Here is a 72,089-nt window from a genome sequence, read left to right on the forward strand (position 1 = left end):
TGATAACTTCATTAGGTAGGTTTTATCGTCCACATTTTACAAGGAGGATTTAACAGTGGCTGGCACAGAGTACCCACTCATTGAATAATAGCTATTGTTTTAGATTGTATTATTACCTTTATGAATAACTTCCATGTGAAGTGATCAGGGCACTTTCAATCTCTTACCTGGGCCTTGGAAAATAGGTTCAATTTTGGTAGATGGAGACAGGGAGGAAGCAAACAGCCGTCTAGCATAAACCCAAGGGTGAAGGAAGGACACTATAAGGAGTACGTGGGTAATGAGAAGTAAACTAGCTTGTTTGAATTGAAGAGTTGGTAGAGAGGCATATTAGCCTATTGCCTAAAAGATAACTTTGGGCCTAGTTTTGGAGCTTTGCTAGGCCAAGGAGTTCGGACAAGAATTTAAAGGCCATGGAACTCCCTGAAGGGGTCTGACTGGAATGTGGTCTGGAGTATGCAGGAGGGACTGGGGCAGAGTGGGGGAGAGCATGGAGCGGAAGGCCTGTTAGAGAGTATAGAGTCAGAGCTTGAACCAGGGTAGTGGCTGTAAGAATAGAAGGAAGGGCTGTGTGTGAGAGAAATTGTACAAGAGAATTTGTTAGGACTTGGAGCCTGCTGAAAATTATGAGGAAGATGGAGAAATCAGAAGATCACACTGTCTGAATCTTGAAAGAACTATGATATAATTTCCAGAAAAAGGTGGCTTTCAGAAACAAATTTTTGATCTGACTTGGAACACACTGATTTTGATTAGAATGAAACATTTTGGCAAAACTGTCCACTAAGCAGTTGCAAATGTGGGATGAGTGAATAGCTAAACTCTAGTAAAATGGAAGAAACAGAGGGTGGAGAGTCCATTCTTTGGAAAGACTGATTTTTGTGGGTAGAAGAGGAAGGGAGCCATTGAAGGAGGGGAGGGCAGGTCTGACATGTAGGAAGAAAGCGACATGGTAAGCAGGTGTCAGGTGGGCCAAGCGAGGGGACAGATTCAAGCCAGGGACCTGGGGAGTGAGGGGATCAGCAAGGGAGAGGATGGTGGTGGCCACTAGACAGACATTTGTGGGAGCTGTTCCCTTTCTCCTGAACTTCTTCCTTCTAAGTGGCATGTAAAGAGGTTATAGGATGTAGGAAAAAGAGGGTAGGTCTGTGGTGTAAAGAGTGTAGGTCTTGCATTGATATTTTTATCCACAGCTCCACAAGTAATCCATCTTTGACTATGGCAAGTCTGTCATTTCATTTTTCAAATCATTGTCAACATCATCTTGATCTATCTTGAATCATCAGTTAAGATGCTTTGGCTGCAAGTACGGAAACACAGACTTAAACTGGTGTTAACAAGCAGAGGTCCTGAGGTGCAGTAGATGTTGCCGTTTGTTGATTCTTGGTTCACCAAAGTAATTAAGGACCCTGATTTTTTTCCATTTCTCCTCTCTGCTATCCCCATGGGAGCTTCTTCCTCAGGGAAGTATCAAGATGGCTGTTGCAGTTCCAGATATCACAACAGAAGTATAACTAACTGTGGGGAAAAGAGAGCACCTCTCTCTGTCGCTCTCTCCTAGAAGCGAGGAAACTTCAAAGAAGCCTCTTGGCAGACTCCCCCTTATGCCTCACTGGCCAGAATTAGGTGACATTCAGATACCTGACCCAGTCATTGGAAAGGGAAATGATTAACTCCTTCAGAGGATCAGACCCATTCTTGACAATTTTATCTGAACTGCTTGGCTATGCAGATAGGTCCCTGAACAAAACTGGGTTCTTTCAGAAAGTAAGAAAGAGAAAATGGACCCTGGGTGGGCAACTCTTACACAGAGGGTAAATTATCAGCCTCTTGGATTACAAAGAAATATTTGCTACCTGAACGGGCCTTTTGATCTAGTTGGTGTTAGACACACCAAAACATGACAATAGAGTGTCTAGTACACATAGTAGGCACCTACACGTTTGTTAGATGAAGGGATGCATACTTTTACAACCAAAATGCTAAATGAATAATACAGCCATGCCACAGAGATTCAGAAGACTGACTCCTCAACAAGTTCTAGTGTAGTGATTTATCAAGTTTAGTGAGATTCTATTAAAATGCAGATACTCGGGTCCCAGCTGAGTATTTCAGGTTCAGTACTTTTCATGGACCCCAGCTGCCTGCATTTTTAGCAAGAAGCCTAGGGATCTCCAGTATAAGCTCAATGGGTGTTGGGGAGGGTAGATATAAGGATGTGGTTGGGGTAGGTAGGTATACATTTTTAAAAGGTATTTAATGAATCATTAAATTAAAGAACTATCAGTTTGCCTTCTGATATTTGTAAAGTGGTTGCTAGGATCTACAAAATAGTGTTTTATAGTTCTTATCGAAGAACCATATGTACAAAAGGAACTTACTGTACAACTTTTCCTTTCTGGGCCTAAACTTATTAATGAAGAAAAGGTGAATGATGTCTTAACAATTAATCAGTGTTTCCAAATTTGAAGGTTTTTTTTTTTTGGTATCACCATTTTGGATTAGTATTTGTAAAGTCTAGTTGGATATAGGCAACATTGTGGTTACTAGATTCCCCCCATTATCAAGTCCCTACCACATACCCCATTACAATCACTGTCTATCAGTGTAGTAAGATGCCACAGAGTCACTACTTGTCTTCTCTGTGCTATACTGCCTTCCCCATGCCCCCTCCCATGTTATGTGTGCTAATTGTAATGCCCCTTATTCCCCCTTCTCCCTCCCTTCCCACCCCACCCCTAGTCCCTTTCCCTTTGGTAACTGTTAGTCCATTCTTGGGTTCTGGGAGTCTGCTGCTATTTTGTTCCTTCAGTTTTTGCTTTGTTTTTATGCTCCACAGATAAGTGAAATCATTTGATACTTGTCTTTCTCTGCCTGGCTTATTTCACTGAGCATAATACTCTCTAGCTCCATCCATGTTGTCACAAAGAAGGTATTTGTTTTATTTTAGAATGCAATCATATAGAATCATCAGGCTGCCTCTTAGTAATGAATGGAACATGTTTGCTCATATTTATCATTTTGCAACATCAATTTTTTCCCCTCTGGATTTCCCCTCTGGATTTCTTAATCATACCCAGCAAACTTACAGGTATAGAGAGAAATTATTCTTTCCTCCTAGATTGCAAAATTATGTTTATTAAAAGAAAACTTTAGTTTCCCACAGCTTTTATTTAAATGTCTAAGGTGAAGAAATAGAGTCTAAATTCCAACCAGCAAGTTCACTCATGCGTGCTTTCATGTTGCCAATGTCATTTTCATTTATATTCTATTTGTATTTATTTATTTCCCTTTCTTAATTCACTCTTTTACTTCTGGGTTGTAGTCACTTCCTTTGCTTGGAGTGTATGTGTGTGTGTGTATTTTATTTTCTCAATAGATGCACTGGTATTGAGACACCATTTTGGATTAGTATTTGTAAAGTCTAGTTGGATAATGTATATAATAACCATAATCATAATAAAAATTACATAGCAAGCATGATTTCAAAGCACTCTCACTTCCATTATCTCAAACTTTAATACTTATGAGGTGCTATTATTAATCTCATGTAACAGGTTAGGAATCTGATATTTTCCTAGGATCATACAGCTAGTAAATAGTGGAGCCAAGAAAAAATTTCTTTATATACCACTGTGGATTTTGGTCCTGTCATATAAACTGGATTTAATTTTATAGGATTATTTTTTTAAACCTAATAGGTCATCTCATGTGCTTTTATATAATAGTAGCTATATCTAGATGCTTTGTAAATAAATTATACTATTACAGTGCTAATGTGAGGGATTATTTTAGTGCAATCTGGGTGTTTAATGTTACTTTAACTTTTAAAAGTGAAAGCTACAAAGTTTTAAAAGGTATGTGTTTATGTGTGCATGAGTGCATTAACAGAAAATAGGTTGTGATTATTCATGTGGTTCTTTAGATGCCGCTTGTGTTCAGCTTCTACAGATTTTTTTCTGGACCCTCAGGGCTCTGTTCCAGTCTCTGAGACCAACCCTCAGGGAGCACAGTTATGAGGCTCCCTAGTTTACCAAGCTGAGGTTCCTGATCATCACCCTGTGCCCAACACACCAGTTACTGTTGTGGAACTTGGCTGTGGCTTTTTTGAGACTTGTATTCCAGTTCTATTCATAATGATAATGATCATTATGGCTAGCATTTTGTGGTGCCAGGTGCTTACTTAAATGCATTATCTCATTTAATCCTAATAAGACCATTGGGAGGTTTATAGATGAGAAATCTGATTCATACACAGTAGCAATGGCAGAGCCAGGTCCACCTTACTTGATGCTTTGGGTCCTTCTCAGACTGTCCCTCTACAATCCCCCTTCCCTTTATGTAGCCCATGTTCACTTCTGAGAATCATAAAATTCTCATGGCCCCCAGAGAAACAGTTATGCCAAGAATATTTTGTCAGATGTTAATTTGTATTAACACAGCACCCCCCCACCCCACCCATCCCCACAAATAAAGTGATATTATGATATTAATTGTGCTTTTCAAAGTTCGTCCCCACCCTGTATGAGGATCCCTACTTTGGAATCCAGGCCCCACATCAAGCATGCCTTTTGCTGAGATACCTTCAGAACTAAAATCCTACTGCTGAACTCCAGGCCAAGAGCAAGGGTCCTGCCAAAGGCTCACAGGCCCCAATGACTGTCTGCTGAACTGCCTGTCACTGTGCTGTACTGAGATGACTTACTCTGCATCACAGTTGTCCTCATGTCTGCATGACAGCAATATCTGACGTCTGTTCCTGTATCCTCCAGACACCAGGTTTTACTTGGGAAGTGCCTCTGCCTGGAGGAGAGTTGGTAGTATAGCAGCCATGGCCTCATTTGGATTCTTTGAGAATACATGACCTTCAACCACCTCCCCAAATCCTCCTAACTAACAGGCAATGCAACTGAGGGCCATTTTTTGCACAGCAGACCATGTAATTTAGCCTACAACTGATTCCCAGGGACCATACAATTTGGCTTATTTTTAATTTCCATGGACTTATTGCAAATTCCATTTATTGGCCTATGAGATCCTTATCTTTTCTCTTCCAGAAAGCTGTGTCTCTGATAACCCATCCTTGTCACCAGTGCTATCAAGGATTGAGAAGGAGCTGAGATTTTATCCTACAAGTTAGCCAGGTCTGTCGTAGTTTCATGGATGCTGGTAGCAGATACAAGATCCCTGGGTCAGAGACAGAAGGCCTTTACTCACAAGCCAGCAAGCAGCATGAGTGCATTTTTGCATCAATTCCTGTGCCCCAATCCCACAGCAGGGACATGGATGGGCCCAGATGGATATGGTGATACACTAATCAATTTTATTACAGGAGAGTGACCCTGAGTTTAGGAAACCCAAACATTTTATGCTGTACAGTAACCATGGCTATCTGGTACCTCAGAAAGAGTTATTATCACTGTCTTCTTATTTGTTCTAGAAACATTCTTGAAAACAAAGTCTGAGAAAAAGGCAGTCAGCACCTCTACTTACAGCAGAAATATGAGAGCTCCAAGAAGAATCATTTCCTTATAGGAGTGAAATAAATGAACACATTCAATAAAATAGTAGGGCTGAGACAGAAGTATTCAAAGGGCACTTAAAATGAGTGCTCATTATTTCTGTTGGTAATTTTTTAAACATTCTCTCTCCTTAGTAGATCAATTGTCCTATGTATTATTAACTATTTTGAAAGATAGAGGTTTTTAAATTTAGGAAGTAATTGTAACAATAAATAGAAGACTAAAGAGAAGATGTTTATAATTATTGAATATATCTTTTTTTGTGGTTTTTTTTGCTTTTTAAATATCTTAACTGATTGGTTCATTATAACTACTGAATGGTCACTTTCTGTGCTATTATTTTTCAGGCCATTAGTGTAAGTTAAATAGATTTAGTCCATAGGCAAACACTTCTTAGTACAGTAGAACAGTAATTGTTCAAAAATTTTCTCACTGCGCCAGTTAAAGAGGGTTGGAAAATTAGAAAGTAATAATAAAGGGAACAAAATCTGAAATAAAGGTGAGAGGGAAGAACTATTCTGAAAAAATATTTTGTCTTCCTACTTCTATGAACATTTGCTGCTCCCAAGAGGTTTGCAAAACATTTCCAAGGAGATAATAACAAAGATGGTAATTTCTACTAGTTCAGGGACCAAGAATACAGGGAACAAAAGGAACTGACTAGTTTAGTTACGCAGATAACCTCTTCCCTTCCCCTCTGACATTATCTGTTTGAGAATTCAACCTTTCCTTTAGTTGGAAATCCGTTTAGCAATCACCTATCAAATGTTAACCATCTATAAGGCACATTTAAGACTGAGTAAAAGGTGGTTGTGGTAAGGTTGATAAAATGTTAAGTAAAATGCCATAGAGTTCCTGGAGAATTCAAAGGTTAAAAGGAATATATCTATGAAACAGTGTAAGGAGAAACTTTCTGTTGCAGAGATTAAGAGCATGGACTCAGGAGCCAGTCAGCCTGGGTTCAGAACTCAGATCTGCCACTTACTAATTAGTCATATTACATAATCACCCCGTGCCTCAGTTTCCTCATATGTAAAGTTGGAATAATAATGGTAGTTGTCTCAAAGAGCTGTTCTGAGATTAAATGAGTTAATATATACAAAGGATACAGAACAGTGCTGGCACAAAGCTGCAGGATCTATAATCCACCTGTAATTGTTGCTGTATGTGATCATGGGGTTCAGAAAAGGTGTCATGGATAAGGAGGCATCAGAGGTGACCCTGGTCAACAGCAGGAAATGGAATGGAGACACCCCATAGCTGATAGCCCAGCTGAAGCACCAGGAGGATGGAATGTCCGCAACTCCTACTCTGGGGAAGGATGGACACAGACGCTACCCCCTGCTGCCAAGCCCATGCCACAGGTTGCAGATATGCATGCATCTGAATAGAAATGTTCTTCAAGGATGTGTCCAAGTGATTTTCTCAGAGTCATGAAAGAATAGATGATGTTTATTTTCTTCTTTTTGTTTAAATATTAATTGTTAGGACAGGAATAAATGAAAACCTGTGATATTAAAAGCCAGTATTCATTAAATACTTGGCATTTACTGATTAAAAAATTCCATTTCTGTTATTTTCAAACAAGGGGCATGATATGTAAAGATTTGTGACTGTGACCAATCAGGAATTCTCTATGAGGCTGGAATATAGGAACCAATCTCTTAGCTAGTGAGTTAGCCTAGCTGACAGCTCAAAGTGGCAATTGATTATAATTTATTACATGATTCTATTTAATTGTTACAACAATAGAGGTAGATACTATTGTCTCAATTACAGATTGAAAACAGATTTTTTTTCAGATTAAAAAACAGTATTTTATACTATATTGATAATAAAGAATTTGGGAACCTGAGACTGTCATGGGTCTGATACCAGGGTGCTCAGCCTCAGCACTACAGACATTTGGGATCAGATAATTCTTTGTTGTGGGGTCTGCCTTGTACATTGTACAATGCTTTTAGCAGCACCCTGGTTTCTACCCACGAGATATTAGTAATGTCCTTCTCCCTACAGGTTGTGACGAGCAAAAATGTCTCCAGACATTGCCAAATGTCCTCTGATTGAGAGCCACTGGTCTAGTGTATTCTATTCATTAACTGTGAATATTAAACTCTAAACATTCAAGATACAAAACCCAACCCATTTTTGACACTTTCCTTCATAAGGAGCTTAGTTCTTCAACTAAATCTTTAATAAATGTTGTTGATGATGAAAACAGATACTATAATGTAATGAACATATTTTTCATAAGCATTTTCCTGTGTTTTGAATTATTTCCACCCTAATGTGGATCAAATGGAATGGGCATTTTTAAAACTTTGCACCCATAAGTCAAATCACTGACCATTAAAGTTGTACCAATTTACATTTACACTAGCAGTATAAGACAGTCCATCTTATCAGACTTTTACTAGCATTGGCTATTAATGTATATATTTCTCTGTTAACATAAGTCCTTATTTATATTTATTTTATATATTATTTATTTATATAAATATTTATATTGTCATTTATATTTTTTAGTACTACTAACATTTCCCCATTTTAACCTGTGGTATTTCTTCTTTTCTCAACTGTGCTTTTTCCTCATTTGTGTGTGGGGTCTCACTGATCATTCTTATCAGTTTGCCTGAGTTCTTTATTGTAATGTAAATTGGATAGAAAAATTTCTACCAAAAAAAAGCTCATATAAAGCATTTGCACTTAGACTTTATTAAACGGTTGGGCAGATGACTTAGGATTTACATGACAGCAATTGAAAGAGTCTCCAATGGAGTTCTAAACACTCCTAGTTTTATAAGTCCCTCGTTGTGTTGCTTTCTTCTTTCCCTTCTCTCTTCTCTATACTTCCCCATGCCTCCCTCTCACCCCTCCAGCCCATCAATTTGTTTTTTCCAATCTCTATGGGAAACTAGTTTAGTTGTGTCATTGTTTTCTTTGATTCCATTTACCCATGCTCTCAGTTTATGGTCTACTCTGCTAGTTTATCAAGGTAAATTTTCCTGAGCAAAGACATGTCCTTTCCTAAGGGGAATACCAGTACCAACTTTCAAGTGATTTTTAATATTACAAGAGGGTGAAAATGATTTAGATTCCCACTGTGCCATTAATTCAAAATATTTCCCCACTTTAATTAGATCATTAATTTTTTCTCTTTAAAATATTATAAGGAAAAAAAGTAAATCTTCCCTGTGCATTGTTTTAGTGCTTTAAGCTTAGAAAGTGCTTCCAGATGGGGACTATATATATATAGTTAGAAATGGAGGAAAAGTAGGTGTAGCATGCCTATTACACATACTTAGATACCCAATATGCTCCTATGTGCAATGTAGAAAAATGAGCTTCCTCTCTGCATATAAAACACTAATCCCTTGCCGTTAGAAGCCATTAGAAAGCAATCATATCCTACTTACATTAAATATGTTTGCTAGAGTTTTATTTTTTTTTTATTTTGGTATCATTAATCTACAATTACATGAGGAACATTATGTTTACTAGGCTCCCCCCTTCACCAAGTCCCTCCACAAACCCCATTGCAGTCACTGTCCATCAGCATAGTAAGATGCTGTAGAGTCACTACTTGTCTGCTCTGTGTTGCACAGCCCTCCCCGTGCCCCCCCCCCACATTATACGTGCTAATCGTAATGTCCCCTTTCTCCCCCACCTCTTATCCCTCCCTTCCCACCCATCCTCCACAGTCCCTTTCCCTTTGGTAACTGTTAGTCCATTCTTGGGTTCTGTGAGTCTGCTGCTGTTTTGGTTCTTCAGTTTTTTCTTTGTTCTTATATTCCACAGAAGAGTGAAATCATTTGATACTTGTCTTTCTCCGCCTGGCTTATTTCACAGAGGATATTATGATAGCTCCATCCATGTTGTTGCAAATGGTAGGATTTGTTTTCTTCTTATGGCTGAATAATATTCCATTGTGTATATGTACCACATCTTCTTTATCCATTCATCTACTGATGGACACTTAGTTTGCTTCCATATCTTGGCTATTGTAAATAGTGCTGTGATAAACATAGGGGTGCATCTGTCTTTTTCAAACTGGGCTCCTGTATTCTTAGGGTAAATTCCTAGAAGTGGAATTCCTGGGTCAAGTGGTATTTCTATTTTGAGCTTTTTGAGAAACCTCCATATTGCTTTCCACAATGGTTGAACTAATTTATAATCCCTGTTTGCTAGAGTTTTTAAGTGAGATATGCTAGGCCTAATGATAATTAGAGCTAGCATTTATTGGGCACTACATTATACTGCCTTTCAAGTATAATACGGTGTTTTAAAACACTGGAAAGTGTTGGGAGGTCAGAAGTAGATGCACTTGAATTTAAAAATTAAGAAACCGAGATGAGAATTCTGCTTCAGGTACACATACAAACATAAGGAAACCAAAAGTTTTCTAACATGGACCCTACAATTGCATTGCCAAAGCAGCTGCCACTAGTTTCTTGTGTATATTTAAATTGTTAACATGGAATAAATTAAAAAATTTAGTTCTATAGTCACACTAGCCACATTTCAAGTGCTCAATAGCTACATAAGGGTGGTTGGGTACCATATGGCCAGCAAAGAATAACATTTCCACCATTGCAGAAAGTTTTATTGGACAGTACAGATCTAACAAAATATTGCCTTTAGGCCCATTTTGAGATACCAAAGCCTTTGGAATTCCTGACAAGTTTCTAAAGCTATGTTATAGAACTGGTTGTTGGAATTGCCTGAACTTCTCCCAGAATTGGTGAAAAGCATCATGTTGGGGATAGTTTGGTTGGTTGTTATTTTCTGTCCAACCTAATACTAAGGCTCTAAGAAATTCTGTGGTGAATTTCTGCAGGAAAACAACAGCAGAGAAGGCATAGGTCAGAAAATCTGAGTCCTCTAATATGTAGTGATAATGGCCACCATTTACTATTTCCTTATGTGCCAGGCACTGTGATAAATGCATATTTCATTTAATCCTCACAGGACCTCTATAAGGTATGTACTATTACCACCATTTTACAAGTGAAAAGCTGAAGTTTAGAGGTATACAGTTAGTAGTGCAGCCAGAATTTAAAGTTGGATTATGTCTGTTCCCTTGTGCTAAACAGTTCAGTGACCTCTGGTTTTTCACTCTCATCTGTAAGTCTGTAAAAAGGACTAAAGTAAAAAATCAATAAGTTCTGTTTCTAAATTAGAGTAATACCACCTATCTTCCCAAGCCAATCAAATTCGCAGGGTTCAGAAGAAAGGCTTTCTACTGTTCTTGTCCCTGCTTTCTCCTGTCCAAGCCTTCCCTAAAACCTTCCTCGGTTTTCCATTGTCTAATGTGCTTTCAACTATTTACTATGTTTATCCCACGCCACGCATACCCTTGTACTAGCTAACGTGCTCTCTCGTGCCAAGGGTGATTCGCTCCAGATTATCCTAAAAAATTAGCACCATACCAAGTGCACAGTAAATGCTCCATGACCATTTATGGAATGAACCTGAAGTGGACTGGAAGGAAAATGTGAACAAGCTGAATGAACTTAACTATTAAGGATATTACTCAGAAAATGGGGCGCTTTAAAAACTCCGAGTGCAGAGGCCTGAGTAGGGGCTGGAGACAAAATTCTGTATCAGCAGAAACCTGAAGACGTGGGATAACGTTAGGAATGGTGGTGGTGACGTTAACAGGTGGCGGCCGAAACTGCGCCAGGACAGTGCGGAAAGCGGAAAACCACACCCGCCCCTGGACAGCTGCCACCAGCTCCGACTCCCGGCCTCCCGGGCTCCTAAGAGAGCCTCCCAGCTCCGCCCCTCTCCCGAGGTCCCGACAGCGGCGGCGGCTGCGCAGTGGCGCGCGCGTAGGCGGAGCGGCGCGCGCCGCGGTCAGCTGACTGCTCCTCTGGCACGTGACTTGCTCCGTAGGCGCTGGGGTCGAAGAAGCTGTGAGGCCGGATCTTAGGTCGGGGAGGGATGGAGTGCTGATCCGTTAAAGTCTGCCAGGCTCTCCGCCTCCGTACCTTTTGCTGTTTCCACTTCCTCGTTGGACACCTTCCTGGGTCAGTGAGCGATGGCGGCCTCGGATGGGGAGTTCGGCCAGGCGGAGCCTTGCGCTGCGGTCGCCGCCTGGGAGGGAGGGAGGAATGGGGACCGGCGCTGTGGCCGAGGCTGTGGCGTTGGAGCTGCCTAGTGGCTGTGTCTGGTTTCTTGGCGTCAGTTCGTCACAACATGGGGCCTGGGTTTCCTCTGTAAGGAATAGGAGAAGGGGGGAAAAAAAGGGCCCTAGGGGGTACTCCGTGGCAGAGGTACTGGGACATTTGTCCTTGGATTGGGGGTGGGGGTGTCACAGCAAATCCACGCCCTCTTGGTTGAGGGGGATGAAAGGTGACAGAGTGGCCCAGATGAGGATCTGGGGTAATGTGTGTGAGGTTACAGCGAGCTCAAGGGCCTTCACTGGGTATAAACGCTTTTGAGTAGGGGGATGGCAGGATAAAGGGGTTAGACCCCCTCACTGCAGACAGGGGACCCTTGCAGAAGACGCAGGGTATTTATAGACAGGATGCAAAAAATGTCTGGTGGATGCAAACCATTTTTTTATTAGAATGGAGGGAGATTAGTAAAGAAACCCCTGAAAAGAAACTTGTGAGGAGAGGCACAGAAGGCAAATTGAATGGCCTGAGAAACAGAGGAGTCAGGGGAAGTTAGTATTCTTTTAGGAGGAAAAAGCTGGTATGTTAGGGAAAAATCAAGTATTTCATTGAGAGCTCAGTACTTAGCATGTCTCTGGGAGTGGAAGAGTTGGGTGTAAACAGTTCACCCTTAGAAGTTCGCACCAGTGTTAGGGAGTCAAGTCACACACACATGACACATTGAAGTACTATGAGGTTATATGTAATTTTCAAACAGAGAATGCAAAGTGCTTTGGAATTGTGGAGCAGGGACAGATGTGTGAACTGGCATTATTAGGAAATAACCTGTGGGGAAAAAAACTGGTGTTGGGTCTTGGAAAGCCAGTGGGGTTTCAGCAATGGAGAGAAATGAGTAGTACTTTTCAGGCAGGGAAATGCACAGGATTTAAAGGCCCAAAGATGAGGAAAAATAGTGCTTTTAGGGGAGTCAAAAGTCAGTTTTGTGGTGGATTTGAGTTTGGAGACATGGGAAATAAAGTTGGGTGGGTAAATGACTTGAATGATATTCATGTACCTCTTCACTCCACTATATATTAAGTTGTATATCAAGTATTGTGCTAGTGCTAGAGTTTAGGAACAGCGTCTCTCTCAATAGAGCTTACAGTCAAGTGGAGGAGATGAATTTTAATAAAAAAATCGTGTAAATGTGAAGTGGGCTTTGAAGGAGTAACAGTTAACAAGTGGTGTGAAACAGTTTATATATAAGGACCTGGCCTTTATAGAAGGTTCAGAGAAGGCTTTTTGGAGGATATCACTTTCTAACTGACATCTGAAAAGAGGCTGAAAAGGATGTGGAGGTGTAAATGAAAGCATTCCAGGCAGAGGGAACAACATATATCAATGCCCTGAGATGTGAAAAAGAATAAAGCTTTGGAGAAGTTGTAGGAGGACCAGTGTGGCTGAATCTGGAGGGAGCTGTGTGAGAGAGGCAGGTTGGGAAAGGCTTGGGTCAGGCCCAGCAAGGCTTTTACCCTAAAAGCAGAGGGAAGCCAGTGAAGATTACGGGCAGTAGAGTGAGTCAGACATAGTTTTTGAAAAGAAAATTATGTTGAGAATGTGGAAGGTGCAAAAGTGAATGAGGGGAGACCACTTCAGGAGGACATTGTTGTAATCTCACCAAGAGATGGCAAAGCAATTGAAACTATTTACTGTAGAAAGTGGAGAGCCACTGAAGGGTTTGAAGGCAGGATACCTTATCTCTCCACTAGGATATTAAGGAGAATGTTTAACTGAACTCCCGTTTAGTTGACTGAAGGAGTTGGGGAAGGGAAAGAATGGTTAGATTCCATCTGTACCCTTCAATGAGGGTAGTTATAAGTAACCCCTGTGCTGTCCTGAGGTACACACCAGGGAGGCTGGATCATTTTGGGGTTGGTTGGAGACTCCTTTGCAAAAATCTGGCCTTCCAAACTTATCCTTTGGTAATGTGATCTACTCCAGAACAGTTGAACAACAGTTAGTTATCAGGGAGGACTCGATTACCATTCATGTTTATTTTGTTCTCCCAGGTCTTTGAGAAAAAGTAGATGAACATGCTGTTCATTGCATAGATGGAACCTATCTAGACCCTTGGAGCTAGAAACAGAGATAAAGTGATTTGTCTAGGTCTGACATAACTTCGATGGTCTTCTGACAGCTGGTGTATTGTTCCTGCTGATTACCTGCAAAATATTGCCACAATCACATCTACAGAGAAGGGTGAGTTTCTTGAGGCTCATTGTAATCTTTGATGCAGCACTTTTTGGTGAATTTTTTCTACTAGGACAGGTTCAAGGGATTTGGCAGTGTTGGACCTGCTTTAAAAATTGACTTGTAAGCTTGGGTAAAGCTGTTCAATTTACAGTTCAACTGGAGGACATAATGAGCAACAGAGGTGAGCTGAAAGTTCAGGTTTTCAGTGATGGTTCTTTGGCAACAAGCCAGTCTCAGGTTGTGCTTGGAGACCAAGCCTCAGGGTTGTGTCTCAGTATTCCCCCTTTTTTTTTCTCTCTTGTGTGTCTTGTAGGGTAGATAAAATCTAAAGAAACAGTACTGAGGATCTTACTGAAGTAAATGCTGGGGGCTAGATGGTTAGTGTAATTCTGTTTTTAAAACCAAGCAGGAAATACTCATTTTTGTTTTTTGACACATTAGTCTTAGAAACCTCATTAACATTAGTTTTTATAACCTAAAAAGAAATTTGGGGACTTCAGAAATCTGATGCTCTGATTATTTCAAGAACTTGTGAAATCCACTGGTCAAAGAGCAAAACCGAAATGCCAAAATAAACCTTTGCAAAAGAGTCTTTTTGTAGACCACCAGTTCCTAAGCAGTCAGTCTTTCGTTTGAACTTGAGTCTGTTTAGGTGTAACTAACAGTTTTGACTAATTACCTCCTAGTTAAATTTTGTTTTTGTACATATTCTGATCTAATCTGCAGGAGTAAATCTTTTTCATCCTTTGGATGTGGAATCTCACCATTTTAGTTATAAACTAACTCATGCTAGTTTCCCATTTCACTGATGTTTTTAAAGCATACTAGAAGCCCATTAGCATAGTGCCCTTGGAAGGTTAGCTCAGGCAATGATGTAGGGCAGACTAAAATTTTATTGACACGAATGACCTTTGAAACTGGAAATTTCAAACTATATTCTCAATAATGAAATACAATTCCTTTCCAGTGGGAAATCTGCTTCTAAAGTTATGTCATTGTGCAAATCTGGTATACATTTATTGAGTTTAAAAAGGAGCCAGGTGGCAAAGGCTTCTCTTGAGTTCCCTGGAGTCTTGATTTGCCTGCAGCTCAAAACAGCTCAAACGCCGAAGGGGCACTTGTGTTACATAGAGTCAGTGACTATATACAGCGAGGGCAAAATGAGCAGAGCGCAGCCTTAACGTCAGGACTGGTCCTCCGTGGAGAGGGGCTCCGAATGAAGGGCGGGGGTCGGAGCTCGGCCTCTGGGGGACAAAGTGAGGCGGGCTGCGACCCGACGCTGGGCTGCGGGCAAGCAAGGAGCTGTGCCTACTCACACACAAAAAAGGAGCCAGGTGGGCAGGGGAGGAGAGGTGCTTTGGTTACAAGATGGAGCATTAGCCCTATATCTGAAATTAGGTTTGTGTGTGTGTATCTGAAAATCAAATGTCAGGTAAATGCAAAAATGGTGTTTCATAGATATTAATGTATCTTTTAAGACATTTTAAGGAAGTTATGAATTAAGCTGATTAACAGGTAGATTAACTTTATCATGTAAGTTTTTTGACCACTAGCCTATAGTTAGTGTGTCTGCAAGGGTGCTAATTGGCATTTTGGACAGGACTATTCACTGTTTGGCCTCCATCCATTAAGTGCTGAAAGTGCCCCCCATTTTGGGGCAATCTAAAATGCTTCCATTTATTCCAAACTCCTCCTGGAGAAGAGAGGTACCATTTGTTTGCAAAACACCAAGTGTGGTGCTATCATTGATTTGCTGGACAGTTATCTGAGTACTTGTTAAGGGCCAGGTACTGTACTAAATGTTAGGGATATAGAAGTTAACAGTAGTATTTTAATAAAGTAGTATGTAAAATGTATGCAGTCACAAACTGTGACCTTGGGTAATTTCATTAACTGTTTTCTTCAATCTACAAGTAACGGTGGTGGTAACATCTTTGAAGAAATTAAGTACAAAATCAGTTAGAATATTGAAGTATTTATACATTTTCAGTAAGTGGTTGTCATTACCAGTAAACAGAATCTCAGTCTTACCAGAGTGATGAATTGGGGAAAACTACTTTGTTTTAAGTCTTTAACTTGATGAATTTCAGGCTAGAATACATTGTGTTAGAGATACCAGCACCTTTTAGCGGAATGTGGTATTGTGGTCCAGTTACTATTATAAAATACCAGCCCGGAAGAAAAGGGAAGTACCATTTTGGGAGCCATGAGTGTAGATTGAGGGAATGGGAATCCCCTGGCATGGGAGGAATTGTTTGCTTCCTTGGTCGTAGCTGGGTTGCCTGTGGCAGGGAGGAAGTCTGGGAGCTCAGAAGGTTTCGATGATTACTTTCAGTAATGGTGTAAGTGCCCTCCTTGCCATGTCTACCAATTCATCCAGCTTTACCAGAAATTACAGGTAGTTTTCCAGCATTGTATTCTGTGTTGTTACCTCCCCAACCCCCCAAACCTGTTTCAGTTTTTATGATAGGCTTCAGTGTGAAAGAGAGGCTTAGCTTTTACAGATTTATTTCTAGCTGACTGTGAAATAAAAGGATGGTAGTTATTTTTAAAATACACATATTAAATATTAAATTGTCATCTTTAAGTATATATATGTTGTGAAATTCAGATAGTCTTTAATATAATTATAGAGCATTTACAGATAACTGTTTCAGTTGAAGACAAAACAGGCAAGATTTATTTAAAGAAGGTATATGTTCTGGCAATTTAAAAATTTCATCCTGTACAATCATGAATGTATTCCTTAAAAGGTAAAAATCCCCCTTTTAGTTATTGGCAACATTTAAACAAGTTTTATTACAATCATATCCCACCCCTTCTTTTTTGAAAGAGAATTTTAACATTCAAATAGGAAACAGTTATTCTTACGTTTTGTTTGTATGGTATTAACAATTTCTAGGATAGGATGTGGCAACATTTTTAAATGAGGGGTTGTGGTAAATCTTTTGCACTGATAATTTCTGTTAAAAGTTGATGTGCCACAACTGAAAGGCTATTTGATATTTCACTGGTATCTGAGGTATGCTTTCTTGTGTTTTTTGCAATAAGCCATTTTAGTAAATGTGGTAGTTTCAAGGGCTAAAAAGGAGTTATTTTGCATATAGACTACCTTCAGTCTTAATTTATTGTGAAATGTAGTATACTGTGAAAGGTGGTAGCATTTCAGAAACTAAATATTGGTTTCTTGAAAGCATTAAAATCAGTTAAGTATTGGGCTGTGCTATTTTCCTCCTATTTTGGGTCAGGTGCACACCTTCACAAAAGAAGCACTGGCAGCTCACCTGTTTGGGCTTGTTATCCCACCTTGGGTGTTACTGTTGCAGTTATTGCTTTACTGTTTTTATTTTATAATTCAAGTCAGTTGTGGTAGGAAGATAATCCACAGCTTTCGAATTCCCTGATGTAGTTGATAAAGCAAATAAAAGTTTCAGAGCTTTGGACCTGGGTTTTCCTTTCTTCTCACCCTTCCTTCCTTCCATTCTGAAAAAGAATTACTACTACTTTTTATCTTTTAAAGCAGCATATTTATTGCAGTCATATAAGATACATGTTTAAGAATTTGACTAGTGTTTCTCTTGTGCTTCCAATGTATTCTGCTTTGATTTTTTAAAATCCTGTCATCTGCATTAAGTTTTCTTCCTACTGGTACCTACACACGGAGACCTACCTACTCATACAGACCTGCTCCTGCTTGCACGTGCACACAGCTGTCTAAGGTCCTTCAAGACAGAGAATACATTTTATTTGCTTTGCTTCTTAGAGCCTACCACAGTTCTGGGAACTTAAGCACCCAAAACATTTGGTGAGATGAAGGATATGGCTTCAAACCGAAATTATATACAAACAGAGTACAAAATACGCAGTTAATCATGTGGGCTTAATTAGACACATGGGTTGAGGGAAAAGTAGTTTGGGGTTCTGTTAATGGATTTGCATGGTTGGATTTAATTGAGAAAATCTTTTTGTTAAGGGCAGTTTGAGTTTGGTTTACATACGAAGAGAGATTGTTTTGTGCAAAATGGACTGTGTGAGTAGAGGCAAGCAGGAAGAGAACGAAAGGCAGGCCTGAGGTCAAGCTTTGAGGTTAAGTAATATTGTGAGGATAAGGCAGAAGAAGTCAGTGAAGAAAGGCAGATTGGAGTCATATTTCCAAGAAGGAAGCAGGACTGGGGCATACATTTTTGTAAGTTATTCAGCCTTCTGTCACCTAGAGCAATTTTTTTTAGCACTGGAAAAATATCACAGGAAGTTGATTTAGGAATAAATCAGGGCTCTGTATACTGTGATCACAAAGCCACCTGCTATTTGTTTGTAGATAATTTTAAATGTGTATTCTATTCCTAATAAATAAAGTTGCACATTTTTTTGACCAAGTGTTTACCCGAATTTTGTTTTGTTCTGTACTTGATATCATGTATCAAATTGCTTTTCATTTACTTTTTAAATTCATAAGCTGCCATAGAAAGCATGCAAAAAAATGGGTAGATATATTTAAGGTTTCTAAACTCCATAGAACAAACATCATTTCTCTATGGTACCACTAACAATACTGTGTGATTCTTGGTAATGATAGGACATTCAGCCATCGTGTTAAAGGATAGTTGCCATTTCTTGTAATATTGACTGTATAATAAGTAACTGATTATATAATCATAGAAATGCCTGTTTTAGTGCAGTGGTTCTGAAACCTGACTGATATTTGAATTACCTGAGGAATTTAACAAGAAAATAGAGAAAAAGAGTCTAGGGTCTCACACAGTATAGATTCATGGAATACAGGAGCAGAAAAGGATTCTGGATATTATAATCCAACACTCATTTTACAAATGAAAAAACTTAAAACTCAGACAGTGATGTGCAGAACTGGGATTAGATTCCAAGTCTTAATACTCTCAGCACAGCCCTCTGGCCATTACATTGTGCTTCCTGAAGTTGACATTTGGGTTTTCTCTGGCTGTCATTCCCAGTGAGGTAAAAAGGCTGCTTAACCAAACTCAGTTGCATGCTTCTGACATAGTTACTACTAAACCAGCTCTGCCATTTTCTTTTGTATTATCTCTAAGGGTCTTTGCCATGCCATTTAATGTTCTCTAAACTTTTCAATGTTTTCAAGTATGAGGATACTGCTGTACCTTTTAAAAAAAGTGTGTGGGTTTTTTTCAGTGTTTACATGAAGTAATTCAGTATTAAATAATTTGGAAATAGCACTATTCAGAAAGATAAACATAAACATTCATAATCCACTCCCAAGAGGTAATCTTTAATACTTCTGTTTTATAATTTAATATTTATTCCTATACATACCTTTCTTTCCTTTCTTAAGGTTGAAATATCTGGGTCAGACGGTGTGTGCATTTTTATGGCTTTGATAAGTATTGACAGATTTCCTTCCAGAAATTGTCCGTTTTCTTTTTTTAATCACAGAACTTTTTGGGGCTCTCATGTGATATTTAATTATTTTTTTTAGATAGAGGAACTGTTCATGATGGCAGGTTATTATATCTTTATTAATGCTTTTAAATGAATTTTTATTTTATCAGTTATAATAGCATGCCACACATTTGCAAATTAATGACACACGTGAATGTGTGGGACATCTATTCAAGCTGCAGCTGTTCCTTTTTTTTTTAATGAAAATGAACATTTTTCCCTTTATTACCAAAGCAGTACACATTGTTATGCTTCATTCTGTACAAACACAGTATTACTACAGTCTTTCAGCCTAGACTTGTTACATTTCTTACGAATTACATTATTTGTTCATTGTTGTTATTTCTGTTTTCTAGTAAGTGTTAAAACAGTGCTGAGAGAAGGGGAGGTTGTGGCCAAGTCCCTACGATCCATACAACCAAACTAGATGAGTCTTCAGTTTCTGGCCATGATGGAATAACTGGTACCATACTTGCTTTCCTGCCATAAACAACTAGAAAATTGGTTGAAATACATGAAAAACAGCTTCCAGATATTGGACAACAGGTAGTACAGGATCTGAGAGACAGGGAACAAATGAAGTGAGCCCTATAATTCTTCTGGCGTTCTGCCTGGAGACACTCTCTGGACTGTGGTTTAGGAAGGTGGAACCTTGAGGAGACTTTGAGTTGGGGAGGCTTATCTTGCTGGAATTTACAAGTCAGATTGCCAGAAAGGAGGGAGCTGGCAGAGGGAAAAAGTACCAGAATCTATATGGTGGTGTCTGCAGGAGAGCCAGCAAAAGAATAACTAGAGATTTAAACTGAAAATTTCTAGGGCACTTGGGGCAGGGAGGTGTTTGATGCCTCCATGGGGCATTCAGTAGACTCTCCAGAAGGCTAGACCTTTGTAGTAGAACTAAATTAGCCTTAGAGTAAAGTCTTAGACACATCCTAACAAAGTTAAAAACAAGCTTTCAGTGAATCATGGTGATCCTCAACTAACCGAATTACCAGTCAGAACAAAGTGCAACATTCTTAAAAAGGAAGAGAATAAAGTCCAGTGATCAGCAGTGTAACATCATGACTTATAAGTATGCTCAGTGATTTAACAGAAAACATGAACATAATGAGGGAAGAATGGAAAGTTTAAAAAAATGGAACTCATAAAACTGAAAAATACATCCAAAGACAAAAGTCTGTTTCATGAGATGAATAGCAGATTACTCCAAAGAGAAGTTCAGCAATTTAGAAGTATCTGAACTGATGCACAGAGAAACAACTGAAAAAAAAAATGAATGGAAGCTTATTGACCTCTGGGACAATATCAGTTGATTTCATGTGATTTTTTTTTTTTTGCCTCAGAAGGAAAAGGGAAGCAGAAAAAAAAATTGAAAGAAAATAATGGATGAAAATTTTCCAAATTGACAAAAACTATAAACACAAATTTAAGAAGCTCAATGAAGTCCAAGTGGGATAAACCCTTGTGACCTTGGGGTCACAAATTTTCTTATGCCACAGAAAGCATATATTGTAAAAGAAAAAATGGATCAGTTCAGCATCTTAGTTGGAAACTGCACAGCACTAAGTGTGGGTGAGGACGTACGACAGCTGGGACCTGCATGCCTTGCTAGTGGGAATATAAAATGTTATCTCTACTTTGGAAGGAAGTTTGGCAGCTTCTTATAAAGTTAAATATATGTCAATTATTCAACTCAGAGGTTCCATTTGTAGATGTTTATCCAAGAGACATAAAAATAGACTTTCACAAAAACCTTTGTAGAGGAGTGTTCATCGAACTTTTGTTGTTATTGGTCCCAAATTATTAACAATCCAAATGCCCATCAGTAGCTGAACAGATAAGCAAACTGTAGTACATTCATACAGTGGAATACTAAACAATAAAACAGAATGAATTGCTGCTACACAGCACATGGCAAATATCAAAGACCTGCTGAGCAGAAGGAGCCAGTATAAGAGAGTACATAATGTGTGCTTCCGTTTACAGTGAAACTCTAGATCAGGCAAAACTAATCTATAGTGTGACAGAAAAGAAAATAGATCAGCATCTGCCCAGGGCTGGCAGTGGGGTAGGGATTGACTGGGACTGGGGGTGAGGGAAGGCTTTAGGCAACAGAAATGCTCTTAATCTTGGTTTTGGTGGTGGTTACACAGGTGTATGTGTTTGTCAGAAATGAATCAAACTGTACCCTTTTTTTTCCCTGTACTCTTGTAATGGATGCATTTTATTAAATATAAATTATATTTCAATAAAGTTGATTTTTTAAAAATACAGGGGAGGGGAGGTACTAACCAATTATAAGCCAGGCACTTCAACTGTATTGTCACATGTAATACTGACAGTTATTAATTCATTCAAGAATATTCAACAAATCCCTTTTCAGGTTCTACATATCAGCCTCTATGCCAGATATTGAAGATACAATGCAGTTGTGAGTAAAAACTATCCTGGTTTCCACTTAACCTTATGGGCAGCTTATTTGGAAGACAGATATTAATAAAAAGTGTCCCTTAGGGAAATATTGGAAAGAGGGTGCTATGAGAGCATATAATACATTCACCTGTACCATATACTATATGCTCTCATATGATATATGACATGATATATTTTACAATATATCATATAATATATGAGGTACTTTCTGTGCCTTGGTTCCTTTATTTCTAACTACTACCCATCTGGTAGGGTTGTTTTAAAAGTACTAAATGAGTTAGTAAATGTAAAGTGTCTTGGCTGGTGCAAGCAGATGAGGCAGTGCCCACTAAGTATTGGCTTGTTATCTTCATGGCATTTGACAATTCCAGTTATCTAATGCTGCAGGGGTACACCTGTACTAACTTGGGGAACACTGAAACAGGACCAGGTGTGAGGGAAAAGGTTATGAGTTTGGAAAGTGTTGCGTTCTGGGTGCTTTTGAGACATCCAAGTGGCGCTGTATTGTAGTCAGTTGTGGAGACTCTCTTGGGTGCGGCTGCAGGGTTGGCAGAGGGGGCAGCAGAGGGGACTGGGTGAACATGCTTATTTAGAAATGTGTTCAGCACCGGACTGGAGTCACCTGGATTGTAGGTAAGTTCATCAGGGAAGAAGCTATATATACAAGCATTTATATACACATGTAACAGAGGGCAATAGACCTAGATCTGAGTCGTAAGGAACTTCAATATTCAATCGGTGTGCTTTTTTAATAATTTTCTCTTTTGTTTAACATAAATGTGCCTATATTTATGCCTGACTTTCAGTATACAAAATGAAATAAAGTGAGGTAATTAGGAATAAAAACAAGTCATTTGAAGCAGAGGAAGTGGAGGTGTCTAGGTTCTTGGTGAGATGATAACCAATTTTGACTCTTGGTATCCATGCAGCTTAGAGAAAAAGGGAGATGTGTTTAGCAACATGGATTTCATTTTCTGACCAGAAAAAGCATACACACACACACATGTTTTGCTGGAAAGATAAATATTTTTGGAAGTGAGGTTAAATTGGTCTTACTTAAATTTCAAGGAGAAACTTTTTCATGTGATTTGTGTAAGTGACAAGATAACAGTGGACATTGTTCAAAAACAAACCAAAAACAAAGTTTGCAGAAGACTTATTGGGCTATTCTCATGGGCAGTTCTTACATTCATCCTTAGATGCTTACATAGCTTGTCTTTTGCATCAGGCTCTTTTTATAGTTAGTTTGCTTTGACGGGGGAGTGGGAGAAGAACTGAGGCCATGGCTTTGCCTGAAGTAGAGATAGATTCTTCCTCAGGCCTTCTTTTTTATATTTTTGAGTGTATTTACCTTTAAAATAATGAAAGACAAAGACTTAATAATCTGCAACTTCACCAATTTTTAATTTATAAACTCCTCTAAAATTAAGATTTGTTTTCTGAAAGACGAACCAAGAAAGTCTTTTAAAAAAAACGCTTTTTTCCTTGGTCCTAATTTTTTCTCTAGTAAAACTTATTGATTGGTTCAGTCGTTGTAATTATATTTCATTTATTCATAAAACAAGCATTTATTAAATCCCTGCTGTTGGCAGGAATTGTGTATGCTGGGTTTTAGGGCTTCAGAGTAGATCGATTCCTGCCTGTGAGGATTTCCTAGTCAGATGGAAGGAAACATAGGGCAAAAGGGTTATGTGTGGATCTTTCTTCAAATAGGAGAGCTCGGGTCAGCCTGGCTCAATTCAGTAAAAAGAACATGGTCTTTGCAGTCAAACACAACAAGCTTTGAATCCCATGTGTTATTTGTATGACCCCAATAAATTACTAAACTGTTTGTGTACTGTTACCTAGCTTATAGGGCTGTTGTGAGAATTAAAAAATATAATATGTGAGATGTATGTAATACAGCACCAAACATAGAAGACACCTTTTCCTCCTCATCCCCAAATAATTAGGCTCTAGAGAGGGCTCCAGTTAAAAGGTGAATTAGAGAACTTTCTGTAATTTTCCTAGACATTCTGGACTCTAGTTGTGTTAGAATTATCATGACATTATTTCATTTGATCCTGATAAAAGGTCAGTGAAGTAGGGTAGGGCAGGTATTTATAGATGAGAAAATGGTTTCCTGTTTCTTTTATCTTGAAATCCTTTGGAAACCTGTTGGATGAAAAAGATTTTCTGGAACTCTAAATGGTATGATAGTGAACACCTATAAAAGCTCATATTTTTACAGTCTTTGAGAAAGCTGCAGTTTAGATAAATTAACAGTATCTGAAAGAACTTAACAATTGATTTCATCACCCACCATTTTTGGGGAAGTGGAGGTGTAAAAATGTGTCATCAAATATACTGTTTTTAACAGAGCAACTTGTATAAATAATTACATAAAACCTCAATTTTCCAAAACTACCATCACTTAGAAGGTATGGATTATTGAAAGATGTTTAAAGATGTTAATTGAATTCTCTAATCAACTGAGAATTTTAAAGTTTAAGGTATTCTTTTGATTGGTGTTTGGACTAAAAAAGCTAGATTTAATAAGTACAAGAATATTAGATGGAAGAGACTAGAGATAAGGAAACAGCTGAGTCTGAAGTGGCCCAGGTGCAGTAGAGAACAGCAATGGGATGACAAGAAGGTAGGATGCATTTCACTAGGAATTGAATTTAAAAAGCAACTTACTGAGATAGATTATGGAGTTACCGCCAGTGTAGTCCAAACTCTTACCTTTGCAACATTTTGTATTTATAATTGTTGAATATATTGACCCTAAAAATACTTCTTTAAAAAAAATCCCCAAATATCAAAAGGTTTGTATTCAATGTACTATACTTGGTCTTAAGAGGATATAAACAGATTAGGAAGCATTCCTATTAAGGTTAAAAGAAAAAAGTTGTGTTCAGAGGATTAATCTTGGTAACTAGACTATTCTCTGGATATTCTATCTGAAAGTTCACAGAAGTTGTATTTTTAAATAAATTTGCCATGCATTGTTCTATTTTAATTGTCATTAATTACATTCTTGTGACAGCTTTAAAAATATTTAATTTTGAGAGATTTCAGATATACAGAAAAAGTTCACCTATTTCAGAATAATAAATATCCATGTACCTGTTACCCAGATTTGACAGGTATTAACATTTTGCCATATTTACCTCAGATTTTTTTTTAAAGAAAACCTTAACATACACAGCTAACATCTCCCAGGTATATTTTTGTACTTGTGTATGTAGTCATGTGCACTGTGTGTGTGCCATTGTGTGGAACCTGGGTTGCTAACTGCTTTGGAGAACAGTTTGGCATCAACCAATAGAACTGATGATCGTTTTTGTTGGTTATCTCATGGTACATAACAAACCACCACAAAATGTAGTGGTTTGAAACACTGATTTCTTACTTGTCCTGATTCCTTGGGTTATCTCAGTGGTTCTGTTTGTTTCACGTGGGCTCACTGATGGGACTGCATTCAGCTGCAACATTGGGCTGGAAATTTCAAAATGGCCTATTCTCATGTTTGATGGTTTATGCTCGTGGCCAGCTGCAGTGTTGTCATTTCTCTGCCACATGGTCTCTTCCAATAAGTTAGATTGGCTTCCTATTCCATGGTGGTCTTGAGGGCAGCCAGACAAGAAACAGAGGTGGAAGTTGCAAGGCCTCTTGAGGCCTGGGTCCTAAAGTCACACAGTCTGGCTTCCATGCTTTTTATTGTTCAAGGAAAGTCACAGTCCAGCCCACATTCAAGGTGAGGGGAAATGGACCCCATCTTTTGATGTGAAGCAAAGGGACAGTCACATTGCATAGGAGCATGAAAAGACTTGTTGCCTCCATCTTTGAAGGCAGTCTGCTACATTATCATATTCTTCAGTTAAACTGTTTTATTTCTGTCTGTCCTGGAGGAACTTTTTCACAAAAAGACATGTGCAAAATTGTTCATTGCCAGATTGTTTGTAATAGCAAAAAAGTAAACCAATATAATTATCCTTCCAGAGGAAAATGGATAGTAAATTTTAGTTTATTCATGGAATACCATACAGCAATTAAAATGGATTACTACCTCTCTGTGGATCATCGTGAATAATTCTAAAGTAGGTTGAGTGTGAAAATCAGGTTGGAAAAGAATATGGGTAGAAAGATATTTATGTAATAGCTTTAAACTTTAACATTTGAAGTTTCTCAGGTAGGCTAGTGAGAATTTTGTTTCTGTTTTTAAATCGAAGCTTATCTTTGGGTAGCCTCCTTAGAACTTGGTGCTCTGAATGGCTTCCACCCTTGAATAGACAGGTAAGCTGTACTGTTTTCTGGCCAGACTCAGGGTTTGTCTGGGCTAGCCATTACAGGTTTGTTGTCTGTTTGTGCAATTCTGTCTCTTTCTGCACTTTTATCAGTAATGTTGGAAAAATCATCTTAGAGTACAATTCTTGAGATAGTCATTTAATACCACCATCTGTATTTATATCAGTTTAACCTCTCTGAGTTTGTTTCTTATCTGAAATGGGGAGGATGATATATGTCTCATCGGGGTTTAGGAAGATTAATTGAGATAATAGTGTATAAAACACTTAGAGCAGTACCTGATACATGGTAGGTGCTCTATAAACAGATGTTGGGAAAAAATAAGTATATACAATGGCATCTATGTTCAGTTCACTTTTAATTGTGTTATAACTAGGTGGGATTACTTTATTAAAGTAATTACAGCACTTCTGAAATTATTAAAGTTCCATTATGGTTATAATACTTTACATTCTAAAGGAAATTTAAATTTACAAAATTCTTTCATACTCATTTTCTGATTTTGTTATCAGGACAACTTTGTCACATAGTTACCTTCTACTTAAGATAGACTCCCAGGTGTCTGGAGAGGTTGAAAAAGCAGTGGTAGTAGAAATTTTATGATGGTTCTAAGAATATATTAAAGTGGAAATAGTGAAACCATAATATTTTCATTTTTAGGAGTTACTTTGTATTTGTGTGCTTTACCTACTGAGATTCTGGATAGATTTGGCTCTGGACTCTGTGTGTGTGTGTGTGTGTGTGTGTGTGTGAGAGAGAGAGAGAGAGAGAGAAGAGGGAGTGGGAGAAGGAGAGGGAGAGAAAGATAAAGATGGGGGAAGGAGAAAGACTGTAGAGGGCTGTTTGTGATCATGGGACTCTGGAAAGGGGGGTCCACAGCCTTTCTCTTGCTCAGATCCAATAGTGTGGTATTGCCTTGCCCCCAAAGTCGTACTTCTAAGTATAAAGACGATTTCTGTGATTTTATTCTTTTTTGGCTGCTATGTATATGCCAGGGATTTGAGGAGATCCCCTTAGGTTGAATATGGGTTAAAATTAATCTCCAATTTGGCTAACACTGTGAATTTGCTAAGCTAGATGTGGCACATTTATTTGCTGGCTACTGTTCAAATGCATTGATTTGCTCAATTCTTTTTCAGAGGTAAAAGTCATGCATTTTTAAATTTCCTGTTTTGGTTTTATGTTTTAAAAATTTAAGATAAACCTGTACATTTGTGACTCATACTTTTCTGGAATGAAAATATTGGTAGCTGGTATTTTGGATAGTCTCATTTGAATCATTCCCATTGTAGGTTGTTTCGTAATTTTTTAAAAATTGATGACTCATATATTAGGTCTCTATTCTATGTCGTAAATAAATTACCTTTTACCATTTATTTGGATTTTCTTCCAGATAAGTAAGTTTGACTTTGCTTGGGATCATGTGCCAATGGTGGATTAATTTTGAAACTGATTATGTTTATCACTTATCCTGTGACTCTGAAATACTTTAGAAACAAATTATATTAAATGTATTTTTTGTTTTGTTTTCAGAGTCCCCCTTGGTCTTGGAAGAAATACTTGAACAAACATGACCGAGTTCTGGCTTATATCAGCTCCCGGGGAGAAAACATGTCAGCAGACATGGGAGAAACTGCATGCAGCAACCACAAAGAACAATAATCTTGCTATTACTTCAAAGTTCAACATTCCTGACTTAAAGGTAAGACTATATTGTGCAGAATAGTGCAGGAGTTCTTCATGAGAGGAAGGACAGTGTCTTTGCTTACCTTTTGGCAGAAGTGAGATACCTAGGTTACTTCAACAGAAAACTCCCTAGTCATTGGCATAATTTAAAACCCATCTTGTTCTTTCCAATCTTCAGATTTTAAATAATGAGGAAATTTGGCCACCCAAACAAAATAATACTTCCCTTAAACCTTTGTACTTTTCTAAATTGTAATTTAAATTGTAATGAGAAACTTTATGAAAATATTTGATGTATTACATTCCCAAATATGACTTCCAGAAGTGAAAAATCTCAGTCATGCATATTGAATATCACAGTGAATCCATTTTTCTTTTACTAAATTCATATAATGCTCACTAGTGTAAATGTTTTACCACTGCACCTCTTTAATCATATTTGACAAATCTAACCTAGTTATTTTATCTAGTTATGTATTTAACATTTATTAAAGTTCAGTAACCTAACAGCCTCAAAGTGAAATAGGCTGCCAGAATTCAGTTGACTGAACCGTAAGAATGGAAGAGATCATGATTTTGCTGGTTAAATAAGTGAGGCAGTTTTACACAGGAGTCATTTAAGAAATACTTGAAATTACTGCTTCTTAATATGTTGGGTGTTACAAATTCCTTTGAGACACTGGTATAGACTGGACATTTCTTTAAAAACATGCTCATTCACACATAGACAGTTTACAGATTATAGACTCTCTGTTGCACAATCATGACCCGTACCTAAAAGCTGCTCTCATAAGCCATGATCCACCATCACTGGGCAGTACAAGCACAGTCTGCTTTTGTGGAATCTTCACATCCTAAGTGGTGTTTGTACCTATAAGAGGATTATCTTATACATAGAAATAGTTTTTAAATCTCGGGCAAAAATTTTAACCACACTTGTACATTATGAAATAAAATATGGAGAACTTACGATTTGTGGATCCTTTAAATCTAGATGTTGTCAAGATACATCATCTTGTTACAAAACAAAAAGGATGAAACCAAAGTAATAAAATGCTCTCCTTCCTAGGTCGGCACACTGGATGTTTTGGTTGGTTTGTCAGATGAACTGGCTAAGCTGGATGCATTTGTAGAAGGGTAATGTACTTACACACATAAACTAGAGCAAAATGTGAGTTATTGTTATCAGGCCACCTGGACGTTGGGTTATTGTTATATGTATTGCTGGAATGGTTTTAGAAAACAAGGACTTTTTTTCTTTGCAAATCAACTGTATGAAGATACAGTCCACATACAATAAAATGTATGTTCGAAGTGTAAAAATTACTTTTTAATATCTTTGTTGAGATATAATTTAAGTACTATGCAATTCACCTATTTAAAGTATACAGTTCAGTGATTTTTAGAATATTCAGAGTTGTGTAAACATTGCCACAATCTCTTTTAGTACATTTTTACCCTCCCCCACAAAAAACTTGTTCCCTTTAGCAGTCACTCCCTGTCCTTTATTGACCACTATTCTACTTTCTGACACCATTTATTTGCTTATTCTGAACATTTCATACAAATGGAATCATACAATATGTGATCTGTTGTGATGCTTCTCCTCCTTGGCTTAATGTTTTCAAGGTTCATCTATGTAGCATGTATCAATATTTAATTTCTTTTTATTACTAAATAATATTCCATTATATAGACATGTCACATTTTATTAATCTGTTTATCAGCTGATGGACATTTAGGTTATTTCCATGTTTTGGTTAATATGAATGATGCTGTTATGAATATTTGTGTACAAGTTCTTGTATGCTCTGATGTTTTCATAAACATGCTCTTGGGTTTTCATAAAGACGCTTTGGGTTATGTACCTAGGAATGAAATTGATAGGTTATATGATAACTCTGTGTTGAACATTTTGAAGAACCCCCAGACTGTTTTCAAAGCAGCGGCACCATTTCACAGTCCCATCAACAGTATAGAAAGGTTCTAATTTCTCCACATTCTTGACAATACTTGTAACTATCCATCTTTTTGATTATATAGTGGATATAAAATAGTGTTTCACTTATGTTTTTGATTTTTATTTCACTGATGGCTTATTATGTATTGAGCATCTTTTCGTGTGTTTATTGGCCATTTATGTTTCTTCTTTGGAGAAATGTCTGAATCCTTTGCCGTTTAATTGGCTTATTTGTCTTATAATTTGTTTAATTTTTAATTTAAATTTAAAGTTTACTCGGCTTATTGAATTGTAAGAATTCTTTATATATTATAGATACAAGTCCCTTAACAGATGACTTGCAGATATTCTGTGGGTTGCTTTTACTTTCTTGACAGTGTCCTTTGAAACATAAATTTTTAATTTTGATGTCCAATTTATCTATTTTTGTTGCCTGTGTTTTTTATATGTCTAAGAAATCATTGCCTAATCCAACATCACAGAATTTTATGTCTATATGTTCTTCCAAGAGTTTTGTAGTTTTAGCTTTTACATTTCGATCTTTGATCCATTTTGAGTTAATTTTTGCATATGGTATGCGGTAGGAGTCCAACTTCATTGTTTTGCATGTGGGTATCTAATTGTCTTAGTACTGTTTCTTGGAAAGACTATTCTTTATCTGCTGTATTGTCTTGGTACCCTTGCCAAAAGTCAATTGAACATAAATGTGAGGGTTAATTTTTGGACTCTCAGTTCTTTTCCATGTCTTTTGATTCCATATTTCTATCCTTGTGCTAGTACTACACTGTCTTAATTACTGTAGCTTTGTAGTACATTTTGAAATCAGGAAGTATGAATTCTTTTTTTTTCCCCCAAGATTGTTTTGGCTATTCTGGCTCCTTTCATTTCCATGTGAATTTGAGGATCACTGTGTCAAATATCTGCAAAGAAGTCAGCTAGAGTTTTTTGTTTATTTTTATTAAAAATATCATTGATATATAATCTTATATCAGTTTCAAATACATAACAGTGGTTCAGCATTTACCCATATTACCAGCTCCTCGCTCCTCATCCCCTCCAGTGTGCTCACTATCCATCAGTGTAGTAAGATGTTACAGAATCATTAACTGTATTCTCCGTGCTGTACTACCATCCCTGCAACCAGCCTATGATGTAATTGCAAATTATTGTGTCCCTCAATCCCCTTCCCCCTCCCAATCCCTCCCACCTTGATAACCACTAGTCCCTTAGTGTCTATGAGTCTACTGATATTTTGTTCCTTTGGTTTTGTTAGCTGGGGTGTTGATGGGGATTGTGTTGATTCTGTAGATCGATTTGGGTTGTATTGCCATCCTAACACAGTCTTAGATGCATGAATGTGGGATTTTATGCCATTTATTTGAAGCTGGTGATGCTTTTGTCCTCAAAATTCAGTTACATTAGAAGAGTTTTTCTAAACTACAGTTTTAGTCACTTTTAAAATTCAGTTACTTTAAATTTTAGCTGAAGATGGGAATGGTATCCTTGATAACTTTCTGCATTTTGATTAATTGACAGAATCAGCCTGCAATCCTTTTGATGCTCTGAATACACAGCTTAGGGCTTAGGTAAATAGGTGTAATTTGTAAAATAGAGAATTTTGTTGAATCTTAGAAATGTACACTTGATTGAATCTTTAAGGGAACAGGCTTTAATTGAAGGGAACTTATTCTTGAAATCTATGCAGAACAGTTTCCCATTTATGCTGTTACATTTTTCTGAATTGATAGAATGTTTCTGGTAACAAGCTGAGATTTTGCCGAGACATCTTTTAATATCACAACAAGTTAGCAAGGAAATAAACAGAACTAAAAATGTACTGGTGGTCTTTAATTTTTCAGGCAAAAGGGCCAGTCAGTAGACAGTTTTACAGTACATGAGGCAAGAGATAACACAGCCACAACTAAGGCCAGGCACTTGTCAATAAGAATGGAAAAGACAGGATGAAAGAAGTAACAAGGTATGTTTAGGGTTAATAATTCTATGCATTAACATAGAGCAGGTATAAAAATAATTATTGATAATATTCTTAAAGGGTAATTGATAAGAATCATCTCTTGGTTTCTTGATTACAGGTTTTTAATGAAGAAAAAGGTTAGGAGAAACTTTATAGTTGTCATCCCTGAGGTGATTGTCTTCCCTGCAGTCTGTCTACCTCATTTCAGTTTCAGAGCATTGAGAAGGAGTTCCCGAGAATATAATCATTAACACCTATTTGGACCCTTATCAGTCATCATCAATGGCATTATAGGTCTTTCTTTAAATCATCAGTGGGATGTTCTGAATATAGTTTAAGGTTTGCTCACATTTTTTAGGGAAGGAATCTGAAAGTATTCAGGACAAATGTAGTTCCTTTGGTCAGTAGAACTGAAAATTACCTGTTCAGTTTGTCAGCTGTTCTTTTCTGCACTTTTATGCCATCTTGTCTTCATCAGTCTTCCTGAAAGACATGAGGAATTTAAAAATCATGTGGTGGTTAGACCTTGGGAGAATTGACAGATGGTGGCTTAATGACTTCGCTGTTCCAGTTTTTAAAGTCTGAACATTGTGGTAGATAGAGGAAGTAAAGTTCATACATTTTCAGTAATTTAATCATCAGAGCAGATTTTTTTTTTTAAGGTGACCTCGTGTACTTTGACATAGGTATTCCTGTAGAGCTATACAGAGACATAGAGTTCTGTTAAGCAATGTTAAGTTGATAAACTCGGCACTAGGCAAGTTCTACACTCTGAACTATTTCTACACATTTTGAATGTTCTAGAAAATGGTTCTGTTTATAAGATGTTTATCAAGTTATATGGGAATAGTGGTTTGTCTCCTTTCAAAGAATGGGTGAATTTTGGAGACACAGCTAAGTATGTGTACACAATCCAAATTAAGTGTGTCAGAGATGTGTGGCTTACATCATTCTTTCTGAAATTGTTAGGTTTGAAGTCATACAGCTTAGGATTGCCATTGAAATTTAGCCCTCCTGTACCCTTTTTCTGGCCCTTACTAGTTCATGTTGCAAGAATGTCTTAATTTATAATTCAGTTTATCCTCCCTGCCCTTGAGCATATCAGTCACAGTAATTGTCTGAAGCCCTGTGACGACCATGTTGTGCCTTCTCTAAAGTGTGGCATCTGTCTGCAGCTTGGTGCCAGCCTGCCTTCCTTGCCTAACTTCCCCTGCTCCTCAGCACCATGCTCCAGGCAGTCTGGGCCCCTCATCGTTCTCTAATGCCCGTTGCTTTTCTGCTGCCTTATCATGACTCGTACAATGATGCCCTGTAGCAAGAATATACTTTCTCCCCATCTAATCATCCTTTCAAAATCATTCCTATCCTTCATTGCCCTGCTGATGAGCCATTATACTTTCTTGATTCTAGTAGTTGGAAGGGATCCCTTTTTCCTTCCTGTGTCTCTTTCTGTAACCAGGTAATCTCACAGAGTGCTTTGTATTTAGTCACTTGTAGTTCTTGGTATCTTTCCAATTTAATTTTAAGCTATGTGAACCTAGTGATTTTGTCTTGTATACTTTTGTACCAGAGGGCCTAGAGGCACACATGGAATGGAGGAAGGAACACTGGACTCCAAAATTGAGGCACTATTTTCTATTCACAGACCTGCTGTTAACTGGTTTTGTGATTTTGTTTCTTGTGACCAAATCATGTTCTTTCTTTATACCGCAGTGCCTTTACTTACATAAGTTGAGGGGATTGACAAGGGATATCTAGGGGCCTTGATAGTTTTGGCACTATGGTTTCCTGTGTAGAGTTGTTTCTTGCAAATCCTAGATGCTCAATAAATAGTTAATAAATAATGTAGGACCTCATTCTTCATTATTACTGTTGCTTATGTTCTGATGCCTGTCAGATTCCTTTTGTCCTAAGGGTAAGCATATAATCAGTGACTGCTGGCTCCCTCCCTCCTCCTGTTTTTAGTCCTTGTAGTCAGATCTTTTGCCCATTTTCTCAGCATATAAGATCTGGTTATTTACAACCTGTTTCTTACTAACTTCCCATTTCTTTCTTTCCAGACTTAATAATGTATTGTACGTAGTCTCCTTAAAACTCTACAGTTACTCATTTGAGTTTGTATATAACAAAATCTTGGTCCATTTTATCCTTAAAACATTATTCATAGAAGTTGGGACCCATTAGTTCTGTATTAAGTAGAAGTATGTAATAGGAACATATATAGTTAAATTCATGTATTTATGTAATGTAGTCATTGTGTAGTATTTATTTAGGTATTTTCCCTGAGAATGATTCTTAACTTTTCTTTCCTTCCAAGGGTGGTTAAGAAAGTGGCTCAGTATATGGCTGATGTACTGGAGGATAGTAAAGATAAAGTTCAGGAGAATCTGTTGGCCAATGGAGGTAAGCTCATGTTTCATGATCTGATATTGACTTTCATAAAGTGGATGGCTTAACTACAAAAAAAAGTGAAAAAAGAAAATCTGTAGGTAAGGATATTAAATACAATGGAAAGCCATAAAATAGAATTATTATTATCACACTGCCATTTCCATCCTGTCCTCTGAAAAGCAATTTCATGTATGACAATCTTATGTATAATATATAATATAGCTTATATGGATGTCAAGTCCTTCAAAAAGCAATATTATGAAGACTTACCTTACTTAGTTCTTTCCAGGATCTATTTGTTAACTCAGATTTACTATTGTGTTTCCAAGTTAATGTGTCTCAGCATTGTTCCAGTTGAATATTTGTTGTCTTCTCTAGCTTTTTATGTTTAATAGTGTCCCAACTGCTAAAGCCTTAGAATATAAATTATTTTATTGCAGAATAATGCCTCCCCCCCATCAAAGTTGAATATGGCATTTCCTTAGAAAGGTGTACTACCGACCTCTCTGTAGCTAGAAACTAATATTTATAGAGGTTGCTCTGTGTAATAATGGCTTTGACTTTATTGTCTTCTGTACTTGCATTTGTTGTTTTATTATGTACTGTTACTTTAGCATTTGCTTTTAAAGTAGGCTGATCTTTAGTGATGGGTCATTATAATAAGAAATAACCCTTTCTTTCATTCTGTCCTGTATTGTCTGCTATAACAAAGGTCACTGTTGTGACTTTGTTAAATTAGCATTTGTTAAGTAGAGTCCAGGTCTGTCTAGGGATGGTGAGCCAGGGTTCAACAAAAGATCTTAATCAAGGGAAAGTGAAATAGAGAAATTTATTACTCAGTCCTGGAGGTGGGCAGGGCATGTGGGAGGTCAAGGCAGGGTGCAGGTAAAAGGGCAGGAGCTGAGGCACATGCCTTTAATATGGTCTGCAGGTGGAGTGCTTTGGGGTTCTCAGGCTAAGTCCAGGTCAGTAAATTCAAACCAAAAAGAGTGGGATCTTGGTATCCTTAGAGGGAATCTTATCTAAGGGGCACACAAGGGGAATGTCCCGGGGAAGAGTGCTTATCACAGGGGTCATATCTGGGGGAGTTATATCAGGAATTTATATTTACTTGTCATTCTGTAGGCTGTTATCTAGGGCTGTTATCAAGGGTAGGGCTAGTGCAGTTTCTAGGCACCTGCAGGCCACTTGGCCATACAAAATGGATATTGAGGCAGCAATATGGAGTAGTTTGGCTAAACTCTTCTTCGTTAAACTCAACAGAGTCACTGTATTTTAAATCTAATGTTTTCTAGTTTCATTTCTTCCTCTTGCAGAAAAACATGCTCAATGAATCAGTAAAAAAAAAAATTCAGTAATTGGTTCTTCCTCTTTGTTATAATCATGATCTTGACCTAATTGTTTGCTGTTCCTGCTAATTTGTGTTTGGGACAGAAAGACAGAATTTATGTTAATTTAGGGTGGCTTTACTGATCTTCTAGGTATTTGATGACTAAGGTAGTCAGTCTAGTAGGTAGGATAGGGATTAACAATCTAGGGAACATTACATCTAAAAGTGCTTTTGGAAATACCGTCTTATGTTTTTGACTCGGTGGTATTATGTAGGGTGAAGTTGAGGAGAGAAAGAGATTTTGATGCGAATTAATTTTTCTAGTTAGCCCTAGCTGACATTTGGTTTCCTGACCTTAATCCCATCAGATCTGAAATGTAAAGTCATTTTGATTACTAAACTTCCAAGGAATTAGTTGTTAGATGTCTTTTTGTCTCTTATATTTTTAATTTTTCCATTTGAAAGTAAAAGGGCCCATGTTCTGAAGATTGTTGAAGTAGACTCCTAGAAACAGTCATGACATGGTTTTAACACACAAGTTCATTTTTAGTTTCTTTAGTTAAATTGGCAAAGAGCATACCTTTGTCAGATTCTACATTTTGAGGAAACACTTAGAAATAGTTTCTTAATTGTGTTTCTTTCTCCTGCATTTGAAGCATATATTGGATATGTACATACTCCATTTGTTAAGTCATCAAATTAGAAGGAGCATTTAAATATTATTAAAAATAAAAATACTAAATTTTAAGTAAGGAGAAGAGATCCAATCAGATTACAAGGTAAAAACTTTGATTAATTTATATTACTACAGTTCCACGTTTATTTAAATAGGACTCTTCAGAAATGACATCTTTACTCATATTCTCAGTGCCAGTTTCGGCATTAAAATCTGTTACTGTATAGTGAACTATAAAAAATTCTGCTGCTTCTCAGTAATTAATCTATTCCCTTATTTCAGTTGACTTGGTTACTTATATAACAAGGTTTCAGTGGGACATGGCTAAATATCCAATCAAGCAGTCCCTGAAAAATATTTCTGAAATAATTGCCAAGGTAAGATAAAAAAAATGACACAGGTAGGACATGTTGATTTATAGTAGCTTTATTTATTTTATAAGTATTTAGCCATTAAATACTCTAGGTTTTGACAAAGTAACTTAAACGTGACTGACACAAAAGGGAGGTACCTTTACTGCAACTTTATTAAAAAAGGAAGATGTTAAAAAGTACAACACTTTCATGTATAGATTATCCATGTTGTAGAGTTTACATGTTTATGTGGTAATTATTGCATCAATAATGTTTAAGTAAGGAAAACTTGAAATTCTAAAATTATTATTTATATATGTTTTAAAGGTAACTAAGATCATGTATAATAGGAAATTGGAATCTATTGAAGATCTAGGAGTCAGGTCGTTTGAGTATGTTTATGTACAGTATGGATTTAGACATTAAATTTTATGGGTTCTCTGATGTTTTCTGATGGTAGATTCTCTATCTAGAAAAATGCCCATATTCATGTACCACATGATTTTATGTACAGTTACACGGATGCACAGATCCTGAGGCCCATCCATGAATGTGACGAGTTAAGAGCTAGGTCCTTTTATATTGAGAAATCCTTGAGCTTGAGACAAAATGTAAAAGTCTTAATTGAAACCGTAATGAAGCAAATAGATAAGGACCTGTTAATTGTTTGCTAACTTTGTTATGACCTAGCTCTAATGAGAAGTATGTTTTAAATTACTTGGACAGACTTTCCTTGGTGCCTGATGACTTTATTTCTACAGTGTACTCTATAATTAATTGTAAGTGAATAGACTATCAAGGATTTTAATGAGTCATCATAATTAATGAAAATGAATAGTTTAATAATACAAAGTGGTGCTCTTACTATGACTGAGCCTTATTTCTTTTTTATCCTTATCAAAGATTTAGTTGCCTTTCTCCTGAAGCAGGCTCAGAGAGGTGAAGTGATTTATCCAGTGCCACAAAGCTAATAATGGTAGAGCGCAGTTGAAACGAAAACTAGTTACCCAAATGTTAAATGTACTGCTTTGTGTTTTCTCCTTAAGTAGTTAGTAGTTTCAGTCATCTTTTTGAAAAATCAGCTTTTATAAATTTACAAATATATTCAACTACAATTTTAATTTCGTTACAAAAACATTTTGTGTAAATAGTGGTGTTGTGAACAAAACTATGTAGCTTAGTCCTTTTGGAAATCAATTATTCGACCTTGTGAATTAAAACCTTTTTTTGGCAAATCTCTACACCTGGTGGCCTAGATTCTACTTATGTGGATTAAGGAGTAATATAATAACAGTAATTTAAAAATATAACATCTTAAGTGGAAGAGATCATTTGGAAATTACTATGGTTATTAAAAACAAAGTAGATTTTTTTAAAATTGATCTTTTAAAGTCATGCTTTTAAAATAATAGAATATTCTTATATCAGGAATTAGTTATGTTTTGTTTTTTAAAGTGAATGTTTAAGTACGGCTACTTTAATTGTGCTAGTAGAGGCAGATTTAGGAAAATTTTGCCTATTTCTCTTTCTTTTTTAAAGGGAGTGACTCAGATTGACAATGACCTGAAATCTAGAGCATCTGCATATAATAACCTGAAAGGCAATCTCCAGAATTTGGAACGAAAGAATGCGTAAGCATATTAAGTATATGTGAATATTAAGACTTGGGGAAGCATTCATACACTAAATGAGCTATTATTAGACTTTGCTAAATTCCAGTTTATGTGGTTGAAATGTTTTTTTCACTTGACAGAGAAAAGTTCATTAATTCAGGCTGGTCAAACAGATGTGAGGCTGATATATTATACTTGTTTCATATACAGCACTTGTGAATTGGGTCCTGGGTTATCCCTTTATCTATTTGATTTTTTGTGAAAAATTGCCTAAAATTGTTTTTAAATAAAATCATAGTCCAATTGCATAGCAACTGTTTGCTGCTTAAAATAATTCTATAGAAGAATCCTTTTATAATGTAATACTGAATTCTTTAATGTTTTCCATGTTTCTATTTTTTACGTTAGGTTTTTTAAAAATAGAGCACTGTTATTTTTGTTGCTCTCATTCTGTTATGACTTCTACAAGTATAGCTTTAAGCACTTAACTGTTCACGTCACACATTCATATCCCAGAGGGAAAGTTGGTTAGATACCGTCAGTGGTACAAAAAGGCAAGTTATTTTCATTATGAAGCATACGAGGAGACCAACTCAAGGCTGATTTGAAAGAGTTGATTATTGGTTAACTGATCAAAATTGCCTGGTAGCAAATGATACCCAGCTAGAGGGAGGAAAATCAAAGTTTGTGCTTGGATGATAAAATTTCATAATTAAGATGTAGTAGACTTTAATTGATATCTATTGAATAACATTTTCCAAGTCAAGATACTGTGTATGTAATCAAGAGAAGAGCTGAGTTATAATAATTAAAGCAAACACAAAGAAAGACATTACAGGCAAATTTTGATATATGTTGACATTTCTTTGTTTGCAGGGATGGAAATACTCAGCTAAATTTTGAGTTCTGATAAAGTGAAAGTTAACTAATCCCTCTCTTGAGATGTGTTTATAGCATATGTGAATATAATTAACCTGGTATTTCTTTACTTGTGTTATTATGGAATTACATAATTATCAGCCTAATGATTTTTTTTCTCATTCATCAGAGGAAGTTTGCTAACTAGAAGTCTAGCAGAAATTGTGAAGAAGGATGACTTTGTTCTTGACTCAGAGTATCTCATCACATTACTGGTTGTAGTTCCCAAGTATGTCTCTTTATTATAGAAGGTTTTTACTTATTTGTCCACAAGAAAAATATTAGTATCTGGTATTGTAATTTGAAGTTTTCCATAGAACCCAAGTATAAAGGAATATCACCTTGTCACTCATTCTGTTAACCAACATGTACTCATGTGGCACATATAGGGGAATTTAGTTCATAACCTGGTAATGAAGATATCAGTTGTAATTTGAGATTCTAAATCAAATTTGGTACCGTGGTAGAGTTGGCTCCATTAAAAAATTAAATGTGCTAAATTATTGGGTTTTTTTAAATAAGAATTTTAGATTTTTCAAAATAGGAAGCTCTGTGTGTTTTTAAAAAATCCTTGTGAGTGGTCAGGATGAATTAAGCTGTTTTAAGAAGCAAAGGATGGATTATATCAGGGATTAGCAAATTTTTTCTATAAAGGACCAGGTATTAGGTATGTTACACTTTGCGAGCAGTACATTCTCTGTTACATCTACGGAGCTCTGCTGCAGGGCTTTGTGGTTGTCCCTGAAAGCAGCCATACACAATATTCTCAGTAAAATTTTATTGAGAAAAACAGCTGTGGCTATGGGCATAGTTTGGGTTAGATAACCCTTTGAAATCTCTTAGATTTGTCCTTCATGTGTTAATTAACATTTGATCATAGTTAATTTTGGTGAAATTAAATCTTTGGACACTTGTAGGAAGAGGAGAACTCTGTGTGTGAATACTGTTGGTGGTTCACTTCTGACCTACACTGAGGTTTCACCATCAGGGAATCTTTGGGTAATCCAAACTGAGGTGGAAGATTTGGGGACTCTTTACAGCAAAACTGCATGAAGTCCTCCTTTGCTGTACTCTCCATTTTTATCTGGTTAGGAAACCAGAAATACTGGAAAATGATGCCGCCTGGAAAGGGATGGGAAAGCACCTCCATTGAATTTACAGTGGTTGCAATATTATCTGACTTCTGCTTTTTCCCCCTTACCACAGAATACTAGAACGCTGGTTATTTTTAATAAATTTATGTGTGTCTGTGTTTTTGTACTATGTAGGAAAATAACCTTTGCCCAGATAAAGGATTTGTCTCATTCAACCTTTATTTATAATTTGCGTTTAAAACCAGATGTTTTCATAGTGTTCTATTCACTGTAATTAAAGCATAGGTTGTAGGGTACCCTATGTAATGAATTATTCACTCTACTGGCCCCCTTTTATTTTTATTCTTTATTCATTATATTATTTTAAATTTCTTTATTTAAGATAATGGTCTGTCCCCACATCCCCACAAGCCACTGGTCTCTAGAGAAGGTTGTTGCACAATGTTCTGTGGCAACATAGTTTACCTCACGTTATTTATTCATGCTTCCTGGTACTCTGTGCTCCCAGGAAATATGGTTTTATCCTGTCCTTTACAACAGCCACTGAACAGAAGTGATGGTGCTTTCAGCATGGCCTTTTAGTTAATTGATTTTTAATGAGGTAATATAAATCAACCGTAAAGTTTGAAAGGGATTTGGAATCTGCACTTGGCTTTACTTCCTTTTCAAACCTAGTTCTAGGATGTGGCTGTTTTGCAATAGCTACTGGCTATAAGCGGGGGTGCACTGTATTTCCTGCTTCACCACTCAGTATATTTGAAATTCATTCTCAGTAGGAAACTTAGATTTTTTTGTTGAGGAGACTTGAGGTATACTTACTGTATTCAAATTTCACATTTGTCCCATAATTTTTTCTGTTTCTGGATAGGGCAGGAAGTAGGACTTGTTTTTTTTCACTTGTACTTATTGTACCTTTTCTGCAGGTTAAACCACAACGACTGGATCAAGCAGTATGAAACACTAGCTGAAATGGTAGTTCCAAGGTCTAGCAAGTAAGTAGTCATCTTTGTAAAACCCATTTCTTACCCAGAATTCCTTTTAGAGTTTAAATGTTGGGTTAGGGAATATTTTGTTTCCTTACCTTTGTAGTAAATTGACAGTTTCAGAACCATCTTTTTCACCTTACAAATATATGAATTATATTAACTCTAGTTATCATAATTTTAGACCTGGAAGGAGCTTTGCACAGTCTGATTGACCCACTTAGGTTTAGAGATGTACAAGTCTGAGGCTACAGAGTTGAAGTGGTTTGCCCAGAGTCACACATCTCATTAGTGGCAGGACTAGAATTAGAATCCAGGTCTCTGGGGTGGTACTTTTCCTGCTGCATTGTGCTGCCTTCTGAAAATTCTTCATTCAGTACTTACTGTATACCTACTGTGTCTGTAATTCCTCATTGATCTTGCAAAGGGAGTGTATCAAAATGGCTGCTAGAGTACTTTGTTAATCTCCAAATATTCATTATCACTTTCCAGTGAGTATAAATTCTACCTAATTTATACTTTACTTAAAAGAACTTATCAAGCATTTAAAAATTTTTGATTAACAAACATTGTGTGATTTGACAGTTATAACAATTCTGTGAGTAGTTTGGGCAGTTAACTCTTGTAGATGAGAAAATAAAAATCCAGAAGAGTTTAGTTGCCTAAGGCATGTATAGTGTCCAGAGGCAAAGTTAGGACCAAAACTCAGGTCCTCTAACTCCAGGTCCTGTACCCTTTTGACATTATACCATGTCATTTTTTTCTGTTATCTGCTATTCCACATAAGACGTTCTCTGAGAAAATATTAAATACAGTGTATATGCACTCCCCAAGGATTCTTTTGTATATAAATGCCTCAAGAGGTGGCAGCGTGATGAAGGAAAGATGTAGGAGATAGTGAAGAAGTGGTATTCGTAAGGCCAGGCCCATGAAATATTTTCTTTTCCAGTTTCATTGTGTCATATGGGAGGTAGCTTAGTATAATGGAAAGAGTCCTGGACCCAATCTGAGTTCTATTGCTGGTTCTGCTACCAGCTTGCTGTGTGACCTGGGGTAAGTCTTTTAACTTCTCTGGGCCTCATATTCTTTGTCTGTAAAATGAACATAGCAGCTTCCCTGTACACAATATGAAGTTATTTAAGGTTATTAAGGATTGCCAAGATACATAAAATATATAGGGTAATACAATTATTGTAGTTTCACAAATGGTGAGTTTTTGAGAATTAAACCATAGACATGAACTCATTATAATTTTATTTTTCCCTACTTAGTGGGGATACCTTCTACTTATATTAGCCCTTCACATGGTAAACTGAAGGCTAAGGTCATGTCTTGATACTAGTTTTCCATTGAAGCTTTTGGTCCTGACAGATAACACCTTCAAATACCTTTGTGCTCTGTGTTAAAGCTATAGGGTTTGACTCTGTGTGAGCGGCATGCGCAGGAGGCAGGTATGGACCCAGGGCACACAGTGTCGCACCAAGTTGTACATGTGCCAAGCCGGAGTGCTAGGGGAGTGGCATGTAAGCTAGTTGAGTAGGCCCAGATTTACTCTGAAAGAAGGACTTTAAAAATATTACTTCAGAGAATTGACATCTTTTGAAAATCACTTTTTAGTGTAAAGGGAAAAATGTCAGGCAGTTAGTTTCGTGTAGGTAATTTCTGTCTTCTGAATGTCCTGTAATTGCTCACTGGCCAATTGAGAGTTCCCAGCTCTTGCTTACCCAGTGAAAACATCTCTTCTATTTGTTTCTCAGTTCAAAAGACTCTTGGAATCATTGACTTGAAATAGTAGCTCTTTGAATTTAGTCATTGAGAACAGAGCAGTCGCTCAACCAGCACTGAGAAGAGGATGGCTGGTTCATGTGGGGCAGATACGCTGTGAGGGGTTAGTTTGGAATTCTGTCCACTGTTGAGGGAAGATATCTATGACTTGATGCTGGATTTTTTGCCTATAAAAACCTGAGTAATTACTATGTGCCAGTCATTGTTCTGAGTGCTTTTTAAGTCAGTTATAAATATAACACTTTCCTTGTTGCTTTTTGCCATGATACTTGAGTCAGCATTACTTTTTTTAAAATTAAGTTATTATTGATATACACTCTTATGAAGGTTTCACATGAAAAAAAAATGTGGTTACTACATTTACCCATATTATCAAGTCCCCACCCATAGCCCAGTGCAGGCACTGTCCATCAGTGTAGTAAAAGAGTCAGCATTACTCTTGAGAGCAGTGAAAATGAAAGGGAGATTTTGAGAGAAATTAGACTAAAAAATAGCATCTTCAAACCTAAAAGAAATAATTTCACCTAAAAAATACACGAAATCTAGCTATTTGTGAAATTCTCTACATCAGTCTTAAAATATTCGATGATTTGAAATGCTGCCATTATTGTGTGGGAAAGTCTGGGGATGTATTTAAAAAGCTATGTCAGAGTTATGGCCAAAGAAGTGGAGAACAGGCTACTGTCCTGCTTCTTTTTGCTGGGAAAACTGTCCAGAGAGAGGTGCTTTCATTTGTACTGTCAGAATTACCACTTCCATTTCTGTCTGCCTACTTTTGCTCATTAAGACAGTCTGATGGGGTCAGATCACTGTTTAACTTTCTGCCTTTTCTCTGTTGTTGGGAACAGTACCCCAAGCTCATTGGTTACACCTAGAGAAGATAGTGTTACTTCATCTACATAACAGTAGAACTGAATGAAAAGAGTGAGTTTGGGTCATTTATTTGAACCTAATAGAACTTTTGCAAGTTGGGTGTAATCTAAACTAAGCCCCCTTTCAGGCACAATTCCTGGCCAGCATCATATCTAGGGAAGGTTCAAGTCCATGTTTAATCTTGAAATGATGGTACTTTCTTACCTTTTTCTTCACTTCAGAGCTTTCATTTGCTTCCACTCGGTATCACTGCTTTTGTGAAACTCTGTGTCCCCTCAGATAGTTATTCATTCCCTTCTATGCCCCAACATATCACATATATCTTGTATTACAACACAGCTCTGTGTTGTACTTATCTATTTGTATCTGTTTCCCCTATTAGACCCGTGCCTTGAGGTGAGGAAGCCATGTCTCATTAGCTTTATTCCTAACAGCTGGCAAGAGCTGGTCACATTTAAAGAGGCTCGGTACATGCTGAATGACAGGAAGTGTGTTTACTAAGGACTCATGGTTTATTTCATTTTATTTGGTTCTTTTTTCATAGTTTATTTTTATGAAGTTTTAAGAAAAACCTCCCCTAGGAGACAGAAAGAGAAATGCCCTTTATTTATTTTTTCTTAATATGACAGTGCAGTACGAATTAGTCATAAAACAAGACTGAATTTTTATCTTGGCTTCTTTCAATTCTGAGTAAAGCCAAATAACTTTGCCATGACCCAGGTCTCTCCATGATAAGAGCCTGCATAGTAGACACCTTGCTTGTTGACGCAGAGCCATCATGTCAAACATCAAATGCTTTTGAAATGGCTTTCAGAACAGCAAAGTTTAAAAGATTAGTATGATAGTCGTCGATTACTGTGATGGGTCTGGAATAGCCAGTCAAGTTGGATTTGGATTTGTTTTATCTCAGTCGGTCAGCACATCCCTGAGTCAGTCCTAGCAAACCAAAAGATCATTGAAGGTTTTTGTTGAGTTCTGTGTACTTGGTTGGTAGCTGTCTTGACAGGCACCAGGAGCAGAAACTAAGGGAATAGTTGTGAAAGGGCACCATTTACAAGGAGGTTCAGCTGTCTGAATCCAGAGTTGCTGAGTCTCTTCTGTGTCCGTGATTGTAGGGGGCGGTGCTCTCAGAGGCGCTGCTGGTCACACTGCTGGGCAGGGAGCCCCTGCTGGCTGGCTGACCAAGAGCCAGGGGGCTTCAGTGCTTGAAGCCATTCTGCCACTCAGCACTGGAGTTGCCTCCTGAATTTATCTTGGCTAACGAGGCATTTCTTAGGTTTTCTGAAAAAACTAAGCTTCCTTTTCTTTTTTTCCTAATTCAGTAAAGTATCTTTGAATTACACTCCCTCAGGCTTGTTAAACTTACCTTTTCTGATTTCAGAAGTGCCACATTGTAAATAAGAACTAAAACTAAAAACAAAAACAAAAACAAAACCCTGATACAGGAAAGACAGAAAGGAAGAGCCCCTGAGTGCTGTTATACTGCCCCAGGATGAAACGATCCAGTGTGTAGCATCCTGAACCTTGCATATGGGATTCTCTACATAAGTAGTCATAGTAATTTTTATAAGTCAAATTAGGATAATGCTGTACTGAAATGTACAGTATGCCTTGCCAAGCAGTAGACTTTTACCCAGGGCATTACAAATTTATGTGACAGTTAAACTTCCTGATAGTGGGGTGTGGAAAGATCTTTCCAATGATGTCCATAGAGCTGTGACTAGAGAGAAGTTCTGACCTTGCTGGGATTTTCTAAAGCCTAAAAGGAAGCCCAGAGATTCCTTTAGACCGTTGCAATTGTCAATTTTTTATTTTTGTGTGATGGGAGAAAAGGAAAGATCTGAGGTAGGAGGTTTGGCAATGTAGAGAGGTGGGCCAGGCCTCGGTAGGTCTGGGCTGGCTGGAAAGAGGAAGAGAGAGTTTGGTTTGCAGAAGAGAAGAGGATGTTTAGCGAGAAAGCAAGGAGACTCTGGAAAGACTGGCTGTTAGGCAGTTTTGCCTCACCAGCCTGGCACTGATACAAATTGAAAAGCATGGTTCTGAGGGTTCAGATGCTTTACTTGAGTTAATGTTTAATTTTGTTGGGTTAGTAAGAAGGAACTGTAATACAGGGCTGTTAAAGCACTGTAAAGAAAAACATTATAAACACTGAATGTCTGCAGTGTTTGAGGCAATTGAAGTGTTTTGGGAAGGGCTGCCATACCCTACTGTTTTACCCGTTCCTCCCTCTCCTATGTCTCTGAATTCTACCCTTGATATGAAAGAGAGCAGTAAATGTAAAGCTTTACATGGACTTTATCTTTTTCCCATAGTGTTCTCTCAGAGGACCAAGACAGTTACCTTTGTAGTGTCACCTTGTTCAAGAAGGCAGTTGATGACTTCAGACACAAAGCCAGGAAAAACAAGTAAGATGATTGTTTTTTGTTTTTTAGTTCATTAGATCCCCTGTATATGGTGTGGACAGTTTTTTTTTTCCCCCAAATTCAGATTCATCGTTCGTGACTTTCAGTATAATGAAGAGGAGATGAAAGCAGATAAAGAAGAAATGAACAGGCTTTCTACTGACAAGAAAAAGCAATTTGTATGTGTTCCTAATATTTAGTATTATCAGTGTTAAGCATAAGAAAAAGTGGTGTTGCTTTTCTTTGATTTAAAAGCAAACCTCTGATTTTGCTTTTAGGACATTGGATTTTAGTTACTTTTTCTATTAAATAATAAAAATGAATTTTCTCTAAATAAGCTTAGATATGTGAGTAGTTAAAATACATGGCTTTAAAATTAATTACTCCATCTAAATACATATCAAAAATTAATTTTAAATGCAGTGCTTTGATTATGCCCTTATAGCTAGAGGTTATTTTATTAGTTAAGTAGTAGTTCTCTATTTCAGTAAGAATTTTCATTTTCTTGAGGCAAATTTTTTTAATGCCACAATCTTTTACTGAAGCTATTTGTATTTAAGCCATTGCAGTGTTAGAACATTCTAGACAAGATGGGGAACAGGGATGGAATTGTAGAAATAAAAGATGGTATCAACTTTCTTGCCATCTTTAAGTGCAGGATTACTGGAAAGACTAGAAGTATGTATGGAAGGGGAAACATGAATGAAAATGTATTTCTCTTGAAATGCAAGAGGAAATATAGGGCAAATCTTATTAAAATTATTTCTAAGTAGTTTGTAAACCATATCATCCCAATTTGGGAGAAAACTAATCCAGAGAACAGATTTTTTTAACCAGAGATTTTTGCTTTACTTTGTTACCCTTTTTGCTGAAATTAATTAGTTGATACATCCAAATAAGCTTAATCATATTACTAAATAACTATGAACTGAACATGTATGTCTTTTACATATGGAGAGGCAATATTAGTTACTTGAACTCTTTTTCTTTAAAGAGGTATTTTTGTTTAGTACTGGAAATTACACTGAATATTTTAAGTTCAAAAAGAATTTATACTCTGTAGTAGAATCATTAAAAATTTATAACATGAAGAGGTTTTAGGGATCTAGGTAAGCCACCTGATCTTACAGATGAGAAAACTAAGACCTAGAGATATTAAATGATTTACTGTGTGACTATCTTTGTTCCAGAGAAGTTGTTTGTTAAGGTGAATTCTATTTTAAATGTATGAAATGCTTTAGAGTATTGCATAGTCAATTCAGATTTTTCTATTTTGGTTTTCAAACCTAGGCCCCCTCTATTCTCTGTCAGTTTAAACTTCTTTCATTAAAATATATGCCATTTTCTATTTAGTGAATAGGTTCAGTGAATTTTAGTGTCTACTGAGGTTACAGAGTAGTGGCTAACCTTTTAATCAAATTAAAGATAAGATGTTTAAGATAGAATAATGAAACATTTTAAAAGTGAGTTGTAATGTTAATTCTGCTATAGATTCTTACTGGATAGTCATTCCTTTAAAAATATTTGGTTTATTAATTTCTAAAATGCCATTTCAAGACCAAATTGTGGTGATAAATTTTTTTTCCTTTTTATAGGGACCACTTGTACGGTGGCTGAAAGTGAATTTTAGTGAGGCCTTTATTGCGTGGATTCATGTGAAAGCCTTGAGGGTTTTTGTTGAGTCTGTTTTAAGGTAAAGAAAGTTAAGAAACTTGAAACTAAAGAATTCATAGATCCCTTTACTTTGGAACCTGTGTATTTTAACACACAGTCCAGTAATAGGAAATCGATTTAGAGAAATGGAGGGGCCAATCATGAGGGAGAGACTGTCAGTATGATTCCATTTATTATGTGCCGATTAGTCTTGTTCCTTTATAACAGGTTTGGAAAAAGAGGTCCATACTACTGTACTCTGCTTGTTTTCTTATGTGATTAGGTTAAAAATAGATTATAAAATATTAGTCAGTGTTTGTTGAGAAGGTGTTTCAAATATTTTACATGTAATTTGGTACAGAGTATACTGATGATTTATTTGAAATCATTGTTCATATTGACCAGAGATTGAGTTTCTGGGCATATTAGTTAAGCTTGTAAAAGTGGCCGTTAAAATGAGGAACTTAATTACAGTTAACAGGGAGAGGGTTCCTCATTTTAACGGCCTATAATTAAAGAAGAGTATCAGACTATTTGCTTTAAAAAGAAGTATCTTTGTATGTTTTCTTGTGTTAGATACTAACATACTGTATGTCTGCTTCCTTACAAGGTATGGCTTGCCCGTGAACTTCCAAGCAATGCTACTTCAGCCCAATAAGAAAACAATGAAGAAACTAAGAGAAGTATTATATGAATTGTATAAACATCTAGACAGTAGTGCAGCAGCAATTATTGATGTGAGTACTTCCTAGGTAGCCTGGTAGAGTAGGAACTGGAAAGAATTTCAGAAAAACTTACTGAAAGAATATAGAAGAGGGATAGTAAATGTATTATTTAATCTTTTTAAATTTCTTTGAAGTTCTCAATTAATTTGTTGGATAAACATAGCAAGTAATTTACTTTGTTGACCCTGGTTTATACTAGTTAGAGAAGTGTTTTGCTTCTTTTTATTTCTAAAAGCCAGTCATTATCTAGCTGTAGATATGTTATAACTGCAGAAATACAGAAATACTCAGTGATTCTAGTTGTTTACAAAAATACAAATTTCCAAAAGGAAGAAAATAAGTAGTTATTTTACTTTATTTGGTAGACATAGTGGACTCAATAGATGAGCATTTTAAAGGAAATTACCATTTTTCTAAAATGGTATATGTTTATATCCTCTTTTAAACACGTGTGTGTGTTTTTTGTTGTTATTGTTGTTTAAAAGTGTACTGGGCTTTTATATTTTTTATTTAAAATATCTTGCTTATTTTTTTCCTCCTTAGGATGGTAGTATCTCACATATGCATTGTTAGAACACATGAAAAATAAGTTTTTCTTGATAGAAGAAAATGTAGGAAATGACTTTCTACATTTTATGTGATTGTCAGTTGATACATAATTTCATAGTAGTAAATTCTTATAACATGCATATATAATAAGTGATATCATAAAATCATACTTGGTTCATTTTTATCTAGCATTTTATAAAACACATGTGCCATAAACTCAGTATCATAAGCCTGAGATTTCAAAAGTCATTTTGTATAGTATACATAAAAAAGGATGGTAAGGTCATTATAAAACACATCCAGGCTTTGGAGTCAGAGTGCTTGAATCTGGCTTTACTAGTCCCTGTGTTTCCTAGGGCAGTTCATCCTTTCTGAGACTGTTTTGTGCATTCGCAAAATGGAGGTGGTAATGCCTAACTCAGATTAAGTTAGCATAAATGCATAATCTTAGCCCAGAGTAGGTGTTCAATAAGAAGGTAAGTGGTAATACTTTAGTTCTTTATTTCTGTAAGTACTTAATTGAATAATTGATTTTTCCATAGGCTCCTATGGATATTCCAGGCTTAAACCTGAGTCAACAGGAATACTACCCTTATGTGTACTACAAGATTGACTGCAACTTGCTGGAATTCAAGTAAAAATGAGCTCCTCCTCAGACAATCTTGTCCTTGTGTTGGTGTATGCTAACAGAAATAGGTTGCAGTATGACAGTACTTTTAACTCTCTATTATCCTTTGCTTGCTTCTAACACCTTTTCCTACAAGTTCTTCCATAGTGGTCCATTTCTCAACATTTTCTTTTTAAAGGAAAATAGATGTCTTGTTTCTTTTTATTAATCAGGTCTGTAAATGTGTACTAAAAAATCAGAGTTTATTTATAAAACAGATGAGTTTATTTAAAGAGAAGGTCTTTCCTCAACGATATTGTGGTATGTATGCATTAATTCCATTTGTTACTATTGTGCACAAAAGCCTTGTTTACAAGGGAATGGTATAAACCTTTATACCATTTTGTTCACTGTATTTAGTAGACATAACTGTTTAATAGTTATTGAATTGTGATGTAAAGAAATGTGACAATATTCAGGTATATGCTTTCTGAATATTTCAAATTACAATCTGTGAGTACTGTTGACACCCACAGGAGAGAATAAAATGACCTGTGAAAAGGTGTATTGTGTGTGTAACTTCAGAAGATTACAGTTCAGTTTGAGCATTTCATGAGGACATCATGGCTGAATTGCTGTGCTACCTTCGAACTGTTGTTCTGTACCAAGGGTGACCATTTGTGTCCAATTTGTATATGATTTAAATGTGCCAAATATGGGTCACAGCACAGATTTACAGATCCTTTTTCAGTGTATGATAGGTATTTACATTTGGACACTGGACTTTTATCTTTCTTAAATAGGAAGTTGGGCCAATTTTGAATAAAATATAGTAAAACTAAGCAGCTTTAGTCATTTTTACCTAAGTATTTTACATGTTTCCTTTTTATGATCTTGATTATAAAGCCTTTGTTTTGACAGTTACGTCATTTATGGCATAGTCAGAAAGAGGCTTGCTAGCCTTAAAAACCTCTGAAGTGAGTGATGTGTTTTAGCCTCCTGAAAGCTTTTAAGAGAGGGTTTTGTGGCAGTGCTAGCCTTCTAGGAACTCACAGGCTTGTAAGTGGGAGAAGGAAGTTTATGTTTTGTTTTAAGGGTGTTTCAAAAATTAACCTCCCAATGCTTTTTATTTCAGAATTATATATTGTTATTTCAAAAGTAATTAACATGAAACAAATCCAGACTTCTATAAAGTACAACATGAGAGACAACCCCTCCTGCCCCCCAAATTTCTCAAGGAAGCTTCTGTATCCTTCCATGCCTTTTTCATGTATCTCCACAACATATGTATCACATGGAGAGTTTATTTATTTTTATTAAAGTATAATTGATATATAATCTTATGTTGTTTTCAAATATACAGCACAGTACTTCCAACAGTTACCATATTATTAAATCCTCACCCCTCTAGTGCAGTTACTATCAACGTAGTAAGATGTTACAGAATCATTGACTACGTTCTCCATGCTGTACTACCATCCCCATGACCAGCTTATATTGTGATTGTGAATTATTGTGCCCCTCTATTCCCCTTACCCCTCCTTCCCTACCCACCCCAACCCTGCCTCCCCCTTGGTAACCACTAGTCCCTTCTCAGTGTCTGTGAGTCTGCTGCTAATCTGTTCTTCCTGTTTTGCTTTGTTTGTTTTTGCCATAATTTTTTTTATTATGGTATGATTGATGTACAGTCTTATGTTCAGGTTTCACATGAGCAACATTGTGGTTACTACATTCCCCCTATTATCAAGTCCCCACCACATACCCCATTACAGTCACTCTTCATCAGCATAGTAAGATGTTATAGAGTCACTACTTGTCTTCTCTGTGCTATACTGCCTTCCCTGTGCCCCTCTATATTATGTGTCTAATCATAATGCCCCTTAATCCCCTTATTCCTCCCTTCCCACCCACCTTCTTCAGTCCCTTTCCCTTTGGTAACTGTTAGTCTATTCTTGGGTTCTGTGAGTCTGCTGCTGTTTTGTTCCTTCAGTTTTTGCTTTGTTTTTATACTCCACAAATAAGTGAAATTGTATGGTATTTGTCTTTCTCTGCCTGGCTTATTTCACTGAGCATAATACCCTTTAGATCCATCCATGTTGTTGAAAATGGCAGGATTTCTTTTCTTTTTTATGGCTGAATAATATTCCATTGTGTATATATAACACATCTTTATCCATTCATCTATTGATGGATGCTTAGGTTGCTTCCATATCTTGACAGTTACAAATAGTGCAGCAGTAAACATAGGGGTGCATATATCTTTTCGAATCAGGGATTTTGTTTTCAACAGGTAAATTCTTAGTAGAATTACTGGGTCAAATCGTTTTTCTGTTTTTAGTTTTTTGAGGAACCTCCATATTGCTTTCCACAACAGTTGCACCAGTTTACATTACCACCAGTAGTGTAGGAAGGTTACCACTTCTCCACATCCTCACCAACATTTGTTATTTCTTGTCTTTTGGATAGTAGCCATCCTAACTGGTGTGAGGTGATATTTCATTGTGGTTTTAATATGCATTTCCCTGATGAGCAATTTGGGACATCTTTTCATGTGCTTGTTGGCCATTTGTATTTCTTCTTTAGAGAAGTGTTTGTTCATGTCCTCCACCCAATATTTAATCAGGTTATTTGGGTTTTTTTGGGTGTTGAGGCATAAGAGTTCTTTATTTATTTTGGATGGTAACCCTTTTCCAGATGAGCCATTTACAAATATATTCTCTGATAACTGTGGGATGCCTTTTTGTTCTGATGGTGTCCTTTGCTGTACAGAAGCTTTTTAGTTTGATGTAGTCCCACTTGTTCATTTTTTGTTTTGTTTCCCTTGCCCAAGGAGATGTGTCCAGGAAAAAATTGCTCATATTTGTATTCAAAAGACTTTTGCCTGAGTTTTCTTCTAAGAGTTTTATGGCTTCATGACTTACATTCATGTCTTTGATCCATTTCGAGTTTACTTTTGTGTATGAAGTTAGACAGTAATCCAGTTTCATTCTCTTACATGTAGCTGTCCAGTTTTGCCAACACTAGTTGTTGAAGAGGCTGTCATTTCCCCGTTGTTATATCCATGGCTTCTTTATCATATTAGTTGGCCATATATGTTTGGGTTTATATCTGGACTCTAGTCTGTTCCATTGGTCTATGGGTCTGTTCTTGTGCCAGTACCAAATTGTTTTGATTACTGTAGCTTTGTAGTAGAGCTTGAAGTTGGGGAGCGTAATCCCCCAGCTTTGTTCTTCCTTCTCAGGATTGCTTTGCCTATTCAGGGTCTTTTGTGGTTCCATTTGAATTTTAGAACTATTTGTTCTAGCTCATTGAAGAATGCTGTTGGTATTTTGATAGGGATTGCATTGAATCTGTAAATTGCTTTGGGCACAGTAGCCATTTTGATAATATTAATTCTTCCTATCCATGAGCATGGGATAGATTTCCATTTTTTGGTGTCTTCTTTAATTTCTCTCATGAGTGTCTTATAATTTTCAGAGTAAAGGTCTTTTACCTTCTGGGTTAGGTTTATTCCTAGGTATTTTATTCTTTTTGATGCAATTGTAAATGGAGTTGTTTTCTTGGTTTCTCTTTCTGCTAGTTCATTGCTATTGTATAGGAATGTGACAGATTTTTGTGTATTAATTTTATATCCTGCAACTTCACTGAATTCAGTTTTTATTTCTAATAGTTTTTTGGTGGAGTCTTTAGGGTTTTCTATGTATAATATCATGTTATCTGCAAATAGTGATAGTTTAATTTCTTCCTTACCAATTTGGATGCCATTTATCTCTTTGTGTTATCTGATTGCTGTGGCTAGGACCTCCAGGACTCTATTGAATAAAAGTGGTGAGAGTCGACATCCTTGTCTTGTTCTTGATCTTAGAGGATACACTTTCAACTTTTCGCTATTAAGTATGATGTTGGCCGTGGGTTTGTTATATATGGCCTTTATTATGTTGTAGTATGTACTACCCTTCATACCCATTTTGTTAAAAGAGTTTTTATCATGAATGGATGTCGAATTTTGTCAAATGTTTTTCAGCATCTATTGAAATTATTATGTAATTTTTATCCTTTTTGTTAATGTGAGTTGTATATTGATGGATTTATACATATTGTACCATCCTTGTATCCCTGGAATAAATCCCATCTGGTCATGATGGATGATCTTTTTGATGTATGTTTGAATTTGGTTTGCCAATTTTTGTTGAGTACTTCTGCATTCATGTTCATCAGGGATATTGTTCTGTAATTTTCTTTTTTGTGGTGTCTTTCTCTGGCTTTGGTTTTAGAGTGATGCTGGCCCCATAGAATGAGTTTTGGAAGTATTCCCTCCTCTTCTACTTTTTGGAAAACTTTAAGGAGAGTAGGTATTAGCTCTTCTTTAAATGTTTGGTAGAATTCAGCTGTGAAGCCATAGAGTTTTGTTTGTTTTTAGGTAGTTTTTTGATTATCAATTTGATTTCATTGCTGGTAATTAGTCTGTTCAGGTTTTCTGTTTCTTCCTTGGTCAGTCTTGGAAAATTGTATTTTTCTGGAATGTTGTCCATTTCTTCTAGGTTGACCAAGAGAGTTTATTTTTAAATAAGAATAGGATCATACTGCACACCCTCTGTCACTTGCTTTTTGCCTGTTAGGCTATCCAAGGTAGCTTCACATGGCACTCTAGCTAGATCTACCTTATCATGCCAACCACTGACATGGCTGCTCATTGTATTTGTACCATAATACAGCTCACTGGATGGGTGTTCAGGTTGTTTTTAGTTTCTGCTCTTAGAAACACTGCTGTAATAAACATCTTTGTACAGATATCTCTGTTTTCTTGCATTAGTATTTCTGTAAGAGAAATACTGAACGAGGGGTTGGTAGGTCACTGGCTATCTGTGTTTAAACTTTTGACACACACTGCCAACTTACTTGTCAATATTTTAAATTCAAGACATGTTCAAAGTGTGGGTTTAATTTTCAATTTTCCCTTTTTTAAGAGGAAGCTGAAAAGATTTGGTTTTGATGTCAGGAAATTCTTGTTCTCTGTCTTTTATTAAGTGTTCTTTGAGTCTTAGTATCTGTAAAATGGGTATAATCTTATCATCATAGGGGAATGTGTTTTGGCAAGTAGAAGATTGGTTGGCCTCCATGATGATTATGGTTTTGCTTAGACTTTAGTGTTGTTTGGATACGAGTAGGTGGGGATTGTGTCAAGTCTAAAATCCCAGTCTATGTTTGAAACTGTGGGACTTGCACTGTGATTTCTCCCAGGGATGCAGAGTGGCTGAGAATGTAGGTCTGGAGCCAGAACCCACCTCTGCCACTCATTAGCTATGTGATCTCTGTGCCCTTTGTAGTGGGGATAAAAGAGTGGCCACCCCCAGAGCTCTTGTGTTGAGCAAACCAGATCCCATGTGTGCATAAAGTACTTAGAGTGGTTCCTAGTGAGAGCCAGATTCTGCCCTTAGGATCTAGAGGAGTGCCTGTAGCTCCCTTCTCACTTCTGTTTAATCTGGGAATTTCAAGGTACATGTCACTGTGGTATTGGACAGATTGTATATGTGTGGTGAGTGAGAAATAGCATTTGTGTCTGTGGCATGATGTTAAATCAGTTTGAGCATCCCTGAGCTTCAGTCATGCTGGATTATTTATACTGTTCGAGGCAGCTGCCAGTGTCTGTTGCTCACCTTGCTTTTTGTTTGCTGCAGAGTCTATTGGTTCTCCTCTAGGGTAGAGCCCAGGTAACTTTAAGATTCATTTAACATTTATTCAGTGTCTGTTGGATACCATTCTGCCAGTACTGTCACACCTGTTACCTCATCCTTCCCCGTGCTCATTCTGGGAGGGTGGGCTGTCTCCGTTCTCCATGTAGAGGCTTGGGGTCAAAGAAGTTACTTGTGACTTCTTCATTAAAACTCACAAATTTTGAGTCAGAGTCAGAATTTGAACCTAAGATTTCTGACTGCCAGGCTCTTGCCTTCATGTCATGCCTCCCACCATCCACGAGGTACTGTACCAGTGAGCCAAACACATTGCTTAGCCTTAGTCCTTAACCTGAGTCTAAGATAGACAATGATAGAGAAAAGGTATCAGGGTGCACCACCAGGTATTAAACTGTGTTTGTCTTCGGCAGGAACCCAGTAGCCCAGAACATTTCATGGATGATGGGTGATGATGTGTTTTAGGTGTTGTATGCTAATTTCAGTAGCTTAACTTACTCAACCTAGAAGATACTCCTACCTGCTGAAGTTGCTTTTACATAGACACTGTGTGGTCTGGGTGGGACATATCCCATATCAAGTAGTACCTTTAAAATAATACTTTGTATGTAATAAATGCTCAGTGAATGTGGACGTTTCTTTGCTCTCACTTAAAAATTAAATAGTCCCAAATGTTGGAAATAAAATATAAGAAACTGATCTAGTTCTGAGGTTACTCTCCTTCATCTTTGGCTGCCTTTTTCTTTTTTTAAAGAAGAAGAATTAAAGTAACATATGCACAAGGTTGAAAACCATATACACAAATATTATAGAATAGCTTATGATGAAAACCATGCTGGCCTTTAGAAAATATGTGGATTTTATTTTCTGTTAACAGCAGCAAGAGGTTTGTCCTAGAAGGTCTTTAACAGAGTTGTCTTCTAGAGGGAAATGTATTGAAAACTTTACTTAGTTCTTGTCTCTAAACTGAAATTTACCCATTTCAGTAATATACACTTACAGTCTTTATTTTTCTGGCATAGATAGATAGCTTTAGATTAATAAATGAATGTTTTCTGGCTTTTTTAAAAAGAAGAATATGACACATCAGAACTACTGTATTTACTGGTGGATTTAGCTTTCGGGTATTCTTAGCTCTGAGCCCCATGGCCTATGAGAGAAAAAGGGAACAGAATAAAACCGTGGAAGCGTTAGCAATAAGAGAATACCTCCTGAGATTGTTTAGCTAGAGAAGAAAATGAAACTAAAGAGAAACAAGACATCTTTTACACCAAAGAATGGTCAGAATAAAAGAAGAAAAAGTTTAAAGTGAAGCAGAAGGCAGTCCACAGTCACAAACAGGACGTAATCCTAACAGTTGCTCAAATTGAATTTGATTATATCCAAAGTGGTTCTTACTTGGGGAATTTAATAAAAATGCAGATTCATTGCCAGACTCCACAGAGATGTGGTTTATAAGTCTTGAGTAGGTCTGAGAAATAATCTACATTTTTAAACACCCAGGAGACTCAGATTCTAGTGGACAGCCAGTTACAGTCTGAGATTGCCTTTTAAAGATTCTTCCTCTGAACCCCCAGATAGGGTCATGGGCTTAATATCTATGAGCATCTTGAGGTCTCATTCAAATAGTAAATCTTTTCTATGTTACACAGACCACACTTAATAGGATCGTTAGGGATAAATCAAATTTTCCTACCCCATTCACCTGAAGAACATTCTACATTATTAATCAATAGAACCAGAAAATTCTGCCTCAGCACACACTGGTCATCAATGTAGGTGTCCTTTACCCTTGCAAGGCCACGGAATGTCAAACTGAAATTTGTAAAAACTCTAAAATGACTAGGTCACATTTTTATCTTTTAATTGAAAAATTGCTTTGGGCGTGATTTGCTGCTTACAAAGTGTAAAAAACAAGTAAAACACAGACTTTAAAAGAATGGTCTATATGAGTAAACAAACCAAAAAGTATATTAAAAGTGACAAAAGAAGTTGGATACAGCAAAAATGATTGTTGATATTAGACAAAAAAGGATTAAACTGTGTATACAACATTATTTTGAACTTGAAAGTAGTTTTTCTTTAACCAGAAGGTAAAGTATCCAGAATATCAAATCCAAAGAGCAGCTTTCATGTATTTTGCTCTTGCCTAGGTACCTGGATGACCTTCTCAGTTCTGTAACAAATTATTCTTAATTATTTTTTCCACCGACACAACTTGCCAGATTTTATTTTCAGTATTTTGGAACATATTTGGGCGTATTCTCAGAGTAATTACAGACCAATGCAGGTTTTAATGTATTATGAGAAACATAAAGTGCCTTGTTTTTTGATATAAAAAATTATGACTACACAGTTACCATATTTGACCACAAGAGGGCACTCTGGTGCCACTGAGCAGCCAGGAGGCAGTGTCTTCCCCCCACTCCCCTTCAGGGTTGGTTATGAAACAGTCAGTTTGGAGAAGTCCACAAACCCTCTAGTGTTCTGATTTGGAGTATCTCATTACAAGTATTTATTAAATATAAAGTTTTCAGAAAATGTAGTGGACTTGTATACATTTTGTGACTTAATCCAGCATGTGTGTGTGTAGAACCAGGGTATAGAACCCGTACACCCTTCATGTGACTGGTGCCAGCCAGTAACTAAAGTTTTCAATAGGACAAAATGAAAAAAGCAAGGATACATGTCTGCATAATTAATCACTTACTAGCAAATAGTTATTAAGCACATACTATGAACCAGGCACCATTTTAGGTACTGGGGATATAGTGCTAAGCAGTAAAAAGGCACGATGCTGCCTTGATGGGCCTTAAAGCCTAGTTATCCCGTGGCAGCCTTACTTGACAAAATCTAAACTTGGCAACCTAAAATTAGAAGAGTATTTTCTATGTAATCGAAAGTCTAAAAACACACTTAAGTATATCTGTCCAGAAAAGTCAACTTTAAATATCAGTCAGTGAATAATGAATAGACCCATAGTTTTTCAAATATGACCACACAGTTGGGCTGGCTCAGCACTGTCCCCAAAGAGTTTTCTGTGATAATGGACATTCCATGGCTGTGCCCCCAGTTAGCTTCTGCCACATGTGGCCGTCGATCACTTGAAATGTGGCTGGTGTAACTGAGGAAGTGCATTTTTCATCTTATTTAACATAATGTAAGTAGCTACATGTGGCTAGTGGCCGCTGTATTGGGCAGTGTAGGGCTGGTTGGTCATACTTGAGTAATGAGCTATTTTGCCTTTGAGTTTCCATTACAGACTTTTCTGTTCCTCTAACTGTAAGAGCCCGCCTAGCTCCTATTTGCTTTGATTGCCAGATTTAATTTCCCCACAAGTCTGAGAAACAAGGAGAGAATTGCTTTCTGAATCATAGTTGATGTGCCTCAGATTGCTACACAGACAGCTCTTTGATCACAAAAGAGAACTACATATACTTTGTGTGTATGAGGGTAAACCAGTTGAAATATTAAAAGACCAAACGCTGTTTCTGATGAGAAATACTGAATCAGCAGAATTGAAAACACAACTGTGGTTCTAACAGGAATATAGTCTCTTCTGTCAGTTAATGCTCACTTAGCATTCATTGTGTTCAGGGCAGTCGCTATGTAGGGAGAGAGACATCAAGGAGATGCTCAGCACATATTCTTGAGCGACGTTATTCGTTCCTATTGAAGCAGCCCAGGTCTCTAGCAAGAAGCCCAGCAACTCACAAGGAGTTCTTGGATAGAGGCAAGTTGTATGCAAAAGGATAACACCTGCCTTCAAGTTGTTTTCATCAGTGATCTGTTGGCATGCATCACACCTCATCCTGGAGCCCAGTGGCACCATTCTGCAGGACAGCAGGCCAGGGGAGGAAGGGATGCACTCAAAATGTAAGCCCCTCCCTCCAGCCTTGTACCCCCACCCCGGTGCACACTGTGCCTGTCTCACCCTTTGTATCCAGGGCCTCAAGTGTTCAGAATGTCCCTCCTCCGCGCGCCATCCCAGCCCTTCCTTCCCCCAGTCTAATTCCAGAGCCACCTAACTAGCCTTCTTGTCCCCTCTCTGCTTACCTTCAGTTCACCCTTGCACTGCTGCCAGAGGAACGTCGAGTCAGTGCCCACAAATCCTGAAAAGCTCCTCATTTCTCCACAGAACAAAGCCCCTTTGTTAAAAATCTTTCTAATTTAGCTTCTCTATATATTTTCTGAAAGCAGAATATTGCTTAATGTTTGTTTTTTATTTTGACCAGACACTCTGATGAGGGAGTTTAGACCGCGGGTGTTGGTTATGAATGCTCTGCTTTTCTCTCCTAGCCTCTCAGAGCTGGCCAGACCTGTGGGGTTCAGGCCTGTGCTCTCTTCTAGTGCGATCTGGGGCGGCCTGGCACCACCCTGGGGTCTGAATGTGTTTCCTTGGCTGTAGAAGGATAATCATGGTAACACTGTAGAAGTATTGTGAGGTTTAAACGGTATGTGCAAATTTTCTGGCGAGGATGTGGCACAGAGGGAGGGATTCAACATGTTAACTGCTATTTTTATTGTTAGTATTATCCTTTTTTATACTGCTTGATTTCTGTTTCTTTTTGCTTCTTGCCTTCTATATCTTATGTGAATCAAAATAGTTTCCCTTTAACTCTATCTGTTTAGAAGACAAATTCTCCATTAAAAACCCACCAGGAGCAGATGACCAGCAGTTTCAGTCCCAGGTATATACCCAAGAGAATTGAAAACATACACAAAAACTTACACACAAAGGATGTGTAAGCATTATTTATAATAGCCAAAAATAGGTAAAAACCCAAGTGCCCACCAATTTAGGATGAGTGGATGGATGGACAAAATGTGGTATGTCCACAGCACGGAATATATTTAGCCAGCCATGAAAGGAATGAAGTCCTACCCCATGCCACAATGTGGCTGAACCTCAAAGATGCCATGCCAAGCGAAAGAAGCCAGACGCAAAAGCTGCATGCTGTATGGTTCCACTGACACGGAATGTCAGGAATAGGCAAATCCAAAGACACAGAAAAGAAGATAAATAGTTGGCAGGGACCAGGGAGAGGCAGAGGTTGGAGAGTTTAGGAGATTGCTGAAGGGTACAGGGTATCTCTTTGGGGTGACAAGAATGTTTGGGACTGGATAATGGTGATGATGGCTGCGCAACTTGAATATACCAAAACCCACTGAATTGTACACTGTGAAAGGGTGAATTTTATGATCTGTGTATTATTTCACAAGATACCTACCAGGGGTTATCTCAGAATTTCTACAAATACAATTTCTCACGTTGTATTCTAAGAAATTGACTCAACTTTCCTTTCACAAAAGTAAGGTCTTTTGCTTTTAGGGTGTTAACTCCTTTCAGTGCTCTTGCTATTTGAGGTTCTGTGTATGGTCTCCTTGACTGTCAGTTCTGTCTTGTTTTCCTCGGCTCCACTCATCATCCCAGTTAGAGTCAGCTGCAGCAGTCATCGACCCCCTCCTCCATTTCCAGGCCTAAGTCACACATCTGTTTCAAGAACTCTGATACCACCGGTTGTCTGTCAGTCTGCACTCATTCTTGACATTCTTTGAGGAAAAGAAATTGAGACTTTACTGGCCTGATGATATCTTTGTTGCCTTAGTATATGTGTCACTGGCAACTTGTCTGAGTAGAACTTTCTTCCTTAGTTCATTCCTTCTTTCAACAGCCATTTACTGAAGGTGAACATTACAGGTTCTCCAAGGGCAGAATCCTCATTCATCCAGCAAATAGTTATTAGTTGCTGAATAGTTGGGTGCTGGACAGGAGCATTTAAATGAGGAATGGGACCCTGCCTGCATGGAGCTTACCTGCTAGTATGAACTAGATGAGACCTTTTACTTTTGAGCTTGTAAGATGACAGTGACCTGGGCTAGGATGGGGTGAGGGGAGCTGCCTCAGACCTGGGGAGATGCCAGCTGTGTGAGCTAGGCGGGGCTGTCCAGCTGGAGACAGCAGGTGCCGGGCCCCAGGAAAGAAAGGAGCTCACAGCCAGCAGGGCAGGAGCTTAGTGAGTATGGGGTGTGGAAGGCGAACAGGTGAGGAGAGGCTTGCAGACCATGGGGAGGAACCTACACTGCTCCCTGATGCAGAGGGACCCCATCATAGGGTCTGGTTTACGTTTTTCAAAGATCACTCCCAGCAGTGGTCTTACTCATGTTTGTCACCCCAATTTCTTATTTATTTTTTAAAAACAAAACTATACAGTTTTATTTGATTCAGTGTTTCTCATAGTCTTTTTTTTAAATTGAGGTACATGCTATAAAATGCACAAATCTTAGTGTCCAGCCCGATGAATTTTGACGTGTGTAGACACTCGTGTAACCATCGCCCAGCTGAAGATACCACACATTCTCACTAGATGTTTCCCCTCTTCAACAGCTGTGCCCATCCCCCCCTTTGGCCACCACTGTCTGTCCTCTGTGTCTTTTTGTTTTGTTTGTGCATTTCCTTACTTAGATTCCACAGGTAACCCTCATTTCTTTTAACATTTTTCTTGCAACCCCAGTATTTTGTAACAATTTCTTGTAAGTCCACATGTAACAAACAATTCATGGGTTCATTCAGTGGGTGGAATATATTGGGTATGCACCATGCCAGGCAATGGGCTGGACTCTGTGCCATTGCAGGTGGCACACTCAGTGCTCTTACAAGTGCCTGATTTCTTTGAAATCATGGGTGCTGTGTGTTTATAAAATTAGTTGGCTTGTTACATCCTATCTGGTACATGCTAACTGCAGCCCTTGACTGGTCACACAGCAGCCTTTCAATATTACCCAACATATACGACAACAGCATTTTGGGGAGGTAACGGGGCACTCTGGGTTCCTTCCATTTCTTCAATGTGTATTTGTCACTTCCTTCCACATTCCTTAGAGGGGGAAGTTACCTTTTTGCTCCAACTGTTACAGCTGTATGCTGGGAGGAAAGAGGCTATGATCTCCACTCACTAATTCTTGCTACTCCAACTTCTTTGTTGCCTTTTCCTCTTAAGTCATTTAAGATTACTTTTTAGCTCAATTATAACAGGTCCCTAACATTCTTCTAGGGGAAAGATGGCAATTGTGGAGCGATGTGAGCATTGGGATATATGACCTGATTGCTTGAGAGGTGTTGGTGTTAGTTCTGGAATGCGGCCTAATTAGGTACTGATGTTGAAAGGAAGTGTCAAATTTTCCATAGTCATAGCTTTCCAGAATATAATTGGCTGCCTGCCCTTGAGTCGGAATTTCATTTTTAAAACAAGTGATTGGGAAGGCCCTTATCTTTATACCCAGACACACAGGTTCAGTTCCTCTTGCCTGGGAAAGTTAGCTCTCTAGCTATTACATAGTACACAGTGTTGCCTGGTTTAATCAGCTCCTGTGAATCCATTAAGTCTCCCATTAATATTGTAAGGTGACAGTAACATTGATTAGACTCCCTCTTTTTGTCCTTCCTTGATGCTATTGTTTATTTTTCTTGCCTTTTGTGTCTCTTAGTTTCCCCCTCATTCTTTGTTTTTTAATTGTGTTGGGTCAAAATCTTTATTTTAACACTCTGATTCCTTTTTTTACCTGCCTCTTGGTAATTTTTCTGTTTATTCTTTATTCCTTTTTTTCTCCCTTCATTCCAGAATCCTTTCCAACACACCTGCTTTTTCTCCTGTAAGGACTACGATATAAAAGAAAGCCTCCTTGCCTGAAACTTCATATTGCTAAGCAACTGCTTCAAATCCTCCCTGAAGCTGAAGGGAATAAGTGATAAAATCATGCAGTTAGACAGTGCATTCGAGTTCTTCAGAGAAACAGGACCAATTGGATATATGTATGTGTGTATCATTTATTATGTATATATAATTTACAATGATGAATTACCTCACAGGATTATAGAAATGGGGAAATCCAATATCTCCAGAACCAGGGTCCCAGTTCAGGTCCAAAGGTTGGAAGCTCCTGATGTTCCAGCTCAAAGACCATCAGGCAGGAGAATTCTCTCCCACCTGGGAGAGGTCAGTTTTTTGTTCTAGTCAGTCCTTCAACTGATAGGATAAGGCCCACCCACCTCAGGGACTCACCCACCTGAGTCCACTGATATAAATGTTAATATCATTCAAAAACACCCTCACAGTAGCACCCAGGATAATATTTGACCAAGTATTTCAGCCCCCTGTGGCTCAGTCAAGTTGACACATAAAATTAATCCATTACAGGCAGCTCTTGCTTTCTTAGTAACTAAGCAGTCTTGGGCTTGGGGTCATTTGTTGTTTAGAAGTTGAACCAAAAGAAGGAGGAACTCCCAGTTCAGAGCTATGACTTATTTTTTAAGTTGTACACCATTCTGGTTTTACATCCTGGTTATGTACTCTTTTACCAAGTTTCGCACATGCTCTTTTCACTGTTCTCTGGTCTGCTGTCTCCCATTCTCCATTTGGAATTAGTCCAAATCTCCTCATTTGTCAAGGTGCCTTCCAATCCCTGCCCCTTTGCTCTCTGCTTAAGATATGGCCTCTTTCACAAATGGGAGAAACTGAGACTCAGGTTAGTTACTTTGCCCAAGGTCACACAACTTTTAAATGGTCAAACTGGGATTTACTTAAAGCAAATGGAATAATTAGTGCTGGGAGCCTGCTGGATGCTACGTGCTATACCAGGTGCCACATGCTCTTAGTTTCCCAACACTCTCATTTCTGGAAAGGTGTGTCCTGTTTCAACCAGAAGTTTCCTGCCCCCTCCACATCTTACCTGGTCCAATCTTACTGTCCGGTGCCTGCCCCTTGGTGCAAAGGCCTTTAAAGGCAATTTGCTCCTGCAATTTTCTCTTATTTCCTATTTATTTTCCCTTTTATATTTATTACATAAACATAATTACCTTATTTCATCCTAAAAACCCTCCCCTGATCCTGTGTCTCTCTCAAATGACGGATCCCTCTTTTTCCTTTTACTCCCTATTTGTCTTTTTAATTCCAAGTAAGCCCTCAACCTGCGAAAGCTACTTTCTGCCCATCCACTTAAACTATTCTTGGCAAAGTCATTGAAAGCATCCTATTTAATCAGATACAGTGACTGCTCTGCTTGACTCCATAGCATTTGTCACTGTTGACCATTTCTTCCTCCAGAAACTCAGTTCTTCTATCTGGCACTGCTTTCCCCCCACTTTCTGCCCCACCCTGTGGGTGTGGAGGTTAGACTCGACTGTGCATCAGAACCACCTGATCACCTGGAGGGTTGCTGGCTCCATGCCAGAGCAGATTCAGCAGGTCTTGGTGGGGCCTAAGGGGTTGCATCTAGCTGAATTCCAGGTGATGCTGACGAGTCCACATCAGCTGCTGAGGGTGCTCCAGAGACCACACTTTGGCACTGACATGGCTGGTTTTTCAGAGTGTTCTCTTATTGTGAGCTCTTATTAGTGCCAATCCTGTCTCTCACAGATTTTTGTATCACTGATTTTCTGAAATTCCCATATCTCTCCAGTCTGGCAAGTACATGGCCTTTGAGATTGTCTTCAGTATTTCTTGGAAGGGGCACTTTTGGCATTTGGATGTGACAATTTGTTGAGCGAGACTGCCCTGTGCCATGAAGGATGTTTGGTCGCTCCCACGCCCTGCACACACATTTCCGAATGTCCCTGAGGTGTGGTGGTGCCCCAGGTTGAGAATCCCTAGATTCCTCCATTCTGTGTCTCCTGGACCCTAGCACACACCTAGTCAGTCAAGCAGACACCTCCTTCTTTTGCCTCAACCTTCCTCACTTAATTGGTCACCAAATTCCAACCATTTATTCCTAAAATATCTCAATTCTGTTCCTTTTCTGAATTATACATGGTGTATCTAAAAGCACAGGTTTTAAAGTCTGGCACCTTGACAAATTCAAATCCCTATTTGGCCATTTAGTAACTGTGTGACCTTAGGAAGCTAACTAACCTCTGAGTCTCAGTGTCTCTGATCTGTAAAAATAAGGGAGAACTCCTTCAGAGTGCTGTTGTGAGGTTAGCGGTCGGGAATATGGAGCACTTTTTGCTGACTGACAGGCCGTCGGCCTATAAAGCTCTCTGGCCTGACGGGTTCTCCCTTAGACCACTGCAGCTGCCCCTTCCTGCCTCCAGTCTCCGTGCCCCAGTGCTCGCTTGGCACTGCTGCAGCAGCAGCTTTCTGAAATGCAGCCTGGCCAGACCACTTTCTGCTTGGCAATCTTCGTGGGTCTCCACTGCACATACAGTTCACTTAACTCCTTAGCAGGGCCTACAAAGTTCTTTGGAACTATGGTTCCAACCTCGTTTCCCAGCGTTACTCACGTCTGTCTGCCTGCCTGCTCCCTCTGCTTAGCCCCCACCAACACTCTCTCTCTAAAGGATTCACGCCCCCACCCACTTAAGGGCCCATGTTTCCTCCTTTCCCTGGAAGTCCCGCCCCTTCCAACCCAGAGCCAATGCCACATCCTCTTTCTCTGTGGAGTCATTCCCCTGCCCACCTCTGGTTGCCTGTGGCTCCCACTGTGAGACATGTGCGCCTCGGTGTGTTGCCTTTAGCTGGTTTCGGGTTTCTCCTTCACTTGCTGAGTGTGATGCATGGAAAGCACGGGCTCTGTAATCACACACCCCCTGGGCTGCACCCTGACTCAGCCACTCAAGTCATGTGACATTGCCACGTGGCCCTTTTGTTCCTGAGTAGTGTATGGGTTCTGCTGTCTGCCTCACTAGGTAGGACATCACATCATGAAGGCACCTGATAGGACTCTCAGTGATGAGGAGGCATGGCAAAACGCCAGTCGGTGCTTTCCCGTCCCCTTCGGCCGTTCCCCTAGGGAGGCACCAGCCCGGGCCATACTGATCATATGAGTTTTCTGTGGCTGCCAGACCAATTACCACAGGCTTTGACAACACAAGTTTATCACATTACAGTTTGGTAGGTCAGAAGCCCGACATAGGGCTTGCCAAGAAAATGAAGGTGTTGGCAGAGCTGCATTTCTTTCCGGAGGCGCTTGCGGATGATCCATTTCCTTGCTCATCTGAGTAGTTGGCAGAATTCAGTTCCATGAGACCGCAAGACTGAGGTCCCAGTGTCCCTGCTGGCTGTTGGCTGGGGGCCACCCTTAGGAAAGAGTGGTCCCTAAGAGCTTAGAACCAGCAATGGGACGTGAGATCCTTCTCAGTCTGCCCCCTCAGATCCACTGTTCTGCCTCCCTCTTCCCTTATAAGAACCCTTGTGATTAACTTTAGGCCCACCTGGGTAAGCCAAGATAATCTCCCCACCTCAAGGTCCATAACCCTAATCACATCTCTAAAGTCCCTTTTTTCATGTAAGGCAACATATTCACAGGTTCCAGGTAGACATCTTCGAGGGGCCCTTATTCTGACCTCCATACCTATCATTTCTCTAAACTCTCTGATATATCAGTATGAACAATATTCCCTTCCTTGACTGTCCTGTAGCCATTTTCTTCCAAAGAATCCTTTGTTTCTACGATACCAAATCATTCTTGGGTGGGGTGTTCTTGGCAGTCCTGGTCTGGCCCTCCTTTGGGTACTGGTACCCCGATTCTCCTTGGGGGCCTGCCCAGCTCCCATTCTCATTTGAGGTAGTGCTGGTCCTGCCCACCAGCTCAGGGGTCAGCTTGACAACACAGCTTCAAAGTGATAGGGCATGGGATGGGGACCTGGCCCACACCAGGCCACTAAGACACAGTCCTGGGGCTTCTGCTGGAACTATTGGATAAGAGGCCTTTGTCCTTCCAGTGGGACAGGATACTGGGTAGAATTTCAGCCCAGAGATGGAAGCGGCATCTTGACATCACCAGGTTAGGAGAGAGCCTGCCAGGGAATGAGGCCAACACAGATCAGGGCAGACCTGAGCAATGGAAACCAACAGATTCCTGCTGACCTAGTTTAGGCCCCTGGATTCAGAATTGCCTTAATCCTGATGAGTACCTGGGCTTTTAAATGATAATTGCCAATAAATTCTCTTTTTTACCTTAGCAGGTAAAGTTGAGTTTGAGACAACCGTGCATCTTGCCTAAAGCAGTGAAGGTGGAATTACAGGTTTTAAATGTTCAGATACTGAAAACTCTATCCTCCAGGTCTTCACTAAGATTTTGCTGAATGACCTTATACCATTTGTGGTGTTATTATTTCTCTGGAGTTTATCTGAGGATCAACAGCTCCTACAACCTAGTGGAATACCTCTCTTTAGTGACACATCTAGTTTCAGTGGTAGGTCACTTAATATTTTAATTTCTTAATAATTCTGTGCCAAGCTGCAAGGAGATGTCTGCTTTTAGGGAGATGTTGGCAAGGTGAAGGGTGCTTGTACCCATAAAGCAGGCGGAGCTTTGAGGGGCCACATCCCCTGGCCTGAGGAGAAGGGAGTCCGGGCTGCCTGTTCCTGAGGCAGCCCACTAAACAGACGCAGCGCTCTCAGGCAGACCTCGAGGGACACTCGGGCACAAAGTATGCATCCAGGGAGCCCCCAGAATCGGAGGAAAACCAACATAGCGAATGGGAGGTGCAAAACTCAACAAACGAAAAAGAAAAAAACATGGAAGAAAGCATGACTCAGATAAGTAAGACTTTTGAATAAATATGAGAGAATATCACAAGCATGTTTATAGGCAAAAGCTAGGTATCTTGGTAATTACTGAACATTAAAAAATAATTACTTTCTAGGATATGATTTACTCTCAATCTAATTTAACATTTCAGCAAATCCTCCAAAAGCATGTGGATGTAATGTGCTTAGCATGGTAGTTTGTACACATGCTCTATAAACATTACCTATTATTCAAGTTAATAAAAGAAAAAAAAAGTTGAAGAATACCATTACAATATTTGTTTAATATAAATTATATAATTATACATATAATTATATAATATTTATTATATTATTAAAAATTATATTATTAAAATGTAGAGCAAAACTTTAACTTCCTATACTTGCTTCAGCTGTATAGTGAGCATTTTTTTACAGTGAGACTGTATTCAAGTCTTCTATTGTTCTTTTAATAAAATAGATTTTTGCTTATGGTTTAAGTAAAGGAAGACATAAAAAATCCCACAAAAGCCTGCTATTACAGTATAGTTTCTAACATGGGAACTAGTTATATTCCCTTAGCACCAGTATTATTAGCGACTTAAAAAATATCCTTTGTGTTAATCCTTATTACTTTATAATCACCATTTAATCCAATCTTTTTAAGATGAAGGGCAAGATCCTTTAGAGGGTTGTGAAACCAATGTAGGGGATTATAATCAGTTTCTTTAAAAAAAAAAAAGGAAGGAAGGAAAATAGACAATAGAGCAGAACAGAATAGAATAAAATTTAAAACTTTTATGTGCTTCACAAGTTGTAAGGGTAAATATTGTGTTGTTCAACTTTGTGATGTGGAATGTATTTTTTAAAAGCTGTGACTTGCACCCAAAGAGTTCGAAAAAACCCTCACCCAATTCCTTTTTTTTTTAAAGCCAACTGCTGATCTATTCCAATAAAAATACTACATCCAGCATAAGAGCTGGTTTGGAAGCTACCACTTTTTCTAACCCAATTTCTTCCTGACTTTGTAAAGCTGCTAAACAAGAATGGATTTTTTTCTTCTATGTATTTGCTGTATGTATTATCTTGAATAATTAAACACTGAAGAAAAAAAAGCAAGCACCACAGATATATGTCTGCCATTTTTCTTAAGAAGTGCCACTTTGAAAAGCACAGCCGAAAGAAGTTCTGGGTGTAATATAGGAATGTAGTCTGCTCCTGTGCATGCTCATTAGCACCATCAACCAGTCTCTCCCAGTAAGGTTCCAGAGGCTTCCTCTGGGTTCTAAAGTGGATCATTCCTTTGTAACTTAATAAGGGAAGTAGCCAGCAACTAAATGACCTGTCAGGAATTTCTTTTAGCCTAGGTTTCTGTTGCAAAATATCAAAGAGAAACATTTAGCATCATGAGTATTTCAGACTTTTCAATAAAGGATCAAGAAGTCATATAAAGAAGAAAGAATTTAGGAAGTAAATTTTCTGAAGTGTGTCTAGAGTAGGCATACAATACATCTTTGTTGTGCAATGTTGCAGCTATATTTAAATATATATAATAAATTTTATTAATCACATACACTGTGTTTAATAAGAAATTTCTGAGGTAAACACATGACATACATTTACACACAGAGAGTTAACTGTCCCTTCTTTGCTGCTTTCTCTAATTCCAAACAGCTCACCTTGCATCCTCCCTTGGAGCTAAGTTGCCTATTGACATGTCTGTTGTAGTGCCGGACTCGTGACAGGCCTGGAAGAGTGTTAGTGTGAGGGAGTGAATGAGACACTCCAAATCTTGCTCCAATATTTTTAAAGCCAGGTTAATTTAGTTAGCTGTCATTTCTGTTTTCCACAAAAGAGAACAGCTTTAATGATTCATAATCCCACATAACTGTTCTTTTTATAATACATTATACTGTGTGTAGCGTAGGATAGTTGTGATTATTTTTTTTATGTCCTATTTGGTATTCTGTCTTCACTTATCTAGTGCATTCTTATTTAGTGTGCTTAATTATCCAATCTTAATTTTACTGCAAGTGTTTGGACTATTTCCTTTTAATAGAAAAGGAAACAAAACTAGATATACAAGATGACGTTATTCAAACCTATTTGTACTTATTGAAGCAGTGCTCCTGCTGTTTGGCTCTAAGAACAGTGGGTCCTAAATAGAAAAATAACAATTAGTCATGCCTTATTTACTCCTTAAGTAAATCCCACCTACCAGCATTCTCAGAATCAAGTTCTGTTTCCAATCCATATTATTTCTTGGGATAGTCTTCCTAGGCTGGTGACTGGAAAAACTTCAGGGAAAGCCTTCAATTTTGTGTTCACACTTTTAATGGCCTTCTTTAGTGATCATTCTGATGGCAGTGCCCAAAGTGTAGAAGAGCTGTCAGTGTTCTAGTATGATTGGAGGCAAGGAGAGCCCCTTTGTCTTGGGGTGAAGGGGTAGCCAGGAGTTGGCTCTTGAGCAGATTCTCCAACAAGTGTGGAATGTCTCCCACCCCTAGTGCCATCACCTCAGTAGCTGTGTAGGGACCTCCTCTGCTGGAGGTGCCACTTGTCTAATGGTGGGTGGAGGGTGGCTAATGATGACCAACACCTTGTATAACAGAGGTTATGGCATAAACTGTTAGTTGTCTCTCAGTACAGTAGCCCATCTACTCTCTCTTTGGAAGAGCTGACCTTCCACTACAGATATTCCCAGCCTCCACTGCGACTGGGAGAGGTCATGTGACCCAGTCCTAACCAATGAGATATAAAAGGAGTCTGCTGAAGAGCATCTAGGAAAGATTTTCCTCCCTGTAAAAAGAAACATGCACAAGAAGAATTCTCCTTTCTCTTTTCATTCTGTCCTTGGATGCATTTACATGAGGATATAATGCTTGGAGCTGTGGCAGCCATCTTGCATCCATGAGATGACAAGCCTAAGAAAAACCCCAATCCTCAGATAGTGGAAGAGAGAGCCTGCGTCCTTTGTGACATTATGCTGAACCTTAAGACTTCTTCCTTAAGACTTCATGAGATGGTTAAGTGTTTCTGTTGTTTAGCTATCTTTATGTAGATGTGTTGTTACTTGGAGTCAAAAGTGTTATATATATATGAGAAAAAAATTTGACCTAGGAGAAGCTCATGAGGTTTTTTCTTTTAACAGTATTAAAAGGACCCAAAATATTATTTACTCACCAGCTCATAGGTCCATTTTGGACCTTTCTTTGTAGACTGAGAATTTTTAATGTCCTACCAGGGCCAGAGGACATGAGTGGTTGCTAAGCTAGGGATGCTGATGATGGTCTAGAAAAGTGAAGCTCTGAGAAGACAAGTGTGGCATCAGGGCCACCTGGTGGTCTGGTGATGGTGTTGGGGAGGGAGACCAGTCACTTGCAGGGAAAAAATATTTGGGGGATGCCTGAGTTCCTAAGTAGAAGGCAGGCTGTGAAGCAGGAGCATCTCAGAGGAGATGGAGAGGAGTTCCAAGTTTACAGATGTTTCAGAAAAGTGAAAGCTCCCTTCTCTCCTGTCTCCTCTCACCTGGCATGCTTCCCTGCCCCAGGACCTGGAAGGAACTCAGCTGTCCATTCTGGGGCCTGAGAACAGAACTGAAGAGTTAATATATGTAATGTGCTTAGAACTGTGCCTGCCACAGGGTGAGTGCTATATACTTGTGTGTCTGTTGTTATGCTATTATTATAGCTCTCAAATGATCAAACAGATGGACCTGGACATCTCATTTGAGTAGCCACTCATCAGAAGTGGGAGTGCTGATGTGAATTTTATGCAGGTCACTTTTGGGCAGATGGTCCATCTCTACACTGACACTTGCGAGTGTCATGTAGGATTTGATCCCTCTGCTGCCTGTTTTAGAACTTATTTTCTAAAGGGTGGAGGCTGTAGGAGGCACCCAGACCACATCCCTTGCTCAGAGCAGGGCAGGTAAGGACAATGAAGCATCTTCCATGGGTAGTTCAGGTGGCATCCATGAAGGAAGGAGCCCCAGAGATGCCCAGGTGCCGAGGTGCAGCCAGAGAGGCTTGACTCTGTGGGGCGGGGAGGACGATGGACACTCTTATCTGGGAGGGAGTTCTTATCTCAAGAAGCATCAAGAAAGCTCAACTTGCCCCGTTCTTGGAGTGCATGCCCGGTACCATGCAGAGGGCAGGTTTTCTCCTGTTAGTGGCTGGGACCTGTACTCATGGGCTAACACTCCCCCTGAGGTTTCCCAGGGCTCCTGGAAGGTCCCAGGAGTTTCTCCGGAAACTGGATGAAAAAAACCCAAACCAGGTGGTTGGGG

At 38.2% G+C, this 72,089-nt stretch overlaps 1 protein-coding gene across 2 annotated transcripts; it reads left to right on the forward strand.

Annotated features, from left to right (window-relative positions):
- Nucleotides 1-11,375: 11,375 nt before the first annotated feature.
- Nucleotides 11,376-50,167, forward strand: ATP6V1C1 (ATPase H+ transporting V1 subunit C1). Of its 2 annotated transcripts, XM_017664280.3 has the most exons (14): nt 11,376-11,551; nt 13,690-13,879; nt 27,563-27,731; nt 28,785-28,852; nt 33,968-34,053; nt 36,330-36,424; nt 37,940-38,031; nt 39,062-39,160; nt 40,949-41,017; nt 45,979-46,071; nt 46,154-46,247; nt 47,664-47,761; nt 48,332-48,458; nt 49,538-50,167. In XM_017664280.3, the coding sequence occupies exons 3-14, from the start codon at nt 27,600-27,602 to the stop codon at nt 49,631-49,633; spliced, it is 1,149 nt and encodes a 382-aa protein (XP_017519769.1). In that variant the 5' UTR covers nt 11,376-11,551; nt 13,690-13,879; nt 27,563-27,599; the 3' UTR covers nt 49,634-50,167. The 2 variants fall into 2 exon arrangements, with proteins under 2 accessions (XP_017519769.1, XP_017519775.1); XM_017664286.3 differs by lacking the exon at nt 13,690-13,879.
- Nucleotides 50,168-72,089: the final 21,922 nt, after the last annotated feature.

This window comes from Manis javanica, chromosome 2, assembly GCF_040802235.1.
Source record: "Manis javanica isolate MJ-LG chromosome 2, MJ_LKY, whole genome shotgun sequence".
Classification (NCBI taxonomy): Eukaryota; Metazoa; Chordata; class Mammalia; order Pholidota; family Manidae; genus Manis; species Manis javanica.

Bases quoted from the DNA above. Each gene is read 5' to 3' on its own strand.
- ATP6V1C1 (XM_017664280.3), top strand. From the start codon at position 27,600: ATGACCGAGTTCTGGCTTATATCAGCTCCCGGGGAGAAAACATGTCAG. The intron at 34,054-36,329 runs GTAAGCTCATGT...CCCTTATTTCAG, and splicing joins GAATCTGTTGGCCAATGGAG to TTGACTTGGTTACTTATATA. The intron at 48,459-49,537 runs GTGAGTACTTCC...ATTTTTCCATAG, and splicing joins GTGCAGCAGCAATTATTGAT to GCTCCTATGGATATTCCAGG.